The 72,089-nt window shown below is 47.6% G+C and overlaps 1 protein-coding gene across 2 annotated transcripts; it reads right to left on the reverse strand.

Moving 5' to 3' along the window:
- Positions 1–1,990: 1,990 nt before the first annotated feature.
- LOC111844924 (transmembrane channel-like protein 3) lies at positions 1,991–19,116 on the reverse strand. 2 transcript variants are annotated; one of them, XM_023813843.2, is made up of 23 exons: positions 18,040–19,116; positions 15,548–15,921; positions 14,953–15,099; positions 13,706–13,781; positions 12,482–12,563; positions 12,270–12,376; positions 11,726–11,824; positions 11,492–11,634; positions 10,979–11,126; positions 10,717–10,760; positions 9,226–9,373; positions 8,272–8,381; positions 8,073–8,151; positions 7,431–7,676; positions 6,516–6,644; positions 6,351–6,418; positions 5,790–5,918; positions 5,287–5,397; positions 4,811–4,936; positions 4,645–4,723; positions 4,395–4,437; positions 3,491–3,755; positions 1,991–3,138 (listed from the first exon to the last, which is right to left on the reverse strand). In XM_023813843.2, the coding sequence occupies exons 2-23, from the start codon at positions 15,664–15,666 to the stop codon at positions 2,274–2,276; spliced, it is 3,363 nt and encodes a 1,120-aa protein (XP_023669611.2). In that variant the 5' UTR covers positions 15,667–15,921; positions 18,040–19,116; the 3' UTR covers positions 1,991–2,273. The 2 variants fall into 2 exon arrangements, with proteins under 2 accessions (XP_023669611.2, XP_072574017.1); XM_072717916.1 differs by lacking the exon at positions 18,040–19,116 and having other exon boundaries at positions 15,548–16,736.
- Positions 19,117–72,089: the final 52,973 nt, after the last annotated feature.

Consider the following 72,089-nt stretch of genomic DNA (forward strand, 5'->3'; position numbering starts at 1 on the left):
TTATCCACAGGGAACGGCTCAAAAAAAATCTCCAAAAGAAATGGAATATACAGGGGCCACCTCTGACTTAATGGTGCCATTGCCTTGCAAACACGACACCTGGGGGGACATTAACCCTATAGTGCCTGAATAAGTAACAGCTCTGTACACCCAGATATACACAGAAATATGAGACAGGCTAACGTGCTTTGCCTAGGGCGCTCTGCCTAGGGCGCTCTGCCTAGGGCGCTCTGCCTAGGGCGTTCTGCCTAGGGCGCTTTGCCTAGGGCGCTCTGCCTAGGGCGCTCTGCCTAGGGCGCTTTGCCTAGGGCGCTTTGCCTAGGGCGCTCTGCCTAGGGCGCTCTGCCTAGGGCGTTCTGCCTAGGGCGCTTTGCCTAGGGCGCTCTGCCTAGGACGTTCTGCCTAGGGCGCTCTGCCTAGGGCGCTCTGCCTAGGGCGCTCTGCCTCATGCCAGCAAAGGGCTCCTGAGAGGAACAGCCATAAAGTTAGAGAAGGAGGTTAACTTTCGATGTTTGGATAAAGGTAAGATTAACAAGGTCAGAGGCCCCTGGGCTAATTGAGTTTTTCACAGACCGCCCCCCCAGTATTTTCTACAGTGGCATAGTTGTCCACCCAGGGGGATTGGGGGCGATGGTAAACTTTGTCTGGGGCAGGTCCATAGCCAGAAATAAATTTGGAGTGTGTGTGTGTGTGGGGGGGATGTATATTCTGCTGACTGGGGAGGTGGGGGCCAGTCTCCATTGGGGATATCGCCGGGGAGCTCGTGCTCACATCTTCTGCACAGTGATACGACTAGTGTGTGGAATTCAGTAGAAGAAAATAGTTAATATGTTAAACTGCTCACTACAAAGTCTATGGATTATCTTGAGTAACTGGGTCAGGATTTCTGGTAAGAGACGTTGCTGCTGATTTTTTTAAATATATTTTTCTGGTGCTTTAATCACCACAGAAACAAACAAAATATTTAACAAAATATCGACTTCCGCCAGTTTGCAAAGTTAGATTAAAATTAATTTACATAATAATAAAGGAAATGCAGAGGATAGTGTTAATCAAGCCCCCCGGACGGAATCGCCATGTGTTTGACGCCCACTGTGACCTGAAGAGGCTGTAGTAATTCACCCGGCGCGTGCCGGTAAATCCTGCAGCCCCACGCTGCAGCCGGATGGCGGCTGGCCTCCGTGTTCGCAGCTGCGCGGCACAAACTGAATTATTTAGCAGGTTCACGCCATCATATCCGCAGCAGGTCGGCGCCCGTCTCTGCACTGTGATTAGAGCTTAGATGTCGCAGTTTCAAAACTAATAACAATAAGCCAGCCAGTCGCAAAACCTCACAAAATCCACGCGTAAATCCATCTGTTAGTAACAGTGGTTACTGTTTAAATCATATATTTGGTTACATTTACAACTTTTTTTTGTAGCCGTATATAAAGAACTACACCTGATGTGCTTTGGGATCTACAACCCTTAAGTGTTTCATTTACAGTCTCTTATCTGCGTGGTGGCTCAGTTAAAATGGATATCTGGCCTTATGATCTTATCCAGGGAGGTCAGGGGGGCAGATCAGGGGGGGGCAAAAAATAATAATATGCTTGGCAAGTTCTACTACGGTGAGTACCCCCCCCCCCCCCCACCCCCCACCATTTCACAGTTTCTACAGTGGGAGCCGCAAGGTGACATTTTGTCAGGGGGGCCTAGGATTTCTAGATATGCACTTCTGGTTTTATGACATTTTTGTTCCCTTCCTATTTTAACTAATAAATATGAATGTTTGGCTTTATTTAGGATTCATTTTTCTTACACTGACACGTGGACCCTGAACAGGATAAGCGGTTTTGGAAAATGGATGGATAGAGTGATGTTAGAGTAATGTCAGAGTAATGTCAGAGTAATGTTAAGATGATTTCAGCAATTTCAGCCATTCTTTAAAAAACGGTGAACAAAGGCATTTTGTAAATCCAGTGTGAGTCACCGACACGACGGCTGCATCTGACAAGTTTACAGTAAATCGCAATCATGTGCTTTATTTCTATTACAGTAATTAGAAAATGCAGTGATTTTAGGTTAAAAACACCAATTTCACATTGTGATGGAAATTTTTGTACACGGGTGTGCTAAAACTTGAGTAACTAAAACAACTACTTCAGACATTAATTACAGCATCGTCCACTTCTTTATATTACTTTGAACATAACAGTATATTAAACATCTCGGTAGAATAAACTGTAATCAGTGACAACAGATGAAATCAATGCAAAGGAAGCAGCGCATCATTAGACATTGGAGCAGACCAGGTCTTTGGATCCCGTTAGATTTAAATCGATACTGGCTTTAGACTTCTTTTTAGTTACCTTGCCGCTTGACTTTAAGTATTTTTCCTTGTTGTGAATGACCTGGATGTACTGGTCGGTGCTGCTGTTCTGCTGGTCGCTGCTGGAGGCAGCGGAGGCGGAGTCAGACTCTGTGAGGGATGGCGCTGCCTTGTGCTTCGTCTTCGCCTTCACCTGCAGTTCACCCGGCCTGCTGTGGAGCTTGCTGCTCTTGGCGTTTGTGTAGGAGCGGGACGGCGAGGGATCCTCCTCCCAGCCTGCCTCGCCGCCCTCCCTGTGCTGTCCATACAGCCCCCTGGCCGAGTCTCTCTCTGCCTTGTCTCCGATGTAGAAGCGAGCAGGAGGCTGGAGGTCAGACAGCGACCGCGGCCGGTCGCTGTGGCCGAAGGAGCCCCTCCGTAGCACTTTGATGGCATCTTCTTCCTCCTCTTCCTCGCAGAGGTGTGGCTGGAAGGAGCGGTGCTGACTGCGGCTCCCGAACCTCTTGATGTTGCGTGGGTAGAGCTCGACGATGTCGCCGGGGTCTTCCAGGCGGTAGTGCCGGGGCAGCCGCACGGACGAGCGCAGTAGCTTCTTGCGGGCTTCGTGCTCGTTGATGATCACGTAGCGTGTAGTGTGGCACCGTCGGCCCACGAAGCTCGGGCCTGGAGCCAGCCCTATGGCGTCCGCGTGCACGGCCCGGAGACCCTTCCGGTACAGCGGCTCCGAGTGGATGTGCTCTGTGTAGCGGGTGGAGGGACTGTACGCCACCTGGTTGAAGGACTTTGACCTGCCAGGGCCACTAGCCCCACCAAAGTATCCTGGGTGTCTAATCATGAGGAAGAAACACAAGGGATGTTTTCCCAGGTAATCTCTGAGATATCTTCAGGGAGATCTATTTATTTGACACCTTGCAGCATGATTTGGGATGACATCCTACCCTTAATATTACATATTACATGTCTTGTCTTGCGTCTTCGTACGCTAACTCAATCTCGTTGTGTTGTCTTGTACAATAACAAATAAGAATTGAATCTTGAAATCTGCTGTAGCTGGTAGTGGCTGATAAATCGGTCAGTATGATTCATGTTGTCATGTTAGCATGGCGAATGCTAGCCTTCTAAGCCGTAGAGTATGTGCTGCCATATGCATCAGCCCCGGTGGGGGCCTTTACGGCGTACCTGCTCGGCACGTGCTCCATTCTTTGTTTCTGCATCAGTGGGATGGAGGGACTCTGGGCGGAGGTCGTGGGCCTGTTGACGTCAGAGCGCGAGGCTGACTGGGTGATGGTGTGGATGCTGTTGCCCTGCCTCACCGGGGACTCAAAGTTGGCCACGCTGCCATTGCGGCGGGGAGATGAGGAGCGCACGGAGGACTCCTGGCTAGTGGTGACGTCGCTCTCCTGTTCCTGCTTCTTGGCTTCCACCTCGGCAGGCTGCAGGCGGCCTGGGGGAGGAGTGGGACAGACTCAAGGGTCGTGATGGGTCCCAGGCTCCACCCATGGCACTCCCTCACATGACTTCACTTCCATCCTGCCCTCATAAGGCTCCGCCCCCAGGAAGCTCCACCCATGGCACTCCCTCACATGACTTCACTTCCATCCTGCCCTCATAAGGCTCCGCCCCCAGGAAGCAGGAGGCTCCACCCATGGCACTCCCTCACATTATTTCACCTCCTTCCTGCCCTCATAAGGCTCCGCCCCCAGAAAGCTCCACCCATGGCATTCCCTCACATGACTTCACTTTCAACCTGCCCTCATAAGGCTCCGCCCCCAGGAAGCAGGAGGCTCCACCCATGGCACTCCCTCACATTATTTCACCTTCTTCCTGCCCTCATAAGGCTCCGCCCCCAGGAAACTCCACCCATGGCACTCCCTCACATTACTTTGCCTCCTTCCTGCCCTAATAAGGCTCCGCCCCCAGGAAGCAGGAGGCTCCACCCATGGCACTCCCTCACATTATTTCACCTCCTTCCTGCCCTCATAAGGCTCCGCCCCCAAGCTGTCCTGCCAGGGCCCAGCCCACATCCTGCCTGTCTCTCTCTGGCTGTGCGTTAAATAATTCAATCATGAGATCTCAGAGTTACCTGCAGCCCTTTGAAAAACCTTCTTTTTGTCGTCTGTCCTTTCCTACATCAAAGAGACACAAGGAGATAGGGTAGGGTTGTCTGAGCAAATCTGCAACAGTCAAAGCAGCTGTGACCACCCGTGAAGCCTCAGTGACATGGTGACACGGGCAGGAGAACCTGCTTCTGTCCAGAACCACTCTACCGCCCCCCTATTCCTGCCTATTTCTTCCACTTCTACAACCTCGAGATCCAACTTGTTTGCACTTACGGTCTGAAGCTGCATTCGGAGCTGGGTGTTGGTGAATTTCAATGACCGCGCGATGGACTGGAGATAATAGATCAGCATGCTGAAAGAGGGACAGAGCGAGCTGTCAGACGCCGCCCCGGGGATGCCGAACGAGCCATGTGCTGGAAGCAGGCGGCGGTGAACCTACAAGAGCAGGAGCAGAGCCGGCAGCACCACGACCGGGCTGGTGACGTAGCTCATCACTTTGCCGAACCACAGCGGGAACTCGTTGGAAATCGTCTCTGATATGATGTCATAAATCTTCTCCTGACCGCTATAAGAGCAAAGCAGAGACATGGAGTGCTTCTCAATATCAAGAACACAAAGAATGAACTTGGGGTACAATGAATCATGGGATTGGCCTCGTTGGGCAAGGATGCAACTGATGTATCCTTGATATTTGAGGCAGGGCAAGTGCAACATCCGGGGATTTTTTATCGTCTTCGGCATTTCAGTGCTTGAGTGTTGGAATTGGTCCTCGGCAATGGAAGATTACATAAAACGGGTATACAAGAAGACAAGTATGGCCAAGTATGCTTATTGAGAAAACCACAGAGATGGACTGAAGATCCTTGGCATCTGCGGCCTATAGGGGTGGGGGGGGGCTGTAGATCTGCAGCTTACCTGAATGGGCCACAATGTTGTGAGGGCCTGTACCGCACTATAGCGAAGACCGTGGGGAGCATGCAGAGGAAGAGCATGAACAGAAGCATGGCAAGGTAGAAATTGTTGGACCTGTGAGGGAAAACAGGCCTGCAGTCACCAACCAAGCAGTGAAAAAAACTTATTTTGGGTATTAGGAACATCATACATCACATACTGCAGTGTTTCCCAACCCGGTCCTCGGAGACCTCAAGAGTCCACATTTTTGCCTCCTCCCAGCTTCCAGCTAACCAAGAACATTGAACACCTGGTATGGGAGCACTGGGAGAGGACAAAAATGTGGTCTGTCTGGGGCTCCCTGAAGACTGGTTTGGGAAACACTGACATACAGTATAGTACTAATATTTACTCTTATTCAGAGGAACTTGTATCTGAACAGGCTGACCATTTAGATGAGGTATTCACTACTACAAATGAGGTATTTTCTATTCATTTTCTAAGCTAATTTGTTAGTCCTTCATCACCTGGAAGCCCGGAAGACCTGCTGGTGGGGGACGTTGCAGGTCAGCACGGCCCAGCTGCGCAGGTACATCAGGCCGATGAGCTTGAGCACATTGAAGGCTGGCAGGCATGGGGAGAAGAAGGCACCCATCCTGGGGGGGGGGCGGGCGGGGGGGGGGGCGGGGCGGTGGGGAGGGGCAGGATTTACAGCATGTGATGATAATCCCGCCGACTTCATTTTCCATTCCATAAAGTCAAAGCAGGCAATTAATTGTTCACGAGGACACAACACCCCTGAGCAGAATAAACGTTTAGGAGAAGCAGCCAAATACGAATACACAGATAAGCACTTGCTCCTAACGTATTGACCTGAAACATGTCAATAGACATCTGGCTTTGCATTAAGACACAGACAAAGGTCAGAGGCCACTAGATACCAGTAAAGAACCAATATCAAAAATGTGATGCTAAGGGGTATATTTCTGTCACCCAGGGGAGTTACTATGGGCAGCAGAACATTTCTAAGCATCTCTAACTCTAATCTTCCATCCCATCAATAATACAAACCGTAATCCGTCACCTACCATATCATCCCCTGGTTATATATCAGGTGAAGGACGTTCTCAGCGATTTTGAATTCTCCGTATTCTGGCTGTAAATAAACAGCGGCATGGTAGAGGGTGAGCGGAGGGGGGGTCTGGGGGAGTCTGCCTGCGGGGGCGAGAGGCCGCTAAAGCCGCCACACTCACAAACTTGCTCTCCAGATCCCAGCAGCAGCAGTCGCTCAGGTAACGGACGCAGAGGCCGCGAATGAAGTCGATGAGTAAGATACTGGCCACGGTAAATATCATGTCGATGATGGACAGCTTTAACATTTCCTGTACAGCCGGGAAAAAAGGCTGGAATTTATTGATATCTCTGCATGCAAGACAGCCACAAACAGCGAGCCCGTTCGATTCCCCTGTTCCTTATTCTCAGGCTTTATAAAAGAGAGTTTTTTCCATATCCTCTTATCCCGGGAATCCTACACAGTCCGTCATGCCCACCTGCGAGCCAAAGCCCTTTTCCTTTTGCATGTTCTCAAACCTGATGGATACACAGGTTTCTCTAGTTTAATTCTCCCTACCTCTTTTCTATATGTCCATGTCAGGCGCTCTTCCAAATTAAGTCCCTCCTCCTTGCTCCAATGCCTATCTCACATGATCCTACTCACTTTCCCACTCAGAATGGGGGGGATCCTCTGGACTGTTTCCAACTGAGCTCAAGCGGCTGGGGAATCAGTATTTAGAGGTTAGATAAACAAAACGATCCATCTGCCATTAAATCCACTCTGCCATGTCATTAAAGAAGCATCATCCCGGCAGCCCTCCCCAGCCCATATACGTTTCCAAGCGGGAGACAATAATTACCGCCTGGTAATACATTCTCATTTCACCTGTCAACATAATGCTTTTAGAAACTACTCAATAACCACCATTTTTCAGGAAGATGCGAGTGTAGCTTTACAGCGGGGACACAGACTGGATATCCGTGGTTTTAATTCAGTTAGCAGGGTTCATTTGTATCATGTAGGATGTTTGCAAAGACCGATAATAGAGTTATTTTAGAAAAGTCGAAAGTGGCGTAAAAGGGGCAGGCCGGGCTGCAGTGAGAAGCGGGGCTACCTGCCCGACGTACGTCTCCCAGCACTGGTCCTGTTGGGAGCGCATGTTGTACTCGTACAGCGCCGTCTGGTTAAGGAGGACCGACACGGGGCTTCTCATCCTGCTGGGCTCCAGGACCAGGCTGGGCGTGGAGTTCCTCCGATCCAAGATCTCAGGCACAATGGTGGACAGGTTCTCCTCTATAGGCAGGGAAATGGTTGCCAGGAATCCAGAGGAGTCAGACCAATTCCCAGGAGCAACGGGAACCTGAGTGTATGCAGGAGATACTTTTGACCTTCCCATATAGTCAAAATGGTTTCATTTATTTCTATCTTGATGCAATACGTTAAATTAAATTTGAAAAAATATCACCACAATCCTCACACCTCAAATGAATAGATAAAATGTTCTGACCGTTTAATCAGACGTAGCACCAGCTAATATAAAGAAAAAACAGATGCTGAGCCCAAAACGTTCACCGTTATTGCATTTATACCACCTAGTGGTAAGTTGCCGAATTGCAAGTTTTGATCCATCGTTACTGTTACTGCCACCATAAGCGCACAGAAAGGAATGCAGATTTCCTTTGTGTGCTGGACTGAACATTATGTCAGCCATCAGAAAAGGCATCGACAAAATGTATAGGGTCCGATAGCTACATACCGCTGAGCTCATACTGTTCACTTTGTCTAGCAGAGCGATTATCAGGCTGTAAAGGTTTCCCAGGTAAAGCACCAAAACCCTGGTGAGATAAACGAAACAGGCATTTCAACCGCAGCAAGAATGACACATAGTCAGGTGTCAGGCCTGAGTTTATTCATGGTTAGTGTCCGCCTTGCTCTCCACTCCAGCTTCCGCTCACCTTCCCAGCTGGAACCTGAGGCTGGTCCTGGGGTGGTACATCTCCAACTGGGACACCAGCTCGAAAGCGGACGGCGCGATCATGGTGATGAGTGAGACCACCACGCTCACCTGGAAAAGCCAGCACCAAGAAGGCCACCAGTGACCAATCTTATCCGGAAGGGGCCATTGTGTGTGCAGGTTTTTGCTGCAATTCCCTAATTAGATTACTAATTAGAGGACTGATTGGCTGAAGAGTCCTCACACCTGGGTAATAACAGCTGACCTACAGGTTATCCCAAAACTGGCCCTTTGTGGATAAGATTGCCCACCCCTGTTTTAGGCTGGCAAAACTAAACTGGAACATACATAGAACAGACAGTCTAGCATTTAGGTTCAAGACATTTAAGAGGTAAAATATGGAACTGAGTTTATGGAAGAGGTACTAAGGGGCACACAGAATGGACCAGACCGGACTGGGGCAGATGGTATCTTAGTACTTAGACCAAGCAAAAAGCTGTGAGGTCTAATGCTACAAGAGGTGCTGCCTCTGTAACATGGAGCAGGTCCTGCGTAGTTCATGCTGCTTCTGTTCCAACTGCATGCGCCGAATGAGTAAAACTCAGCCTTTCAAACACACAGCTGAGTACTCACTGTGACGCTTTATATTCAGCTGGTTGGTTGAAACAAAATCTTGGTCTGGATTTGTACTTTCTGGACCTGAACTTTCCATCTCCCTACATAAGATTCCCAAGGAACGGACAAAGGGACTTGGGAGGGACTGCAGATGGCAGGAGTGCTTTCTAACCATCGTATGGCTTTTATCTCTGCCTGTAGGCCAGTCATCTGGGTAGCTGGCCTGCATCTGTGGCCCCCGGGCCTCCTAATTATGGAACTCCTGCTGAGTACATGCACTTCACCGACGAGGGGAAACCGCAGAGCGCCGACGGCGTTCGCCACGTCCGTATCTGCCCACCTCGTTCTTCTCCCAAAGCGTCAACTCTGGCTTCTCCTGCTCCAGCTTCTGCGAGCGGTCCACCACGAAGTAAATGATGTAAATGCTGCCCGCCAGAGACAGCAGCACCAGTATGTTTGCCAGGATGCGGAGACTGACCAGAACCGCTCTGAGAAAGCAGGGAAGGGATGGATAGATAAACTGGGGGGAACATTATTCAAGCACGTCCATTACATAGACCTGTGGGACAAGGTCATTTATTATGATTACAGGACTGGGGATTCGTCAGAACGAAAACTAAAATAATTCAATCGCTAATAAAGCACTTAGTTAATATATCATTCATGTCATAACTCTGGAAAAAAAACTCTGGCTTTTATTAGAGTGTTGCAAACACAGAGCATGACCTCAAAGGCAGGGCTGAGATACTTGTGAACGTTTATGAACCAATAATTTGGAAACTGCTGCAAAACTGTCTTACGCAGCAAAGGCAGGTGGGAGTGATGCGGGCCGGAGAGACGTGGGCGTGGCCCCGTGGGATTAATACCCAAGCTGGCAGCCGAAGACAGATCAGCGAGCGGTGATCGGTGATTTAGGGCTAGCCGCTCGCCGCAGTAAAATGCGGGTCATGTGAAATAGAGCGGGCGGCACCCGGCCATGTGCATTTTGCTGTGGTTGCAGTGAACCGGCAGGGGGTTTATAAATCAGCCTGGGTGGAGGCGGATTTGTAGCGGCCGGGAGCGGATGCGAGAGGGGGCGGATACGAGAGGGGGAGGATACGAGAGGGGGCGGATACGAGAGGGGGCGGAAGAGAGGGGGCGGATGAGAGAGGGGGCGGATGCGAGAGGGGGCGGATGAGAGGGGGGGCGGATGCGAGGGGGGGCGGATGAGAGAGGGGGCGGATGAGAGGGGGGGCGGATGAGAGGGGGGGCGTATGAGAGAGGGGGCGGATGAGAGATGGGGCGGATGCGAGGGGGGGCGGATGCGAGAGGGGGCGGATGAGAGGGGGGGCGGATGAGGGAGGGGGCGGATGCGAGGGGGGGCGGATTCGGGAGGGGGCGGATGCGAGGGGGGGCGGATGAGGGAGGGGGCGGATGCGAGGGAGGGCGGATTCGGGAGGGGGCGGATGAGCGAGGGGGCGGATGCGAGGGGGGGCGGATGAGGGAGGGGGCGAATGCAAGAGGGGGCGGATGAGAGAGGGAGCGGATGAGGGAGGGGGCGGATGAGGGAGGGGGCGGCTTACTTGTTAGGCCCTGCACCTTGGGCCGGTAACAAATCGCTGCCTTGATTTTATGCTCTGGCACATGGGCGTCTCATTTATGAAAGTGATGACGTCAGAGAAAGACCATCTCGACTCTACTATCGAGGCGTTTACCACAGATAACGGCCGCTTGCTGCTCCCCCCAACAGCCACGGAGAACATGATATATAACTACACTCCTCAGCATCAGCAGAGCCCTGATACCGAGCACCAAAGAGCAGTGAGACAGGGGGTCCAGCAGCACCACCTACAGGCTTGTGTCCTTCTTCTTTTCCTGCTCCTCCACAATCGCCTCCTTCAAAGGAAAGACAGAGCGTGTCAGAAGAAGCGAGAACCTCAGCGAGAACCAGTGGGCTAATTCGTCAGCGGTTGCAGGGAGTCTTGTTGATGCAGCCCTTTTGGGGGGCAGATAAGCTGCGATCGATGAGCCCCCCAGCTCTGGCTCCGCTCCACCCCCACTAACATCCCGGCAGATCGCCAAGGCGACGAGGCCGCTGCGCTGGCGACCCTCACCCTGATGTTGTTGACGATGGCCGCGCCTTTGCTCTCGGCTGCCTCGGGGTTGCCGATCAGGTAGTCCCAAGCGCAGAACACCCGCCAGCAGAAGGTGTAGGTCTCGTCGGAGGCGCTGGCCAGGCTGAGTCGCGAGTTCCTGGCCATCCTGAGGAGATACGAGGCGGTAAGATGGCTCGGGTTGGAACGCAACATGGGTCAAGGCCTTAAACTGTCCATATGTGTAATGATGCTTATATTAAACATGTAACTGCATTCATTTGTAACTCAGTATGACCTGGAATTTTTACTTTACCCTGACCAGGCTCAGAAGATGTATGTATATATGGATGGATGGATGGATGGATATCTAATTAATGTAAATATACACACATATGGGTGTGGGATATGCACCCCCAATCCTACTCATCCTTCCAGAACAAATGGCAGTGGTCCCACTCCCCACAGAAATCATATATAAACATTTCCTGCGCCTGGAGCACCGAGATAAACGGAGATGATGCACAGACTTACTTGCGGAGCAGAATGATGAAGCTGTAGGCAAAGACAGCCATTCCGACCAGAAAATACGCCAGGGGGAGCCTGTAGCCGGCACTGCCGATCTTCCGGACGCTTCCATAGTAGCCGTAAAAGAGCACAGAGTACTGGAGGTAACCCTGAGAGGAGCAGTGCGCAGAAGGGAGTGATGAAACGGCGTCTGCTGCCGAAGGACGACACGCCATCGGCACAACCATAAATGTCACTTACCCCGAGTGACCAGATGGTGTCCAGGTCCTGGGCAGAGGCCAGGTGCTCCTTGGGAATGGTCTTGCTCCGGGTGGTTCCAAAAGGGGCACCAGCCAACAGCTGGCAGAAAAACCGGGAACCCCCCCACCCCCTGAAATCACTAACCTTACTGCTGAGGGTGTTCATGTTGTGCAGCTTTTATACCTACACTGTTCCAGTTCCATCTGGATTCCATTTTATTGGGGCCTTTATCATAATAACTACATACGACAATAACTCACAGAGTGGAGGCATCAAAGGAACCAGAAGTGGGGGGGGGGGGGCATAAACAGGCAGAGAAAACAAGGGAGGTGCAGAGTTTGGGGAAAGTAGTAAAGTCTGAGCTGCATATGAGGTGAAGGCCGGGTGAGAGGGGACACGAGTGTTTAATAACTGCTTCCAGGTGAGGAGAGCTTGTCATGTGATTGGGCCCCACCCCTGGAGGTCCAGGGCCTCCCCCATCTTACGGAGGCCAGCGGATTTGCTCTGGGCCAGTGGAGCGTCAGGCATTCGAGGGACGACTCACTTCGGGCAGGACGATGAAGGCTCCCGTCATGACGGTTAGAACGATGTTGATGCCAAACAGCCATCGTAGGAAAATGAAGTACGAAGCCACCCCCGATCCGAAGTGACCTTTAAAAATCAGAGAGCAAATAACCAGCCCGCTTTACGGACACTGGGGACCAGAGTTGAAAAATAGCAGAATTTAGCGACAGAGAAACAGAAACACATACTCACTCTCAATCTTCTTAATTCTCATTTCCCACGGAACAAATAAAACTACAATATTATACAGCAAGCGGGACAGTTTCTTCAGGAGCTGAAAAGATGAGCAGCAGATTAAATCATTAGAGCACAAAATTGATTTTGCTTTTGCTCTTTTTAATTTTATCAGAGAGCTACTATTACACGAAGTCATCTCCCTCAGTCTGGACTACATCACAAAATATCAACAATGCCACCAGCGTGACCTTTGATTATTAAAAAAAGTATATTGAGCTAAACTAATAAGTAAATAATAGCAGATGACTAACTAATAAATGCATTTGATTTCCGATATTTTACCCGAAGTGAAGCAGCAAGAGGGCCCATCTCTGTAATTAATACAGCATCGTCAATCTACTTACTATGACTCAATTAATTTTAATAGCCTTCAGGCCACGGGAGCATTTTAATTAAGCTCAGCAATAACAATGGGCTATAAATCTGACAGACATGTGCGCCTGAGTGTGTCTCTCCGCATGTCAGCTGATAACGCTGATCTATAAGCTACCAAACGCGCGGATAGAGGAGTGAGATGGTCCAGGCTCAGCCCGGCCAGAGAGTCTGCACCGACAGCCTTCAGTTCCCCGGACGCAGTCCTTCATAGAAAACCCTGAACAAGATGCGCTGCAATGATGCGGCGTGTAAACTGAGAGTTTATGCAGGGCTTACGGCTGCGGACTCTGCTGCAGGGCAATTAGTGTAAGTGCAGCCCAGGACGTGCATTTCAATTCGTAATAAATTCAAGATCTGCGCTGCGTGCCTCTAACTGGACCTTCGCAGCCCAAAACACACAGATGTGCGCAGCTACCTGAGCTGGACACTTTAAATGTGGAGGAGAGGTCAGAGATAAAGATGGTGTGGAAAAATATGACTAAGTATTACAGCAGCGATGTCACACCACAGGAGGATTTATCAGGTGGGTATCTAACACCCAGCGGATGATCGGGGCTTTACTGTCACAGCCTCCATACACTGTGGTACGAAATGTCGCTCCCCCAGGGCCAGGGTGCAACAAACAGGCTGCAAGTGACAAGGGTTTTCACAGGACTTACAGTGCAAAACAGGGGGGCTGGAAGCAAGCGTTTATATTCGCAGTGCAACAGTGTCCATCAACTAACAAGGAAGAGGTAATAAGTTAAAGTGAGCAGTGCCAGTTGGGGTGGGGGGGGGGAAAGACCGGCGGGAGGAGGGACCTACATTGGCTCCGGCAGCCTGATAGCCGCGGGTCCGGGTGAGCCTACCTTCGTACTTCAGGACGATCTCCCTGGCCTGCCTGTGAGGACAAAGGGACGCCGGTCATGGCCTCATTCAGGGAGGCTGGCTGCCTCAATGCACGCAACGCGAGATTTACTGCGCGGGGAAGAGGTGCAAGAAATGCGGCCGTCTGAGCTACACCGCCCCTGCCCAGACCTCTGCTCAACCACACGGCCTTTCCCAAGGAGACAGAGCTGACAGCACACACACACACACACACACACGGCTCTCATACGCGCAAGGGCATTTCACCTGCAGATAGAGTAACAGCTAATCTGATGATTTTTTATAACCAACCCACAGGGGGCGCCAGCTGTTATGCCCTTGAAGTATTTAACTCGCATCACTCCGGTGCTACAGCCAGTTCTATAAACCGGCGGTAGCAGTAATTCGCTTTGGGCAAGCGAAACGTAAATAATACGAACAAACACATTAAGGAGAGGCCGATGATTTAGGCGCATTACAAATGGACCGTGTAAGGGCGGCCCGGGAGGCATCGATCCAGAACGCACGCCAGGCGTAGAGTGGGGGCTCTCCTCTCATTGGGGGCGCAGGCAATAAAGCTGCAGCAAGGCAATAACGAGGCCATCACATAACGAGCGCCCCACTGATGATGGGAATCAGCACTTTTTGGGACGGAGGAGCGGGGCGTCTGGTTTGCGGCTCAGAGGCAGAGTCTGGCTCCTCCAGATGAACGGGGGCAGGGGGACCTGCTAATGAAAAAATGACGCCGCTAACAGAGTTTGTTTTTGCTCCCCCGGATACTGGAAGTTGGGCAAATTTCCTGCGGGGACGCTAATCACCACTTAGCGCTCCTCCTTGGCGCTAAGGGTCCTGTCTTCCTGTGCTGAGGCTGGGCTTCCTAAGTAATTCGGGCCAATTACGGCCGTTCAATTTCCCCGACAACAGTCACAGTGCCGCAACTGACCACTAGGTCAGACTAGCGAGGAAGGAGTTCACACGTAACTGTGGAAACAATCCAACGACCATTCAAGGTACGGCTCATGCCAGATTCCCATTTTCAATTTGATCAAATAAAAACCAGGGAAACATCATTAAAAATACCAACATCTTTAGTCTTCCTCCATGCTCTATGTGACTAAGTCACATGCCCCATCTCTGCGAGGGTCACCTGGTGGCATGCCGACGTGGGGGGCTGTCACATCCCTGTCACCCAGAGCGGCTCTTACTTGAGGACTTTGAGCTTGTGTCTCATGGGCCAGGGTCTGGTGCGAATGTTGGCGATGATCTCCTTCTGGAGCTGAATGTTCTGGAATATCTCCTCCGGGTCATTGCTGTCCACCTGCTCTTCTGGCTTATCCTCTTCGTCGGAGAACCTGGAAGAAGAGCAGGGGTCGTTTCCTTGCTCAGTGCTGTGTGCAGTTCCACGTGCCGCCGGGCACATCAGCTGTCCGCTGAGTTTCTCCCTCCTCAGTTCAGTCCTTTAGCATTTCGTTCAATTCCGAATTCGCAGTTTAATCCTGTCCATTAACTTCCAGATGAAGAGAAACAAGCCACATTAAAGGCAAATCTGCTTAAAAGTATTTATCTCATCAGATGTAGCAGAATTTTCTGCTTAAGTGGCATCTGATCTGTCATAAAACAGCATTTCTCCACAAACATTTCTTTTTTGAACGAACGCTTCCTTAATTCAGTGACAGGTCATTAATCTTAATCAGGACCACGGCAGCGGCTGATCATAACATGACTGAATAATCTGCTCGAGTTTTGGCAAACCATGATTCCCCATGGAGGGGGCTAAACGGGGTAGGTAGAGCTGCTCACCCGGTCCGAGGCTCCTGGTACTGCGAGTATAATCTGCTGGAATTCTTCCTCTGGCTCCGGTGCCTCTTGGAGGAGGGTGGGGGTCGGGTGATGGCCACAGGTTCGGCTGCTGAGCTCATGCTGGGGCGGGAGTCCTTCACAGGGCTGTCCGAAACCCTGAACCCACCCCCCTCTGTCCCCCAAGACAGGGCTGCGTGTCGGCTGCTCCCCGCAGAGCGTCTGGCTGCTGGGGACAGGAGCCACCTGTCCGCATGCACTCCCTCACTGGAGAGCCCCAGAGGAGCCTGGCGGCACTGACCTCTTAAAGGGACAGAGCGCCCAGCGACAACGGGAGCCTCAACACGCTGCACACTAACCCGACCACCTGAAGGTAGCTTTGGGGAAAAAAAGAGGCACTTTACGGGACCCAGTCAGATCACTCCTTACACCATCTCCATGTCCGGAGGACAGAAGCAACTCCCACTCTGGCATTGTCATTAAAACCTTTCCTTTCCTTTGTTCCATTATGCAAAATGCACACATTACACCTATTTGCCAATGTGCATAAAATTAAATGAAACAAGCTCTTATTGTAGATTTTATTTTATTTTTTTTTACAATTCCTATTGCACTACAGTGCGGCAGTAAATGAACACTTTGGCACGATACATAAAAGTTACATCTGAGTCATAACTGAGCCTCTGCCTGCTGTGAATGTTAAACAATAACACATGGTGGTATAACACCCTTAGTTAGTGCCTAAGAGATCCTCTGGGTGTGCTCTGCTGCTTTTAAGCGATGTAAAGGAGGACCACAGCCAGCGTATGTCCCCTCCAGGAGATGTGCTTTAAGGTGCCATATGCCCAGCTGGCATCCGCCATCACTTCTGTGTGCTTTAAAGCGGGGCAGACGGTACCGCAGTGTCAAATTAGGCCTTGAAGGATTCCTCCGACACGAGGCGCTCCCTTATAACAGACCGCCTGGGCCACTGCCGCGCCTTTTTAAAACTTGCTGTAATGAAACGTCTGGACATGGACCCGCAGCAGTGAGACTGTGCGGGAATAAAAAACAATAAAATGTAGTGTCCTAGTTGTAAATGATGAACATTAGTGTATATGCAATCAGAGGCACAGGGCGAGGACAGGCAGAGGCACAGGGCGAGGACAGGCAGAGGCACATGGCGAGGACAGGCAGAGGCACAGGGTGAGGACAGGCAGAGGCACAGGGCGAGGACAGGCAGAGGACAGGCAGAGGCACAGGGCAAGGACAGGCAGAGGCACAGGGCGAGGACAGGCAGAGGACAGGCAGAGGCACAGGGCGAGGACAGGCAGGGGCACAGGGCGAGGACAGGCAGAGGCACAGGGCGAGGACAGGCAGAGGCACAGGGCGAGGACAGGCAGAGGAAGAGGACAGGCAGAGGCACAGGGTGAGGACAGGCAGAGGCACAAGGTGAGGACAGGCAGAGGACAGGCAGAGGCACAGGGCGAGGACAGGCAGAGGCACATGGCGAGGACAGGCAGAGGCACAGGGTGAGGACAGGCAGAGGCACAGGGCGAGGACAGGCAGAGGACAGGCAGAGGCACAGGGCGAGGACAGGCAGAGGCACATGGCGAGGACAGGCAGAGGCACAGGGTGAGGACAGGCAGAGGCACAGGGCGAGGACAGGCAGAGGACAGGCAGAGGCACAGGGCGAGGACAGGCAGAGGCACAGGGCGAGGACAGGCAGGGGCACAGGGCGAGGACAGGCAGAGGCACAGGGCGAGGACAGGCAGAGGCACAGGGCGAGGACAGGCAGAGGAAGAGGACAGGCAGAGGCACAGGGTGAGGACAGGCAGAGGCACAAGGTGAGGACAGGCAGAGGACAGGCAGAGGCACAGGGCGAGGACAGGCAGAGGCACAGGGCGAGGACAGGCAGAGGAAGAGGACAGGCAGAGGCACAGGGTGAGGACAGGCAGAGGACAGGCAGAGGCACAAGGAGATGCACAGGCAGAGGACAGGCAGAGGCACAGGCAGAGGCTGTTTACATAGCACATTTCAGCGACAAATCTGCTTTATTTGTCTATTCTGATTTTCACAAAAGTGGAAATAAAGAAATTGTGTTCTCTTTGTTGATATTATTAATTTAGACGCAAAAATATAGGTAATAAATTTTACCACGTCACTGGATGGTGTGCTGGGGGCCCCCAGTGTATGCAATATTCTTATGGACTTATAATAATTAATTATATAAATAAAAATAAGACAGACAGACAAATAGATAGATAGATAGATGGATGGATGGATGGATGTTGTGACCGGGAGGTATTACTAAATTAGTAGATACTGAGTAAATGGCATAAACATATTGAGTGTACTTAATTTCGGACACAGTTTGGGGTCGCCTTTACATTGTACGTGTGATTTGAGAAAAATTAATGAATTAGGCTTTCATCTAACATATTCGGTATACACATAGGCTATACAGTATACTGCTTTTCGTACATGATTGCTCCCACTTTAGTTAGGTTACTTACCTTCTTAGGGACCTCATCTTTATACTTGGACTCTTTATTTATTTGGTATTTTTAAGCCATTTGTTGTATTAATCTTGCACGGTGTGGGCTATGCCTTGGCACAGTAATTTCCCTCGGGATTAATAAAGGTGCATTTTATTTTGTCATTGTAAGAATGAAATATCAGCTACATTTCATGGGAAAACAGAGAACTTCTGCTAGTCACATGGTTAGTCGCGGAAAGAATGTAAAACTCCGAAGGGGCTTAGGGCTGAACCCTAAGGGCCCTGGGGTGCAGCCGCCGTGCTTTCGGCCCGGACGCCTTCCTCTGTCTACCTGACACAGACCCCACAGCGGAAATCCAATTAAGCGGCGTGCTAGCGCACGGCTATGCTTTGGATCATTTCATTTGTCACGGATGACGAAAACCAGAGCCTCCCAAGGCGTATAACTAACAAACTGTAGGCTTTAAGGAGGCAGCCCTATCCAGGCTAATACAATAAGCAGACGCCTAAGCCCCGGAACATCGTCCACCAGAATTTCAATATTGCACGGATAATTAATTTGATGAAAAGCAATTGCGGACCCCGGGGAGTGAGGTTTAATGCTTTTATATCTCTATTACGCTCGGGATAGCTCCACCGCTTCCAGTTCGGTGTTTCGCCGCGGTTCTGAGCTCCATCCTAACTGCGATTCCGCGTAAGGTTATGGACGCTTCCAGTGCAGTAAAGGAGAGCATGCGGTGGCAAAGTGGGAAATGCCCGCTAAAATAAAGAGACCGGAAAGCGGGATTTATTCATCCAGCAACACGTTCATTTAAAGTCGTGAAACACTCAGACAGAATCATAGTTAGGATTAACCTCGTTTATTTTAACGTCACAGTTAGATACATAGTTTATCCAATTTAACATATGACAGAAAGCCAGGGAAGCCTCCCCTTTTTCCGGGATAAAATAGGATGTATATCGCATAAAGTTTATGATGTGACTCTCCCCTGGTGGTGACGTTAGCTGGTGGGCTTCGGTTTTCTGCCCTTTGGCAGGTTGTCCCACCCTGACTTTTTCCTGATGGGGCGCCGGTTGCGCTCCTCAATCCACAAACCAGCGAATCCCAGCGCTTCCTTAATTCCCCTTTTATCGTATTTCGCCTTACCCTGGTGCTTGCTTTTATGATATCACATTGTGGTAAAAACGCATTTAAAACGGTGACGTTCTCCAATATCCGTCACATTACATGCAACACCCGGGATCCGATGCCTAATTTTTTAAGTGAGCTTGAGGCGGGAGCTGCGTAAAAAAAGCACAGATCAGTTTTATCGGAAAAAAATCGCATAATGCGGTGATTTTTTATTTTTTGCTAAAAGATGATATTGACATTCATGGGGATCTTTCGAACTGCAAATAGATCAGGCTTTAAATAATTCACACGGAATTTAATTTTCATCCACAGGCAGGTGGAATGCTAATGAATGCGTCTCATTTTGAAATTTATGTGTTTTGTGTAACACCCAACAGGCAGAGAATTAGATGTTCTAGACTCATGACATCAAAACAGCCGTCAGACGTGTTACACAAATTTTATTTTAATATCCAGGTAAGCGTGAGCATGTTCTGGGAAAAATCTGAAATATTCAGAGCCCAGGAATGACCTCTACACTTGACAAGGTTGCAGGAGATTTGCTATTCACACATGCAGTTAAAGCCCTCTCATCTGGAGAGCAAAATGTCTTCACTCCATTTATAGAGAGATCAGTGTCCTGACTCAAGAGTTTAGCCGCTGCAATAACTCTGAGACACAATCAGGTGCAGCAAAATTGAGGCGTAGGGGTCTGATGAAAGGCCTGGCAGGCGGCTGACTGATAGTGGGCCTTGCTGATAGCACCTCGAGCGGGACTATCTCACTAGCGATAAAACAGGTCCGAAGCTGAAGCGAGGGGGAGATTACGGTGCCTCGCGAGGGGAAGGGACCGGACAATAACACGCTTTCCCAGCAGGAAGCCGTGCGTGGTAATGTGCTTTAAAGGTCGATCAGAACATCTCTGCAGAACCGTTAAACGTCACTTCCAAATGTAATGAACATTGTCGTTCTGCCTCAGCTGTGGCCACGGGGCATAATTAAGCTAATGGTCAGCATAATAAGATTTTCAGGAGCCCAGATCTTATCCCCACGTGCATAATGTTTTGATGAAGTGCCGCCTTTAAGGGGAATGTTGAAAGTCAGCAATGGTATTGCGCAGACGGTACGGCGAAAACATGCATGTGGGCGGCACACGGAAAGCAGGGATTCGCCAGCCTATAGTCCAATGAGGGAGGAACTCTGGGCTATAGGAGGATTTCTCCTGTTATTTCAAATCCAGCAAGACACTGCGGGGACTGGCAGTGTATTATGTGGGAATACACCCTATTCAGAGGTGGATAGCTCAGGTCCACAAAGTAAAAGTACAGACCAAGATTTTGTTTCAACCAACCAATTGAGTATAAAGAGTCACCGTCATAGGGTACCTGGTTGGTTAAAACAAAATCTTGGTCTGGATTTTTACATTCTGGACCTAAACAATCCACCTATGACCCAATTCAATCCTAAATGAGTACATACAACCCAGAAGTCTCGTTTTCCAAGACTGCTTGCTGAGTGCCTTTGTCAGGGAGGACAAAGTCGGGGACACTTGTAACTTGTCTCTTGATGGTCCTGAGAATGTCGACCCTGAAAATCTCTGACCTGCATCTCCGCGGTGTCATTAAGTTTGGCCCCATATGAAACCATGAGCTAACTGCTGTCCTGGGACTTTCAGGAGGGGTATTAATTACCCCCAAAACAAAACAGGAGGTAAGTACTACTCTGAGCAGAGAGGCAGTAGGAGCACCAGCGAACAGTAACTGATGTCATGCCAGTAAAAAATAATGCTAAAAGTCTGGCCGCCACAGAAACGACTTGGTGCCCTTTTTAGTGTTCAGGGTCAAGAATGCTAATTTAAAGCTGCAAGACGTTAGCACAGAGACGCCCACAAGCTCGCTTGTCACTTTTCAGATCTGGAATCTTTGTGCTTGATTTGGGGGGGGGGGGGGGCACGGGTGGCCGGGGTGACAGAGATGTCGTCTCCTTCATACCTCTTGCTGCAAAGTCACTGCAGACTAGGCCTTAAACAAACCCTCACTATGCTAAATGCTACAGCTGCAGTATCTCACTGCGTCAACGTGAAAAAATACAATCCCACTTCCAATTAAATAGAATCCCAAGAACCCAGTAAAACGCATAAAAATGCTTTGCCCCCCCCACCCCCCCACCCGGTGCCTGCACTCGGATGCCAACTTGCTCCAGTGGATTGTGTTTGATTTTTGGAAGGCCGACGAACATGTAAGAAATATTGCGGCGTCATAAAGACACGGATGCAGCCTGATGGCATCCCAGTATGTGCTACATTTCAAACAGGATGGCCACACGAGGTCATGCCTCTGCAGGATGGGTATTAAATCAAAATCCTCCTTCCATTTACACTGTCATCAATCCATCTTCTAACTTGTTTTCCTGGTCTGGTCCAGGGGGGCAGGGATGCCATGTCTATCAGAGGGCACTACTCACATACATTCTGAATCAGTCTTTCTCAACCCCGTCCTTGCGGACCCCCAGACGGTCCATGTTTTTGCTCTCTCCCAATTCCCTGGCAGTTTTGAGAGAGCAAAAATGTGGACCGCCTGTGGGTCTGCGAGGGCCTGGTTCAGAAACCCTCCTCTAAATCGCACTCCACGTGTAATTTTGAGATGCCAATTAGCCTAACTGTATATCTTTGCACTGCAGGAAATATAGGGAGAATGTGCAAACTGTCAATGGTGGGTGTGAGGCAACAGCACGCCCCACTCTGCCACGTTCCGTTAATACTCCACAAACTGAAATTATACATTAGGTAAGTAATACGACTGGAATAACGCATTTTCTGAATGGATGGGGAGACACTGCCCTCTGGTGTCCAGACATGTGTTGGCAGTTTGCATGTTGTACATCTCAGTGGGCGTTGCTCCGTCTTGTGCGGATCCGTTTGAACAACTTTAAACGTCTTTTTAAAATTATGCTAAGGCGTTAGCGTTAATAATGTAACGCTTTTCGTGTTCATTAAATTATTTCCAAGTCAGTGCTCCAGCCCATGTATATCTAATGGATGACTAATACGATTAATTCCTAATTGACATAATCACTTTGTTTTGCATTAATCTGATCATAGTTCTTCGCATGAACGCCTGTACACACAACACAGGAAACCTTGTAGTATCTGCGAGGAATTTCTCCAGTTCTGCCCCTTTCAGATCACAGTGATGGATCATTATCCCTCATAATGTGCCACAGAATTTGAACAAAAAGGCATAATGCGATTCTTTTCAGAGGGCTGGTCGGTACATTATGCCCAGGCGCAGACTGTGGAGGTTTTTCCCAACACTGAGCCAAACAGTCTTGGCAGTAAGCAGTTAGTATTAGAGTATTTGTGGAGCTGCACATGTTGAAGATCAGAAGTCCAGTAACTAAAATGTGTCTTTGTATGTTCCACTGAGGAACTTTCTAGATATTCCTAAGCTACACCCCATCACCTTGGTAGATAGACCTTGGGAGTAAGAAGACATTATCTCTAGAGATATATTTCCCCAACATGATCATGCTGCTTGGTTCAGCCAACAAAACATCTGGAGAGTTTAGTGCATTTAAATCCAGCATATTTCCCAGTAGTTGCTGTATTTCCTTGCATATACATCCTGATTTCACCCTTTACATTTTTTGTTCCAGGCTCTGCCACAGTGTCACCACATACATACATGATACAGATTTTGTGCACAAGTGGTTAAATCTTCCCCTGTTTAAATGTGGGACGAGGTCCCAATGACCTGCATTAGCACTGTGATGTACGAATGTTTTGAAACAGCCATTTGGTGGCAGCAGAGAGCTTAGCAGGCCGAGGACGTTTCGCTAGGAAAAGAAAGTCTGGGAAAATGAGTTGTTGGAACTAATTGCCCTAGTTTGAGAGATGGCATTTATGATAATCTTTAATGGCGCAGTTCTGCCTGCTGTTTTGCCAGATGAATACCTGCTCATTGACAAATGAAGCACCTCATTTAAACCTCTGCCATGATCTCAAGCACAGCTTGACAATGCAGACACTTATATTACACACTAAGACAGCTTAAACATTTCTGCAGCTTCCACCCGAAAATAACACATTACTTATATGGAACGGAGTGATATTTTTAAATGTTATAATGTCTATATCTGAACACAACATAGTTATCTTCACTAATTTTGTTTTCATTCAGTTTGGTTTTCATCATTTCATTTCATTCGCCTAATTCAGAAAATCTGTTTTAAATTAGTAGTTTCTTATGACTAAATTAATTCTAAATTTGTGGTTTAGTTTTAACAAATCCAGGCAGTTAAAAAAGTCTGCATTTACAATTTCAGCATTTCATTTTCAACATACCTACTGCTTGCAAAATTTTAAAAAGCACCAATTTATATGGAATTTGCATGAAATTCTCCTTTCATGGCTCTTTCAAGCAAACTGACCATGACTAGATAAGTACCTCAGAGAGTCCACATTAGGGAATATTCCTCCTTTGAGATGTAGAACGTTATTATTTTGAGGAATCAGATCACATGCCGTGCGGAAATCTTGGGAATTTGAGCAAATTTTAATGAGGATTAAGAGCCTGGAGTGTGTGCCAGACAACAAAATGTGCTGTTAAAATATTACAGACTTAAAAAGACAATTCTTGGGCATGAAATAAATCTCCATGCGCAGAAGGTTCAATCTTTTTAAAGGTCTAAGCAAACACATTAGGCTCCTGAGAAAGGTATCAAATCACTGATTAACGTTTTGCAGTCACATTACGGCCCCCCAGAAGGGCTGAATTTTATCAATTTCCTGCAGATTTCGCCAAGGATGACATTTCCTGCCCCCACCTCACAGATGCAGTGATTTGCCCCAAACGCACTTGCTTATCAACCCACGGCAGTGACTGACTGGTCCTCACCTGCCCCCCCCCCACCCGAACACGAGGCCATTTCGGCAGGTAGCCGCTTGGGAAGGGGGGCTGGGTGTTAACTGCGTGTCTATTTAAACTCCAGGACCACAGTGACTCCCCCCCCCCCCCCCCATTTACTGTGCTCCGTCACCCTCCCTCCTGATAAATGCTGCATGTTTCTGCGATTCACCCCTATTGACTGCACACAAATCTGCGAGCCGCCTTCCCCTTGAACTGCCCCCACCGCTTATAATCTCAGCATTCCTCCTATTTAAAAAATGGAGAGAAAATAAGGTGTCTCCTCCGCTTACGCTCCAAGGGAGCAGGAACTCCCACAGACTGAGGAAGAACCTGATTCAGCTCAGCCATCTCTGCGCTGGGAGGTCCCCACAGAGAGAGACGTGCAGACGTGGGGGGGGGGGGGGGGGGGGATTGGGACGACACAAGCCTGCCCCAGGCCTGCCGGCATCTGGGATTCAATTTAGGAACAACTAGCGTCCCCCACCCCCCTCCTTTGGCGAGGGGGCGGCTGGATTTGAGTGGTGCGGTGAGGGAGTCAACAAAACAGTCAGTGGCTGCAATCAATAAATTTGTGGAGGCGTTTATCAAAGCGATCTTTTCTGTAAACGCAGAGGAAGCCCCCCCCACCCCCCCCTTTAAGTTCACGGCCGAGTAAACAGGCTAATATGGCAGCACAGCCTTCTGGACCTCATCTCCGTGGCTAAAAACATCTCAAGTGACTCTGGTTATACTTGACTTCCTTTCACCTCCTCACCCCTGTGACCTCCCTGTAGAAAAATTGCACTCATTGCCAGGTACCTGAATGGCTGGAGCCCCAAAACATTCCTGGGGGCTTGCGGTGGGGGCCACCGGTGGGCTGACCCCAGGCCCAGACTCTTGACCCCGGCCGTGTGAACCTACGTCTGGGTAAGGAAACACATGGAGATCTTTATTGTTCTACCACCCCCCCCAAGCCCAGGCCAGGGAAACCCCTCCCATCGCGCCGTGCCCAAGGTGCTCCTCTTATTGCTACAGACTCCAACAATTTTACACATTTATTTATGAAACATCTGGACAAGTCAGTGCTCCTCCTTCTGATCGTTGCCTGCAACGTGTTTCTGGGAAACAGAAAACATACTGAAAGCCTGATTTATAGAGCAGAAAACTGGCCACAACAGCTCAAAATACAAGGATCTGATTTATCCCCAGGAAGCAAACAAGGTGCTTAAAGAAAGAGACTAAGTTAAATAGCTGCAACCTAATTTTCAAACCAACTGAGTGTGCAAATGTCCGTCTCACACTTCCACACTTAGCCAAGTAAAAATGAGCTGTTTGTAATGGCGGCTCAACAGTGTGTTTCGTCGATCACAGCCTGTTACAGGCAGCAAGCAACTTCACTCTCCTCCACACGAAACCGTGCTCGCTTAACCAGGAGAAATCAGTGTCCTTGTGTCGGGCCCCTGCAGACGGCCCCGGTTCATTGTGCCGTCACGGTGAAGCACCGCTTCCTCCAGCAGGTGTCAGTGTCGACACGCTTCACTGCAGCGTCAGCGGCAGAGCTTTGTTCTGCGGATTGTTATGAGGTGTTGCTGAGCACGCCATGCCTGCAGCGCCGTGGACCGTGGGGAGGCGTGTGTCGCCGGGGCCACATAATTATAAGGATAACACATAATTAACGGGGGCTGGAAGAGGTGCACTCCACAGGAATGCCTGTGCCCACAGCCCACAGACAGATCCGCTGGCTTCCACCCCTGTCCTCGGGCACAGAGACAAGACTCACCACCACCTCCCTGAATGGGAACCACATCCGACGCTTCACTGGACAGCCTGGGGGTGCGACGGCCCAGGATTCTGCTGCCCAAGACTTGGCTAACGACACCCTGAGAATCTCACGGCTGTGTCAGTATGCGAACCCAAAGGTGAGTGACTGTACCGGCACACTTTGTCGGTTTGTTCCCCCTAGTGATTATATTGCACAATATAGTCGGGGTGCAGAACTGCACTGTGGTCTACCAGCCTCAGCGGAGGCGGTGGGGGGGTCTTGTCCCCCAATAAACTCCACACACTCTGCAGCGCAGCTGCGACGAGAAAAAAACACACCAGCCAACACCAGCCATGGGCAAAGGGGGAAAAAAATGCTTTAACTATGACAACCAGCAGACAGAACACAGGACCACTATTAATGGTTTAGCAATTACCGGGCTATTATCTTAACGACGGTAAGAAAACAACAATAAGTTCCCAGTGGTACGATTTAAGCTGTGAAACTTACAAATGACATTAATTTCCTGTGGATAAAATAAATACCTTATGGTGTTTGGTTCATTTGCCGTGGAAATTGTAAGGCAAAGAATGATGGAGGGAGAGGAGTGACGAATACGGCGGATAGCAGCCCCCAGCTTTTATGGAATAAGAGAATTAAAAACCCCCTCAACGAAGCGATGCTGCGTAATGCTGTGGGACCTGTCAGGTGAAAGGTGCGTGTTCCCACAGCAGAGCCCAATCGGACCCGCTCCATGGACAGTCATCATCAGGCAGCTCCGGAGGCAGCCCTGAGATTGTGATTAGCCCCCCCAAGGTGTCTTCTCGTGGTTGTTTGGGTTCTGCAAGGTCTGCTGTTGTCCACAGTCAGCAGGTGAGAGGCAGAGCCCTGTGACAATCTTCCCCTGGATGTGTTTGCAGGGCTTGGGCCTGTAATGATGTGTTTGTTTGTGTAGTAATGTGGAGCCAGTCTGACATCTGGTCAATATATTGACTGGTTCAAGGCGTCATCGCATGGTGAGCTGCCTAGGTGGTACAGGGCAGGGGAACAGGGTGGCAGTCCTATTACACACACACACACACAGGCTAGTAATTATATCTTTGTGGGGACTCTCCATTAATTTCTATGGGAAATCTCTAATCACAAAATGACACCCTTAACCGTTACCCAGCCCTAACCTTAACCATAAGTAACTAAACAAAATACGAGACGTTTGGCATTTTTAGTTATTTGATTGCATTCACAGATCTTTGTGGGGACCAGAAAAATGGTTGCCACAACGTCAAAAGAAGAAGTTTTTATTACATTGTGGGGTAATTTGGTCCCTACAAAGTAATATAAATCTAATGGACACACACACACACACACACACAGCTCATAATCCTATCCTATCCTATCGTGTGCACTCTCCATTCATTTCTATGGGCATAATCCTGACTTTGATAACCCTAACCCTTACCCAGCCCTAACCTTAACCATAAGTAGCCAAACAAAATAGAAGACCTCTGCCATTTTTAGATTTTTGATTGCAATCACAGATTTTTAAAAAATTGAGGTTTATATTGTGGGGGCCTGAAAAATGTTCCCAGAAGCTAAAAAGCAGTGTTCCCTTGTTACATCCTGCCCCTTCCTGTTCCCTTGTTATATCCTGCCCCTTCCTGTTCCCTTGTTATATCCTGCCCCTTCCTGTTCCCTTGTTACATCCTGCCCCTTCCTATCCGCTTGTTACGTCCGGCCCCTTCCTGTTCGCTTTTTACATCCCACCCCTTCCTGTTCCGTTGTTACATCCCGCCACTTCCTGTTCATTTGTTACTTCTTGCCCCTTCCTATCCGCTTGTTATGTCCTACCCCTTCCTTTTCGCTTTTTACATCCCACCCCTTCCTGTTCCGTTGTTACATCCTGCCCCTTCCTGTTCCATTGTTACATCCCGCCACTTCCTGTTCACTTGTTACTTCTTGCCCCTTCCTTTCCGCTTGTTATGTCCTACCCCTTCCTTTTCGCTTTTTACATCCTGCCCCTTCCTGTTCCCTTGTTACATTCTGCCCCTTCCTGTTCCGTTGTTACATCCCGCCACTTCCTGTTCACTTGTTACTTCTTGCCCCTTCCTATCCGCTTGTTATGTCCTACCCCTTCCTTTTCGCTTTTTACATCCTGCCCCTTCCTGTTCCCTTGTTACATCCTGCCCCTTCCTGTTCCATTGTTACATCCTGCCCCTTCCTGTTCCCTTGTTATGTCTTGCCCCTTCTTGTTCCCTTGTTACATCCTGCCCCTTCCTGTTCGCTTGTTACATCCTGCCCCTTCCTGTTCCCTTGTTACATCCTGCCCCTTCCTATCCGCTTGTTACATCCTGCCGCTTCCTGTTCCCTTGTTACATCCTGCCCCTTCCTGTTCCCTTGTTACATCCTGCCCCTTCCTGTTCCATTGTTACATCCTGTGCCTTCCTGTTCCCTTGTTACATCCTGCCCCTTCCTATCCACTTGTTACGTCCTGCCCCTTCTTGTTCCCTTGTTACATCCTGCCCCTTCCTGTTTGCTTGTTATGTCCTGCCCCTTCTTATTCCCTTGTTACATCCTGCCCCTTCCTGTTCGCTTGTTACATCCTGCCCCTTCCTGTTCCCTTGTTACATCCTGCCCCCACCTGTTCCCTTGTTACATCCTGCCCCTTTCTATTCGCTTGTTATATCCTGCCCCTTCCTATTCGCTTGTTACATCCTGCCCCTTCCTGTTCCCCTGTAATATCCTGCCCCCACCTGTTCCCTTGTTACATACTGCCCCTTCCTGTTCCCTTGTTACGTCCTACCCCTTCCTATTCGCTTGTAATATCCTGCCCCCACCTGTTCCCTTGTTACATCCTGCCCCTTCCTGTTCCATTGTTACATAATGCCCCTTCCTGTTCCCTTGTTACGTCCTGCCCCTTCTTGTTCCCTTGTTACATCCTGCCCCTTCCTGTTCCCTTGTTACGTCCTGCCCCTTCTTGTTCCCTTGTTACGTCCTGCCCCTTCCTGTTCGCTTGTTACATCCTGCCCCTTCCTGTTCCCTTGTTACATCCTGCCCCCACCTGTTCCCTTGTTACATCCTGCCCCTTCCTATTCGCTTGTTATATCCTGCCCCTTCCTATTCGCTTGTTACATCCTGCCCCTTCCTGTTCCCTTGTAATATCCTGCCCCCACCTGTTCCCTTGTTACATACTGCCCCTTCCTGTTCCCTTGTTACGTCCTACCCCTTCCTATTCGCTTGTAATATCCTGCCCCCACCTGTTCCCTTGTTACATACTGCCCTTTCCTGTTCACTTGTTACCTCCTGCCCCTTCCTGTTGGCTTTTTACATCCTGCCCCTTCCTGTTCCCTTGTCACTCCCATCTATCAGAGTGTGATTCAAGGTGCCTTTCCTGGTCGTACAAGGTTGGCCAGGATGGGGAAGAGACACCAGCACAGATTCCTATTCTTTGGGGGGGAGGGGGGAGTCATCCTGTATGCAATTTTTTTTCATCTCTATGGCTCATTGTCTGAAATTGAAAATTCATGCTCTCCCTGCTCCAGACTAATTGTGAGGATCAGTAAAGGATGGAGGTCTTGAATTTAAAATCAACAGCTCCGGATGAAATGCAAACGTGGGCTGATTACATGAGTGAGATATCTGCAGTGTTGCAGGAGACCAACTTCCACAAAGATGGAAGGGGGGTAATACAGACACCAGGGCACTTTGCTTTAATTTAACTGGCAATAAAAACCGAAGCATCTAGAGTTTCTGCACCTTTTTATTTTCGAAGAGAGATTACAGGTCTTTCAAAAAAAAAAAAAACAGACTGACCAGGAATGATTCGCAAAGCAGACAAATCTGCATGCAGGATTTATGACCATCAGTGCAAATGTTATGTTCTTCAGCTGGAATCATGGAGCTACAGGGAATACCGGCAAGGAGACAATGGGATGGAGAGGGACAGTATGTGTGTGTGTGTGTGTGTGTGTGTGTGCGTGTGTGTGTGTGTGTGTGTGTGTGTCAGCCTCGCTATGGCACTGAATTGGCAATGAATTCGCCTTGCCACGCACTTACACAACATCAGACAGCCAATAAGAACAATGGATTTGCCAGGATAAAAAAGGGGTGAGGAGGAAGGGAGCGACTGGAGGAGAGCCAAGTACATTGTGCCTCAGCAACATGGCTCATTCAGAGCCGTCTAGACGCAACGCCGTATCTGCTGAAAGACACAACTGTGTTTTTCTGGGCCCTGGAAAACTAATTACATTTTTTTTTTTGTTTTTGGGAAGAGTAAGAAATACAAATGAGATAAAAAATGCACGAGGCAGGGTCAATCTGATTATCATCGCGACACAATTACTGTTTCACGAGCTGCGCAGCACAGAGGGAATGCAAAAGCATGGCTTTGCGTCTCTGTCTATTTCTCTGTTGTAATATCTAGATTGGCCCACTCCTTAAAAATTACACCACAAGGGCTCACATTTATAGGCTGCATAATTAGACTTACGTTCAATACCCTATTATCATTTTTTAAATATTGCACACGTAAAGATTCTTCTGTTATGGGTCCTAGGACATGGAGGTACACCAAGCTCTCCAATGCTTAAGAAACGTAAAGAAGCAGTTTGGTTTCTTTAGGATTTCTTATTAAAGCCCCGAGGTCACCCTCCCCGGCCGGTTCACCAGTCCGCAGCCGTGTGCCACGTTCAGAGCCTCTGCGCGACAAAAATCAAAACCTCCAGCTTCAAACGTAAATGGAATTGGAAGCGGTAACAAGGCGGTGCCCACAGTTTGGGAGATGGGACACACACCAGTGAAATGTGACTTGATTAAAAGCCGATTTGATTTCTGCTGCTTCCACTTCCTGAGGGATCTCTACCAAGCTCAGAGGCCTCTGAAGAAATGATGTCAGAAAATGTAGATGCCATTACATTTTTGCATTCGACTTGGATAGGAATATGATGTGCGCGACACAATCTGTACTGATTAATAAGCCCTAAAGCAGGCTTTTGCCTGACATTTTACATGATGCTTTTGATGACCGATTCCTGAAAGGCATATGTTTTTTAGACATGTCAATTCCCCTGCCAATTTGGGGGGGGGGGGGACTGGAGCCTGTGCCAGCCAACATAAGGCACAAGGCAGGGGTTGGGCCACGGCGGGGCAACACACTCACCCACTATGAGCAATTTAGAGGTGCCAATTCACCTAAAAACGCACTTAATGGATAAGGGCCTTTGAAATGTTAAAAAAAAAAAACAGCTACACTGCTGCAGAAGCACGGCGGGAAAATCGTGGACGTGGAGTCAGTGCTGCTCAGGAGCGATTTATGTCCCGAGAGTCTCAGCGAGTCCCAGCTTGGATGGATTTGAGCTGCCCCTTGCCACCAGGCAGGGCGCTGTGGTCGTATTCTCAGCGGGCTGCTGCACACGCCACAGTGCCTACGTTTGGTAATGAGCAGCGTAGTACCGGTTAGCTATGGGTTTGCGAGTGACAAGCGGAACAAGGCCGTGAAGCGCGTCGGGGCTGGGATCACCAGCTCCCCGGCCCGGCTGCTCTTTTGGTTCCCTGCGGCTTCAGCCAGTCAGTGATTGGAAACACGTGCGAATCCAGCTTTCAAAGCCAGATTTATTTACCTACTTTAAATACGCATCTAGCATATGAATCAATGTCTTTAACCACTATGTCACACGTCGCCTCATCTGACCACACGCTCACTTATCGCATTTGTTCAGAAAACAAGAAAGAATCAAACAACCAAGTGTTTTTTTTGCTCAATACATATTGGTAGAAGAAGCATGACTGATGAAGACTGTTTATACGACACTAATATTCATTTAAAGGCCTCAGAGTGTCGAAATAGAGTAAATGGATAAAGCGTAGCAGGGCGGTCATGCATATTATGACTTGTTTAAACTCTGCATAATGCCAGTTCCACTTAGACTTGGCTATTACTCATTAAACCAGAAATTACAAATAAATACTGACCTCGATCAACTCTGTTTATAATAAATATAGAGATGAAAGCGTCAAACAATTTAATAGGCTAGTCATTTCGCTTAATCAGTCTGCAGTGAACACTTTTCCAAAACAAATTCACTCAGGTTCATCATAAATAGATAAATCAATCCATCCAGCCATCCATCCACCTTCTAACCCCTTTGGGGGGGCGGGGGGGATGGGGGGGGGGTACTGGAGCCTGTGCCAGCCAACATAAGGCACAAGGCAGGGGTTGGCCCATGGCGGGGCAACACACTCACCCACCATGAGCAATTTAGAGGTGCCAATTCACCTAACTGTGTGTTTTTGGACAGCAGGACCAACCTGGAGTACCCAGAGGAAATCCACATGACACACAGAGAACATGCCATACCCACACGCAGGGAGCTGGGGCGGGGGCGGGGACAGGGCGGGGGCGGGGACAGGGCGGGGGTGGGCCTCAGAGCCCAGAGCCAGAGGTGTGAGGCAACAGCGCCACCCACTGAGCCCCCACTGACAGCTAAAGCTTAAAAATTAGATCTTCATAGTTCAGGAAACCAGTCTGAAACCTGACAACATTTATCCAGTTTATAGAGCGAACGTCATACCTGTGCACCAGAACATTCAGTCTCACTTCAAAGTGAACAAAGGAAATTCTTAAATAGTTTTTCCCCCCCATTTTTTTCTTACAAAAACACCCTGCAGACCTTAATTGATCTCCATTCTTTGAGTGTCTGTTTATAATGGAGTTTATAATGGAATTTCTGTCACCAGAAAAGATGCAACGACTCAGGTTCAATTTGGCAGAATCAAGTGGATTAAAACAGGCTCAGAAAATCGTAGTGTCTCCTTCAGGTGATTAATATGGTTATTTGAGGATATTCTGGAACGCCATATACATGGTGATATAAGGACATGGTCACAGTAATCTTACAGCGTATGATACACTAGCAAAAAAGAGTACAGTGTAATGTACAGTATAACATATAATACAGCAACACTACATCTCTAGCAGACATTAGCTTGTCCTCATTTTCACTTTATAAACATGCCCCATAATGACTGATGCTCTGGATATTTGTATGATGCTTCCTCACTCTCTGAATGCGGGGTGTATCAAATGTAGGTGTCCAGAGGAGAGTCTGGATTGTCCGCGCTGCTGATCCCGGATCCCTCTTCACTTCTATTCCTCCATTTAAGAAACAGGTTTTCGAAAGGATTTAACACATTTTTCCTGAGCTGGAAGCACAAAGTGTCTTCATTGGTAAAAATGGAGACTTGCAAATGAAAGCCTGTATGTCCAGATGTAAGCACATGTGACTTGCTTTTACTCCCTTGATTTTACGGAGGATTAAAGCCCATGAACGCCCCCCCCCCCCCCTCCCGCTTCAGCACCACCTGGCTTTCGGAGGCTTTGAACTGTTTCCAGTGGAAATGTGCAGTCTGTCTTCTGTCTGCACGTTAGCCTACCCTCACCCCCACCACTACCATTCACATGCAGCCAATTAAAACACAGCGCACGCTGACCGTGACCGGCGTGCGAGGGACGTTTCATTTTGGCATTTAATCATTGCTGCGCTGCAGGTTTGCAGGTCACATGCGGTGATTTAAGGATCGTCCGAGTGCACGGAACTGTCCCCCTCCCTAGGATAATCCACGCTTTTCTTGGTAAAAATGTTCAGCCTTCATCTGAACTGCATCCATCTCATGTGGTAAAACAGCTCTATTTGTTACTATAAGAGGGTCATTTATGGGATGTCCAGTGATTCTTAACCAGGACACCCTGCCCTGGATGTCGTACCTGCCCTACATCGTTGGACTGAGATGTTGCATTTCTCACACCCTTTCACCTTATGGGTAAACATAACCGACCAGGTAACTGACCGCATGACTGACCACAGCCATCTCCTGTCAGACCTCCCATGGCCGGCATGCTCAGTGCATGCGTCTCTCTCTCTCCACCACATGACTCGTGTACCAGTGAGGCGATCATGTTGCCAGCAGGAACATTCTATTTGCGCGTAGGGGAAGCTGGGCTGTAATCTGTCCCCTTCATCATGGCTTTCCCAATCCTATTGCCCCCAGCACTGATACCTACAGCGTGGGTCTCACAGAGACTTTACCAACCCACACGCTGTTTGTCATGCTACTTCTGCTGGGCTCATCCTTAAGCGTTTGGTTTCATGTGTGCAGATCACAGCCTTCCCAGGAAGCAGCTAGAATGTTCTTTGCCGTTTCATGCCATGCAATTTTCAGTAAGCTAAGGATTACCTCCCGGAAAGATGTATTTGAGTTTCAATGCATGTATATTATAATATAAGAATATTGTTTCCAAAACTTCTCATACAAATGAAACGAGCTATTGTTCCAGACATTTCTTTTTCTGATGATGTCAGAAGGTGTCCCTTTTTAAAAAAAATAAAATAAAAGGAGTACTGTATCAGTTCTCCACTCCGGGAATTAGTAACATTTAGGTCATCAGCTGGTACAGTACAGAGTAAACACAACATGATTCCCCTTAAATAATCTCTGATTGGTGGATTTGATTAACAGTGGTATTGGTATTGCATGTGGAAGCAATTACTGGATTTATTCTGGTGATGTAATTAAGGCCATTTCAGCTGCCAGGTTTCCTTCTGATCTTAAATATAGATGCCTTCAGAGGAGAGAGACGAACAGGAACAGAATGATACTGCAGCTACCTGTGATTAATCGGCGTCCTTTCATATGATGTATGCCTTTGATTCAGAAACAGCCAGAGCCCTGGCGCGCTAGCCGCCAACCGCTAACCGAGACCTTCCAAGAAACACGTTTCCTCTCCACTCTGTGCCTCTGGCCCACGACCAAGGTCTGTAAGTTTAGAAGGGCAAAAAAGAGAGGGAGGGAGTGAGGGAGGGGAAGCACTAGGGGTGGCAAAATAAACGTGGAGAGTTTAAGCAGCGGCGGCGCAGAAGCACGTGTTCTGTGGGCCCAAGCAGAAGGTGACGGTCAGACCCGGCACAGTTGCGGAGGGGGACATATGGTTCTGATCAGGCTTCCATGTTGTCAGCAGCCTGAACGACCCGGACCAACCTGGCCCGACTCCGCTGCGGCGGTATTAGATTCCACGGAAACAAATGGAGTGCCCCCCACTCCCCCCCCCCCCCCCCCCCGACCTCTCCCGGAGAGTATTGTGCTTTCCACTGACGGAGGGACATTACAGGAGATGTGGAGTGCCAGGAAAAACAGAGCGGCGGGTTATTCTGGAATGTAGGAAAATGAGAGGCACCCAACGAACAAAGAGAGGAGCAGGCGAGCGGCGGGAGCGGCGCTGATTACCAAAGCAGGCCCTCGGCGAATGAGGCTCCTGGACAAAGTACAGCCTTGTCGTGTTACGGCTCCGCACGGCGCACCCTGGCGGACAGCGGTCCGGGCAGAAGCCCGTGTTCTGAGTTCTAATGGTCTTGGCGGTACGGGGAACCTGTGAGACCGCCAGTCCGCGGTCAGCATGGCGATCTGGGCCAAAGGTCAAGTCAGGGATTTCGGCACATGACAATGTATGTGCCTCTGGGAAAGAAGCAGGAAATAGGCAGTGATAGTGACCATCTTCATTCCAAAGCGAGGAAATAATAATAGATAGACAACACTGATAAGAAATTAAATAATTAAAAAATTTTGTCAACATATTCTGTAAACATTTCTTTAATCTTGTTGTGTGATCTTTTTTATGTCTTGTAGTCTTATATCTTCAGTGTGTAGAGTTTGCAAGTTCTCCCCATATTCATGTGGATTGCAGGTTCTCCCTGTGTTCATGTGATTTGCATGTTCTCCCCATGTTCATGTGGTTTGCATGTTCTCCCCATGATCATGTGGCTTGCATGTTCTCCCCATGATCATGTGGCTTGCATGTTCTCCCCATGATCATGTGGCTTGCATGTTCTCCCCATGATCATGTAGCTTGCAGTTCTCCCCATGTTTGTGTGGATTGCACGTTCTCCCCATGTTCATGTGCCCCTGTGTTAATATGGTTTGCAGGATCTCCCCGTATTCATGTAGATTGCAGGTTCTCCCCATGATCAGGATTGCAAATTCTACTCATGTTCATGTTGCTTACATGTTCTCCCTGTGTTCATGTGGTTTACATGTTCTCCCTGTGTTCGTATGGTTTGCATGTTCTCCCAGTGTTCGTGTGGTTTGCATGTTCTCCCTGTGTTCATGTGGTTTACATGTTCTCCCTGTGTTCGTATGGTTTGCATGTTCTCCCAGTGTTCGTGTGGTTTACATGATCTCCCTGTGTTCATGTGGTTTGCATGTTCTCCCTGTGTTCGTATGGTTTACATGATCTCCCTGTGTTCGTGTGGTTTGCATGTTCTCCCTGTGTTTGTGTGGATTGCACGTTCTCCCCATGTTTATGTGGCTGGCATGTTCTCCCCATGATCATGTGGATTGCGTTCATGTGGTTTTCATGCTCTCCCTGTGTTTGTGTGAATTACAGGTTCTGTTTATGTGGTTTACATCATATCCCAGTGTTCATGTGGTTTGCATGTTCTCTTTGTGTTCGTGTGGTTTACATCATATCCCAGTGTTCATGTGGTTTGCATGTTCTCTTTGTGTTCGTGTGGTTTACATCATATCCCAGTGTTCATGTGGATTACATCATATCCCAGTGTTCATGTGGATTACATCATATCCCAGTGTTCATGTGGATTACATCATATCCCAGTGTTCATGTGGATTACATCATATCCCAGTGTTCATGTGGATTACATCATATCCCAGTGTTCATGTGGATTACATCATATCCCAGTGTTCATGTGGATCGCTTCTTAAGGAGTAAACACATGTGCATCAGATCTCTGATATTGCTGTGGTACACCAACGATAGGCACTTCATAGGTGGTAATGAAAATCATTGGCTACACACACACACACACACACACACACACACACACACACACACACACACACACAGGTTTGTAATTTTATCTTTGTGGGGACGCTCCATTTATTTCTATGGGGAAAACTGTAATCACAACCTAACCCCTACCCAGCCCTAACCTTAACCGTAAACAGCTAAACAAAATACGAGGCTTTGGGCATTTTTACTTTTTTGATTGCATTCAAAGAAAAATGGTCCACACAATGTAAAAAAAACATGTTTTATTATATTATTTATTTTATTTTATTGTGTGGGACATTTGGTCGAATCCACACACACACACACACACACACACACACACACACACACACACATACTGTCCCTCTCCATCCCATTGTCTCCTTGCCGGTATTCCCTGTAGCTCCATGATTCCAGCTGAAGAACATAACATTTGCACTGATGGTCATAAATCCTGCATGCAGATTTGTCTGCTTTGCGAATCATTCCTGGTCAGTCTGTTTTTTTTTTTTCTTTTGAAAGACCTGTAATCTCTCTTCAAAAATAAAAAGGTGCAGAAACTCTAGATGCTTCGGTTTTTATTGCCAGTTAAATTAAAGCAAAGTGCCCTGGTGTCTGTATTACCTTCCATCTTTGTGGAAGTTGGTCTCCTGCAACACTGCAGATATCTCACTCATGTAATCAGCCCACGTTTGCATTTCACACACAGTTCATGTATTCCTATCAATATGGGGACTCTCCATTCATTTCTATGGGAAAAACCCTAATCCAACAATGACGACCTTAACCCCTACCATTTCAATATATTTCTATTTCCATATATATTTCCATTTCCATTATATTTCCATAAGTTCCATTTCAATACATTTCATGCACTGTAATGTTCCAAAGTAAAATTAAAAGCAATGGAAGTGAGCAGGACTGGGTTAAACCTGAGGACTGACAGGAATAAAGTGCTGACAGCATCTTCTGGGGAAAATAGGCTGATTATTCATTCTCTTGGCCCTTAAGAATGGAGGAGAGGGGTGACACGGTGAGGTGTGTGTATTAAAATGGAAACGTAATTAACATTTCAAATGAAAACTTCCAGCTAATTGGGCGGTAGCTTCCCTCCAGAATGTAACACATTCTTCAAAAGTCTTCAAGAGTCAGCTGGCCCACTAGCAGTTCCACCAGACCACAACAGTCCATGAGAGAAGCCAGCTCATTTGTACCTTCCCAGAATGCCGCTGCTGCGCGGCTAAGCCGACCTCTTTGCGTAGCTATGTCCGTCTATCAAGCGTAACCCCGGGGGTTTCCTCGGCCACATAAAAGCCTGGCGGCTTGTCACAGCAAGACAAAAGTGTACACCTCCTCAGAGGGTAGGGAGGCAGTGAACGGAGAAGAGGCAAAGACTGTGGCCAGTAAAGGATGGATGGATGAGTCTACCACACCGAGAGCACTGATCCATACCTGGAACAGCAACCTTCAAATTCAACAACTTTGCCCATTTACGCCATTAGCTATTTCACTGGAGTGACTCAAAGTAGGTTTCTTGGGAGATGCCCTAGGACTTAGCAGCCTTTGTCCTTAGCCACCATGCCTCCTACTGGCTTCACTTGATATGTCACAAGCCAGCAGAAACGTGGCAGGTGTGAACATAACTTCAGCAAACTTCACCAGCCTCCTGGAGCCTCCTGACAATGACGTATAGTTCATCAGCGCATCACGTGACCTTACTGAAAGGATCCTTTGGCTGTTCGCTGGTGGAGAGCGAGGAGCTCTGGAAAGTGGAGCACAACAATTTTTCCTTCAGATTACCATCTGTTCTCCAGAAATAGACGACGGCGAGGGAGAAAGCAGAGGGGAGGAAAGCCAGCAACCTGTCGTTCATGTTTGGTTTAGCATGAAATAAAGAGAAAGTTTCGTTGCATTTTTTGGCTCCGTTCGCATCTCGTGCAATGGGCACAAGTATAAATAATGCTAAACAAAGGTATGATTCTCCACAAACTTAAAATAATTATGGATTTACGTTTCCTTTGCCCATGCCTAAACACACAAAGTAGGGAGGTAATGTTTAATTGTGAATATGACCGACAGAAGAAAATTATAATCTGCCGGCAGAGCATTTACAGGGCGACACCAGACAAAAGCTGAGTGCATGTTTGCCTAGATAAGGCAGTAAAAATACAGCGAGCGACAGTAGGGCTGTCGCAGGTGAACCAGAAGGTGGCTTCATACAAGTTCAGCTGAGTTTCACCTCATTTGAGCTCCTCAGGAAAGAAGCCAGAGGTTATTTACTGGCCAGGGGGAGAACTGTTATTGACGGCGTTAGGCTGGATAAAGCCCACTGTCCTCACACAGAATCAGAAATGTTCCGTCTACACCGTGCCCGTGGCAAATTACACGTCTGCCATTCAGGAGGACTTGTATTTCAATCAAGTGCACTGCTGGTCTCTAGAACCACATTATTACGACAATATGACCAGAATCTACTGCTATTTGTAGAATTCAGACCTTCAGATGCAGCTGGTTCAAAATGTACATTAATGAAATGGCAAGAAGTGGAAGGTATTTTAGCTGAATTATCATTATTTGAAATGCTGGCGGAAAAAAATAGGTTTGGTTGTAATTGACCCCTTTGGTAAAACTTAGGGAGAATTGGTTTCTCAAAATTAGCAGCTTTCAGACGCGGGTAAAAATGACACGTAAGAAGAGGGGACGTTGGGGATAAAACAGACTCAATATGTAGGGGGGCATCCTTGTGCAGGCAGGCGCTACTTCCAGGCCCAGCTCAGGCTTCTCGCACCCCTCTCGAGACTCCCCCAGTCTCCTAGCCAGATTAAGGCAGCATAGGCCATAAATCCACATCCCACCGGCCTTTCTTTAAATAAACTGACTCACAACCTCTGCAATACTGCGCTCACCCAGCATACGGCTTCTCAATCAATGCAAAGGGTACATTTCAAACAGCAAGGCAGCTTCTTACAAGATTAAAGAAATCTGAATTTCACTGTCAGTCAAAACAGAGAGTGGCTGTTAGGTGGCACAGCGGATGAAGAGATATTATTACTCACAAATCCTCTGTCCCGCAAACAATCCATCAATGTTTTGACGGTTTTATGAAATCCGAAAGTGTATGTTATTTAAGAAAACGCTATTTATTCACTTGATGTCACCAATGAATTTTAGCTTAGATTAGTCATCTACCATTCATTCATATTATACAGAAAATACAGAAACACAAATCCCACGTGCAGAAAGCTGAATGGGTTTCTTGTAATTGTCCACTGGCTACACAGAGATCAGGAGAAGCAGCAAAACTAAAATATCAACATCTGGCCATGAAAGTAGCCTGGCACTGCATCCCAGGAGTGACCAGCCTGAGATGTTTCTCAGTGGATGATGGCTCCTTACCGGAAGTGGATCCCATGTTATCAATGCAAAGCTGGGGTTAGCAAACACGATCATGTGACACTGGGAAGGGAAGATGACGGAAGAGGGACTTGTGATTGTTAAAACATGATGGAGAGTGAGCAAAATGAAAGGAAATGAGCAGGAGGACAAGTCTGGGGAAGGACTGTGATGCAAAGAGGGATCAAGCATCAGGGCCTGGGTTGAGTTACCATTTTATACTGTCAGTAATCAGGCATAAGTGAATTAAAGGGCTCATCACCTGACTTCAACCCAGCATGGGAGCACTTTGTTTCCTGTCTAACAATCACATAACGGGGGGGGGGCTCTAGAGCAGAAGTTCTCAAATGGCGCTTTTCCACTGGCATACAGGAACCAGCACTTACCCAAGCCGAACTACAAAGAGAGGCTAATTGCGATGCAATTCTAGCTCCCTTCAGTTATCCGCTGCAGAAGGGTTGGAGAGTGACACTGACATAGAACCGACGAGTTGCTTATTTACTGTTCACATGGCATACACTATATGATTTTGATGCGCAATTTTTTTTCTTTTAACTGTGTTCTAATTTCCGCTAGCACGTCTGTGAGAATCACCATATTATGCAAGTACCAAACGCTAGCGGAATTAGCATTTGCTTGCCGAAATTTTAATTGCAAATCCATTCTGTTCAGCTGTTCTGTAGTACTTTTTTAAGTGGGAGGTTGGAAATGTTCAAGTTACGAGTTATCAGGAATGCTTTAACACATTGCGATGTGCAGAATTACTAATAATTAATAATATCCAGAATATGCCCTTTTTCCCTTCAGATAATCCATGCACAGACCACTGATATCTCAGTGCATTTTGACCAGGCAGATGGTGATGACACGGGACCCTGTCAGCATTTTTCATTTGACTTCCTCCACTGGCCCCTGGAGGATGGGCTCCCCCCTTTGAGTCTGGTTCCTCCCAAGGTTTCTTCCTACTAGGGAGTTTTTCCTTGCCACTGTCACTTCTGGCTTGCTCACTGGGAGCTTTGGGCAGAGATAACGTAAAGTGCTTTGAAAATGCGCTATACACAATAAAATTGATTAATTGATCGATTCACGGTTATGGCCCGTGGTAAGGCTCAACGTGGTTTGAAGCACAGAAATACAACGTAGAACTACCAAACTTCACACATACATAACATCATAATGGTGCCCCCCTCCCCAACGACAGAAAGTCAAAATGATCAGTGAGCCTTAAACCAGTCTTTATGTTAATATATTAATGTTATATATCGTTATATATTAATGTCTATATGAAAGTTATTGTGAATTTATTAAAGTTCATGAAGTGCAGTTTTGTTGCTGAAAATTGCTCCGGACCTCTGACTTACCATTTTTGTGATGCAGACCTTTGATCAGACAGTTGGAGATGCTCTGTTCCACAGGGATGCAGGGACCCTAACTGCGTTGGCAGGGAGCAGAACAATCCAGCACCACTGCTGCCACTCCCAGTGAGCAAAGCAGAGGCGCCCTCTTGCTAGTGTTGGAGAAGGCCTAACAGATGGTCCTTCCCCAGGTTATCTGAATGCCAGCGCCCCCTGTAGGTCCCTTGTTGTAGACGCAGCCTCGTAAAACAGGATCCTAATTACTTTCAGTGGCAGAGCCCAGGGGGTGGCTTTCAGTGAGAGACGTGGCGTGATGCTCGATGTCCCTCCCTGGGTTAGACAGTCTTTGTCACAGAAGCAGCTGTAAGAGGCTCCGGGACTCTCCTAGCAGCTTGTTAACACTGCAGGAGAAACAGCACAGGGGAGAGTGCCTCCTGGCCCTCGGGACACACACACGCAGCTGTGCGGGCGACCTTCCCCCGCCCCCAGGACACGGCCCTACTCACTCTCCAGAGCTTATTCCCTGCTGACGATTTCAGAGCCCCGAGTTTGTTTCGCTGACTTAATATTCGGTCGGAGAGTACGTACGCCAGAGCAAAACCTTCTGTTTATGTTTTATTTTCAGAAATACAGTCATGCACACAAACTTGACACTGTCTGGCGTTTGTTAGATAAGCTCTCGGGGCTGAATCGGAGCTGAGGGCTTTGGCTTAAACCCATAGTTTGTGGCGCACAGAACCTGACTGTAAGTGTGTGGAGATTGTGATTAAGCCCCGTAAACCAGAAGTCTGACTGAGGCCAGCACAGCCCCCGCTGCTGGGAATGAAATGCTACGTGTGCATAAAGCTAACAACATAAGTGGACCAAAAAATGAACAGGATTCACTCCGGTCAGGAAGGTGTTCGTGTCCGTGTGACACAGGCATGGCAGGACAGACCGAGAACCTGAACACGGCTTTGTGGTGAGCTGAGGCGGGTAACTGACACAGTAGGATGGCAATTTTAGATTTAGCCTTGGGGAGCAACAGGCAGGGAACCAGACGTGGGGTCACATGGTCTGGGTGTGTCTCTCGGGCGGGGGGGGGGGGCATGTTTTAAATTATATTAGCTGCACGGGAAATGGTCACCTGATTCACCCTAGCGCCAGGGCTTCCAGGCTCAGTCAAAAAAGAGCACCACATAACTACAGGTATTTTCATAGATGACTTTACTGGGGAGGGCAGGGGTGCAATTGCGCCCCCTATTGGTCAGATGAAAATGCAGTTTGAATATATTAAGTTCAATAAAACAAAATGATACCGTAGAGTTATATTTGAAAATGTGGCTTGTGTTAGTCATATCAATGTAAATGTATTTATCTATCTACTTATTTATTTATTTTACAAATCTACATATGTAGCTTGGTTTGACCGAGCCTGTGATTAATGGCTTGCTGGACTCTCTTACCCCCGGGATAAAAGCCTGGAGTGGCCTGTGGGTGTTTTCAGGTGCTGAACGGGTTGTATTTCAAGCCATGGACTGGGACCACATTAATCTACCAGAAAGAATTAAAATGAAGCGACAGCCCTGGGCTTGGGTTTGTTGGACGGAGCCGGCTGGTGGCGTGGTTCTAGCGCGCCGGTCCATTCAGCCCTGGATCGGAAGACCTTAATCTTAATTAGCTGCTCACGCTTCCGGTTGGGCTGTGACACACTGTTTCTGTGTCACACACGAGGGACAGGGTCTATAAAAAAAGCCTTGGCGACTGCCATCATATTGAAAAGAGAAGGGCCTTGGATGGTGTAGAAGGTCACCATATTCAAGGGGCTGTCATCAAAAGAAACCTGCCTAATTGGTGATGACTTACCAGGGCTGGTCACTCATTTTCATCACACCTTTTGACGTTTCGAACCCGGTCATCGGGGGCCCCTAGACGGTCCATGTTTTTGCTCCCTCCCAGCTCCCTGCTGGACAGTCCTATACAGTAGGTAAGTGAGAGGGAGCAATAATGTGGACTGTTTGGGGGACCCCAAGGACTAGGTTCAGAAACACAGCCCTACAGACACCTGCATTTGGGTCTTATATGGTGGACTGTGTTTTCTTACCCAGGTCCAGAAAACAAAATGGTTCTTCTCAGGATGAGTTTGGATGCATTTAGCTCTCTGTCCACACATCTTCCTGGAGACACAGAAATGGGCCCATATCCTCTTAGAGGTCACTGGGTGATGAAGGGATTAGTGCTTTACCTTCATGGCTTAGCTAGTTAGTGGCATTCTCTGTGCTTGACTTGAGATAACAACACATTTCCCTCCATTTTGAAGTCAGCACTGTCTTTTAGTCCTTTGTTTGGAGAGTGAATGTTGTTTTAATTAAAAGACGTTTTGCACACTCCAGGATTAAGGCTGGAGAAGGGAAGGTGTACTTTTTGGTGGGGAAAAAAAAATCGCTGTCCAAACATAACATACACCAGAGAAGACAGCTTGGGCCAGTGCAGATGAGCAGTCATTTGAGGGACCTGACAGTAAGTCTGAGATATCAGAAGCACGCGTCTGTTGCGGCAGACATGCCTGCAGAGCCTGATGGACAGCTCCTGCGCAAACATTTTTTTGGTTTTTCCTTCTTGTGCCAAAGGATGTTTTCGAAGAGATGCTGTTACAGGTCCGTTGTAGTACCTAGAGAGACAGAGAAGCTGGGGAAGATCATGCTGGATTATGAACATTGTTCTGCATTTTTTTTTGACCCCAGCCAATTAATTTGATGGGGGAAACACGAGGTTCCACCTCTGGGAGTCAACATGGCGCGTTCCCATCTTCAGGTAACTGAGTGGGAATCACGTTCACAATCCCAAAGAGCAGCGCCGCTTACCAGGTAAGAGGATCGCTAGGGTAAACACCTCATTAACTCGTCTGGACTCCAGTAAGGTGTCATCTCCAAGTAAGACAACGGACATGAATGCAACCTCGGACCTCTGGAACATTTTGGTTGCCAACCCCAGACCCAGACTGCAATATATCTTGAAATCTGCAAAACTCTGTATTTTTCCCTCTTTAATGGTTTTACATTCTATATTTCAACAGCTGCTTAGTTGAGTACAGAGCAAATCATAAACTCCACCACCGTCACATATGTTATCTGCTCTAACAATCTGTTAAATATCTCTGAGGTGAACAATGGTTCTCCGGGTTTTGTCACTACTGCTGGTCTGCTCGTTAACCAACGGTGAATCATTCCCCACGCCGTGGGTTGGGCCAAACGCCCAATCGCCTGAAATGTTCAGGCAGGATATCCCCCCCTCACCCACCCCATAAACTCATGGCCCCCCTCCTGTGAGATGAATCGGTAAGACAGAGCAGGACATAATCAAAAAAAGGCTGCTGGTCCCATCATAATTGCGTGATGCTAATTGCTAGAAGATGCAGGGACTGGGAACAGACTGGAGAGGGCTTATTTGCAGACCAGACAGCATGCTGCTTGTACCCTTTTAGAAAGATCCTCTCGACCCCTCCAGTAGAAGGAGGATGACTGGATCATAAATGAGGAACTGGGACCAACATGATACATTTACATTACCCAGCTGCCAGGGAACGGATGCTTTTGTCATAGTTGCCCATAATGCAATACTACTCGGAACACGACAATACCTGCTGGGGGTTTATGCTGCCTATGAAAACGCCTTGTGGAGGTCTGGCAAGCTGGCAAGCGGGAACTGAGAGACGATCCCTGGCACAATGCACAGAACGCCACCCTCAGGACCGAACACACATCATCACTTTACAGGCTCAGAAAGGCTAATGGGCAGAGGACACATAAAGCTCAAGATGAACAGCAGCATTTGATTTCACAGTCTATGTTGACCCTGACAGCATCCAAAGCGGTGTGCGGCTTGGCAGGTTAGGATCATGATCAGAAGGTCACTGGTTCAAATCCTGTGGTCAGCAGAGCGATTCACTATTGGGCTCTTGTGCAAACCCCATAATCCGGATTGCTCCAAGGACTGGATGACCCTGCTTTCTCAACTGCATGTTGTAAATAAATATCCAGCTGTATGGATTATGGTCACAAAACCCGGAATCAACAATATGTAACTGTAGCTCGCAGGTCAAGAACTGGCTGATGAATGCATAGATGTTGTGAACCACTGGTTAAAAGTCTTCTTTGTGGAAAATGAGGAAACGGTGGTGTGTACAGGGGGCCACAATGGACCAGTTTCAGCCGCTGAGATAGCAACGTGCCAGGAAGAAATATGATGGAGGCCACTGGACAAGTGCATCAAAGTCAATTTGGATACACTCTATGTGCAATTCAATTTCACTGGACTTTCCACTGGAAGCAGCTCACGGGCTCAGTAAACATTTTGCTCGGCGATGTAACATTCCTGCCTCCTTTATTATGTGAAGGTACGCAGCTAAGATCTGAATGGAAGACCTCATCCTCTTTCGGCGGTTCTGTAAGTACAGACGTATTTACAGCAATCCAACATGAGCCTGTCGCCTGAAAAAAACTGAGAGGCAGTGATTTACGTTTGACAGCCACACACAGTGTGTTGCAAAGACGCTGACACTAGCTGCCAAGGGGGAGGAGAACACATACAAGTGTGAGGCATATAGGAAAAAAGCTGGATTGTTCTATAAGGGGCTTGGATCACAAATGGATTTATCCTGTTTGAAATGAGTGGGGGGCTGAATACAGACCATACAGTATCATACAGTAGTGTTAATCTGAGATAAGCAGGCTTGTATAACTAGATTTAAGCTTAAAGTAAAGTTCAAATAGAATTTTTTTCGGGAAGCGAGAATCTCTCCCTCATTACAGATAAAAGTGCAAAGGAGTTCAATGCTTCCCCCAGTCTAACATGCGAAGAAAAATCGAGTTCAGGAAATGTCACACGTGGTCATGCTCAATTCAACACCCAAGACAAACACAGGTACGATCCAGGAATTATAAAGAGTGGATGAAGTAACAACGACAACAAATGGTTTGCAAAGAGCGAACCTGATCCTCTGATCTCAAGCGCTTGGTAAGGATTTTCAGACTGCAAAGTGAGATATACATTATTTACATTTACGCTGCCGGCTTTGGTGTTGAGAGGTACAGTCCCTGGGGCTTTCTTAGCAATTAACATGTCTGCTTTATGACTTCTGCTATACTCATCAGGATATATATGAGGAATATATTAAAGGAAAAAAATCTGTATTATCACTGAAGAGATTAAATAGTACAAAATGCTGATACCCACCAATACTATTGATTCTGTACGTATTTGCCAAAGAAAAACAGACCCCCCCCCCACACACACACACAGGTTTGTAGTTATATTTTTGTGAGGACTCCCGATTCATTTCAATGGGAAAAATTCTAATCCTAACATGGCAACCTTAACCCCTACCCAGCCCTAACCTTAAACATAAGTAACCAACCAAAATACAAGACTTTTAGCATTTTTTTTGATTGCATTCACAGATTTAAATAAAACTGAAGTTATCCTTGTGGGGACCCGAAAAATGTCCCCACAAGCTAAAAAGTAACAGGTTTTTATCACATTGTAGAGAATTCTGGTCCCCACAATGAAATAATTACAAAAACACACACACACATTTTTTTGGCTCGGCTGCAGAGTTGCTGAGCAAGGCCAGTGTTTACGTGAGAAGACCATCCCAAAGGTCAAAGCCAGCTGTGATTAACTGGGATCTAGATCATTTACAAACAGGTGTTCAGCCCGGCACCAATGTATATACCGTATATGTATGTTTTTTCATATTGGGACAGAGCGCTGCTCCAGGCCCCAGGTCGAAGCGGCCCCCCCTTCTCTAAGAAGGACGGCCAATGACAAGCTGCGATATTTTTTCAGTATTATTTCGTGTGCACTCTGAAGAGGGCATGCCCCCCCACCCCGATTTCAGCTTCCTTATCACAGTCTAACAGGATTAGCATAAGGTGAGCACGTGAGAACTTCTCTTTCGGTCGACTTAAAGCCTCCCATATGACAGGCCCTAACACAGGAAACACATATATGTAAGTATTCGTGCATGCGGATTAACATGCTAACGACCCAATGCGGAAAGAACCAATTAGTAAGAATGAGCACTGATGGGGAGCATGTGCTTATTGACACGGTAGTATCTGTGACTAATGGCTTCCTTCTTGGGAGGAAGGGAACGATTCCTTTGGGCTGACTGACTGGGACGTGTTTACAGTGTCAGCCATGTGTCCTACAAGGGCCACCGTACCCCAAAATGGCACATGGTAAGCACAACATAGACCATCGCACACTGCACAATGAAACCGTAGCTTTACATTTATGTTTATATTTTTACTATAACCTAGCAGTGCTTAAATGAAATAAAGTGGTATGTATTATTAATTAGTGGGCGAACATCCAAATTTTGAACAGTTTTAACTGAAACTGAGTCAGTTTGAAATACTATGGAACTGGAACACCCACGGCCATCGGGTGTTCAGGAAATGAAGATATTCTGCAAACGAAGCCCTGAGGAATTTCACATTGCATTCATCAGTTAATTTTCATTTAGATTTTATTTTTTGTGGGAAAGCAAATTTAACACATAAGAGCCTAGGGAGATCATTTCATAACACAGCCCAATCTTACAGTCCAGAAATACGCATGTAATACCGAGTTCAATAACCTGACACAGTCTGGGATTAGCTGGGTAGTGTTACCATGGAAACGTGAGCATGTCGAGACGAGGTTTCTGGGGGACGGTGCTTGGAAGGTCTAATTGCATGAATTGGCTTCCAGAGAGCCTGTTACTGCTGGCAAGAAAATTCCAGAATTAAAATGTCTACAGATGCAAACAAATTATTATTATTATAGTGTTGTGGGTTTGGTATCATAATGAGTCTGTAGCCTTTGTCTGAATGAATATGTGGAGTTACATACGCAGCCTGCAGCATCTGAGCAAACGTACTTCGGGTAAGGATTCAGGAAAATGCGAAAACACAGGCTGACTGAGAGAAGGAGTGGTTCCCCAAAAACACCAGAACTACATGATGACTTCATGATACAAGAGGCTAGAATTTCTCCGCGTCAAAAAGAATTTAATGAAGTATTCCACAGGGACTAAACGTGGACAAGTTTCCTTTGTTTTTTTAAATTAACGGCACACTGAACCAGACTAACCAAAAAATCATGTCAAAATCAAGACGGAAATCGGACTTGATCACAAGCAGAATGAGCCAGAACCTTTAAGCCCAAATTTATGGCTGGCTGTTAGCGAGCACCTAAATTAGCATAATGCAAAGGCATTATAGCGAACGCACTTAAAGTGGTACTTCGAGGACACCGCATTAAATGCATAACCGTTTTCCTTCCAAAACCATTGAAGAACCTGCAGAGGTCTACTGCTGGTCGGATTCCCCTCTATTAGCTTGTGCCTCTGTGCTGATTTTATGCGGAAAACAAAACGACCAAACCACCCCCCATTATGGAACGTTTGTTACTTCCAGTTGGGAACAGGTACTCATGGGAGGCCAATGATTACAGCAGTCCGTCATGGGAGTGATGGCACTGCGGGGACAGAGTGACACAAAGCCTGCCTCTCTCACGTTTCTGATTTGAATCTGTGGAGAGCAGAGTGAGATTCTCTCCTGAGGTCATTTATATAGAACCTTGCCACTCTAGAACCGAACACATGCAACCGTAAATTCAATCATAACATCGTCACGCACAGCCTGTGGGGACCGTGTCCAGTTGAATTAGGCCAAGATACCCCCCCCCCCAAACCAAAGAGAATGATGACCCCCTTGCCTGTGAATCTGGACGACCTTGCGAATCAGTGAGGATTGTAGCCTGAATCCGAACAGCAGTGACACTGAACAAACCAAGGGGGGACTGATCATTTTGTGGGGATGGATTATTACTCAGGTTTACCCCCCCCCCCCCCGCCAAACACACCAACATACTCAACTTTGACCCACCGATAACATTTGGAATAATTTTTGTTGAGATTTCAGTGAGCAGAAAGGTGACAGGGTGGGTCTCATTTGGCACTTCGGGCACTAATGCGACAATGTAGCTATGACGCTGTGGGGCTAATTAATCACTCTGGGGGTTCTGTTATGTCTCAGGGGGGCACATGAGGAAACAGTCACATGGGTTTTCATTTTGCCCCCCCCCAACCCAAACAGGCACATCTGCATGTTTGTCGTAAATGACTTCATAAATGGAACAAAACGATGCTAAGTGTGAAGCGGGGACCATCTTGCCAGTGCCGTGGAAACAAGCAAAACAGCAGCAACCCCCAAAGCAAGGCTCTGCCCCCTTAGGGTGTGGCTTCATGAATTCATGGAGCGTTTGCTAACAGCATTGCCATAGAGATGATAAATCGATTGCAACGCGAAAGGTTTATCCTCTTTGGCTAATGCTTACCCTCGATTAGCAATTCGGAGCAAAGTTATGATCAGTAAACAACCACAGTGTCAGGGTCTGTACCTCCTGACTTCACCCTCTGTCATTGCTGGTCATTCTGTCTGTCCCCTTCTCTGTCATTTAGTCTATCCCAGCGGTGGCCAATATTATCCGCAAAGGGCCACTGTGTATGCAGCTCCCTAATTAGATTATTAATTAGAGGACTGATTGGCTGAAGTCGTCACACCTGGGTTTGAATAGCTGACCTACAGGTTACCCCAAAAACCTGCACACACACCGGCCCTTTGTGGATAAGATTGGCCACCCCTGTCTATCCCTTTCCTATGTGGTCATTCCCCGTTTCACCAGCAGGTGTTGCTGGCCAACCTGCTTCCCCTGTCTTAGTCCCTAGTTTTCCCTAGTGTGTTCTCCCTGTTTCCCAAACTGCTGCCTCCCTAGTTCCTCCCTGCTTCCCTAGTTCATTAGATCTGTGTTCTCCTTTTGAAGCTTGTGCCTTGTTTTATTACGTTCCACTTGTTCCGATATTTTCTGAGTGTTGAATTCCTAGTCTGTGATTAGTGTTTCTTTCTTTGAGTGTTTGTTGGAGTTGCCCTAGTCTCGTGTTCATTAGTATAAGTTACTGCACCTGTTGCCTGTTTTCCCTGCACTGTTGTTATTGGTTAATTCTCTGATGTGTCACATCTGCCTATTCCTTAGCTCAGTTGTCTGTGGTATTTAAATGCTTGTCCTCCTTCTATTCCTCACTGATTCATTGTGTGTGTTGCTGGTGGAATGTTAGGTCAATGCCTTTTGTTATAGTGTGTTTTTTGGCCTGCTTGTGTTCCCTCTGTTAGTCTATGTGTGGCTTTCTTAGTTATTTTTCCCTTTTTTGAAAGGAAAGGAGTTTTTGACCCCCCACAGTTCCGTGATTTTTCTGGGTTCCACTTTTTCTTTACTTTTGTTAATAAATCCCTTTGTCTTGGAGCTTTTAAGTGGATCGTCACCTTTTTTTCCCCACCTGCGCCATGCCGCGCTGCAACACACAGTTAGCGAGAATCGGCACATAATACAGTGTTACTGTGTGAGCACTGTGTTAAAATAACTTTGCATTCTGCATGGCCTCATCATGAGGCCGCTTTAACTGATTACTGTCCTGTCCACGCCTTATCAGATGGGAGGGGGGGTGTAGGGAGAATGCAGAATCCCAGCAGGCTGGGCTCGTCGTTCTAGGGCCGCTGTTATTTCCGGCCTCATTCTGTGCAGTGGGGGACCCTGAATCCAGCCGCTTTTCGTGGTGCCCCTCGGTTCCCATACAGAGGTGTCCGATTTGCCAGGCGTTCCGGCCCCGAAACAAAACTCGGACTGAGGAAATGAGTGATATTTCCTCCTCACGGGTTATGGGAGATCCTGTCAGGGTGCAGAAGAGAAGCGTGTGGAGAAGCCAGCTTCTGAAAGAGGACGGCTCCTTGTCGACGGCTGGGAATTGATGATTAATGACACGTTTCCATGAAAGGACCCCATTCTTCCTTCCCCCCAGGCCCCTCCCCCAGCCACATCGTCCAGAAGTAACACATCACCCCGGCCCTTAGATCTCCCAGTGCTGTAGATGTAATCTGAGCCACAGACGGCAGCTTGTTTTCCCAAAGCTCAGGACCAGGGAAGGTGGGAGCCTCCTGCCAGAGTTTGCAGGGAATCGGGGCTCTCCCAGTGAGACTCCTGACTGGGCCACGCCCAGGAGGCCAGGATGCAGCTCTGTGCCTGACAGCCTTGTGGCCGTGGACCCATTTAGCTGTACCCAGGAGGCGAACACATGGCCAGTGAATAGACATCAGCCGCCCCACAGAGCGGCCTGACCTGTGGGTTTGAGGTCTGCTTTATGAAGACATCCAGTGATGCTTCTGTTGATCACATATGCGTCCAAAAGTGAAATCTATTTCTGTTTTTTTCTGGTTCCGAAGGGATGGCATTCAACTTGATCTGTTGATGGGGGGGGGGGTCTTTCTCTATCACTGGCTTAATGCGGCATGAACGGGCCGTGAAGGGGACCAAAAAAAGCCCCCAGTCAGGCCAGCTGCATCAGATTCAGGATCCATCTTGGAATTTGGTGATGTGGATAAAGGGACCAGGGAGACTGACTGCTTATTGGGGATGCCGGGTCGCTCCAGGGTCCAGCGAGGAAGCAGGCCAGACAGCGTGTGGAGCCTCTGCCCGCACCCTAACCCCCTGCCACCACAGTGCCCACGGCTCAGTCGATCTCACACGGAATCCGACAGCCCCTCCCTGTGCCTTTGGCTGTGACCCCCGTCCCCTGCCTGTCGCTTAGCGGCCAGTCTGTCCAACCCCCCCCAACAAATATCACGTTCAGCGATGACAGGCTGCTATTTATGATCCACTTCAGCACGCCTTGGATACAGCACAAAGGATGCTGGGTAATTTCACGCGGAGTGAACGTGATTTAGGCCTGTCTGAGCACTCAGAGCATTCACTATCCCGCGGAACACAGTGGGGGCTGCCCCCCTCCTGACTCACACCACCCCACTTTCTCGGAGATGTGTCCACCGGGCGTTTTAGAGACTGCCTGACCGCCGTTCTCTGCTTTTTTGGCCTGTTTAGGTCATTCCCAGACTCACACTTAAAGGAAAGCAAGCCATGTTTGTCATTGTAGAACAGAGGCCAGTCCTCATGTATTTTTTAGAGGGCCAAATTCCATCAGCAAAACAAAGCCAAGGTCCACTGCAGACCAGGAGTCCCCAATGGCAAAATTAGCCAAGCGGGGGGAACAGGGGGGACCGATCTCCCGGCCTGGATTCAATTGTATTTCTGTCCAGATGCAGACCACAGTTTGCCAGTTGGTGACTACAGTTCTAAACAGTTCTTCATGTTTTTGACATAAATTGTTTACATATTTTCACTTTTTCATCAACAATCAACATTACATTTGTTCTGCCAGCGGAACCACACCTCCACGCAAATGCATATTACCTCACTTTCTGTCTATGTTGATGTGGGCACTGCACTCATCACTCCAGTATTTATCAGTGTGACGTAACCAGCACCTAAGCTACCCGTCAGCTAATAATGCATGCTTACCATAACCCTTATAATAAACTGGAAATTGATTGTCGTGTATATACTTAGCTGTACAAAGATATTTGTGTGGGTGTGTATGTATAAAATTACCTCTCCAAAATTGGATTTCTCGTATCACCCTTATCAGAGACCTCCAACCTCACGGAGCTACCTGTGTGATCATCACAGCGTGTCTAATTAACTTACGGCATTACCTCACATGATTAATCAGCATCACTGTGAGCCAAGCGATTTCCTCCGACATAAAAATTCTTTATAGCATTAGCAGTTGGGCTTTTAGGAGGGGGGAAGGGCACTAAGAGCATGGGACTTCAGCATAGTCAGCATCTTGCTCCCCACAGAGAGTGAGCTGGTGCGTCACCATCCCGGCGTCAGCGGGGAAATTGGAGAGAGCTGCCCTGCAAGAAGGCTGCCCGACCCCAACACTAGCCAGAGCATGCTAGCCTGTAGCCAAGCCGGTAGGTCCCGATTCCCCAGAGCACGCTAGCCTGTAGCCAAGCCGGTAGGTCCCGATTCCCCAGAGCACGCTAGCCTGTAGCCAAGCCGGTAGGTCCCGATTCCCCAGAGCACGCTAGTCTGTAGCCAAACCGGTAGGTCCCGATTCCCCAGACACACAGAGTCATTCCGCAGTGTTACCTGGAACATCAGCATTCAACAGAAAAACAAGCATGATTCACTGATCTGAAGAGCAAAAATGATGCTCATATAGACAAAAACTGTGTCTATATGCATATTAAATTTTACATTAAATACAGTATGTCTGTATAGACTATGAAGTGCTACACACTGTAGTATATAGTAGTTTGTACAGTACTATATGGTCAATATCATGGGTTCCCAAACCTTTCAGCCCACAGCCCCCAAAATAACAGTGCCAGAGTTACACCCCCCCATTTTGGAAAGGGGGAGTGGTGGTGGTGTTGGGGGGGTCTGCAATTGATTGGTTGCAGTTACAGTTACAATTAAATTCTTTCACATTTTTAACATGTATAATGTTTATTATCATATTCTGCTGATCATCTCACAGCCCCCACTTTGGGAACTCCTGGTCTACATAGTAGCATACAGGAATACATATACTATAGTAGTATGTGTAGTGTACAGGAATACATACACTATATAGTAGTATGTGTAATGTACAGGAATACATAAACTATACAGTGGTATGTGTAATGTACAGGAATACATATACTATAGTAGTATGTGTAGTGTACAGGAATACATACACTATATAGTAGTATGTGTAATGTACAGGATTACATAAACTATACAGTGGTATGTGTAGTGTACAGGAATACATAGACTATAGTAGTATGTGTAACATACAGGAATACATTGACTATACAGTGGTATGTGTAATGTACAGGAATACATAGACTATAGTAGTATGTGTAACGTACAGGATTACATAGACTATAGTAGTATGTGTAGTGTACAGGAATACATAGACTATAGTAGTATGCGTAACGTACAGGAATACATAGACTATATAGTAGTACATAGTCTAAATACAGATATAGATCACATCCCTTAAATAACAGTCTCCAAGTTTCTCCAAGGTTTTCTTTGAAAATTTAACGAAAATATGGATTTTTTTTAGCAGACGTGCTTATCGGTCTGTAACATCAGCTGCTGTTTGTATTGAGGTTTTGCCGTTCAGAGATAACTGACAGTGCGAAAAGGTCAGGCCACGAATGGCAATAAAACAGCAGCATCTTTTTTTTAAGGGGAGTGAATGTAGCAACAGATAAAACTCAATGTTAACGTCAAAAAAAAAGCAAACACATCCAAAGAAAGGCAAGCGTCAGCGTCACAGGAAGACATCTGTGCTTTCTGAGGAAGACGAGAGCCTTGGATTAGCTGCTGCGCTTGTTGTTTTGCCCTACATCCCTGATGCGGATGATGTTTGAGGAAGTGAGGTCATCGTCGTACTGAATGAGGTTATCCCTTTCGGCGGTTTCCACGTGTTTGTGGCGGATGAAGGATCCCTGTGGAATAGCATTGACTTGCGGTAAACAATATTCTCCCTGTGAGCTCAGCGGTAAAGTCCCTGGGATACGGATTACCTCAGCCAGAGTTAGGTCTGTATGATGTGACAAACTTACTTATTCAAAACAATAATCATCACCATAAACAGAATATCAGAAGCTGGTTTGTGAAAATGTTAAATTCAAAGTTTTAATATACATTGAAACATACTTATATTTGTAAATGTGTCTGAAACGCCTCCCTAATCTGTGGGCCACTTCAAGCACAGACTGGAGGAGCGACAAAGCCCCGCCCCCTGACAACCAGTATCTTGCAGACGCCTGAAAGGACAACAAGTCTGATTAACACAGTACTCGAATGATTCATATTTTGTCTAATTTAACAACCTCTCCTCACCTCCAGGGGGCGCCCTGGTCACTATCGGCAGATGATGCAATGAGGAATCGGACCACGAGCTGATGCGAAGCAAATAACCCAAGATTGAGGGAGGGGCTACATCGCAATGAACCAATCAGAATGTTGCACATGGTTTCATTGCGAGTGTCCATGGGGCTTATTATGCTGTCGGTCAACAACACAGTAAATACAGCAAGTACAAATAAATACAAATGTGCTTTCACTTCTGTTTAAAAATAAACAGTAACTTTGGTAATTGAATAAACATCATATGTATTAAAGGCTCCCAATATAGATCTAGCTCCTTCTCACTTTTAATGCATTCAAAGAACATACATTTCCAGAAAGAAATCATTACCATAATTACCAAATGTAATTAATATTCATGTTTTTTCATTATCGTGAGAACATGGAGCGATAATGTGGCTGGTGATTGTCAGCCAAATTAAGCATTCATGGGGTCTGTGGGGACCAAACCGGGCCACTCTTTGGCCAGGCACTCAAAAAAAAAATGCCTTCTTTGAGAAGTAATCGAGAGATGAATAATTACCCAGAATAATTACCAGTCACTCACCAAACAATGGCCTGCACTTGGAAAACGATCAGTCATGTAGCGCTGCGAATTCACCCGCTGTCGCGCAGCCCTGTTTTGCGAGTGCGGCGTGCCTCTCTGTCACATTTTGGGTTTTTTGTATTTTGGTTAAGCCGGGCCTGCCACGGCAGTGCGGAGCGGCGAGGACGACGTGGCGAAGGACAGAGGCCACGTGCCGCCGGGACGTGCTCTGGGGGGGGGGGCGGCGAATGGAGAGCCGACCCCTCGCCACATCGGCGAAACACCGTGACACCGGCGGAGGAGATAAATGAAAAAGTGCTCCTCATTTTTCCAGCTCACGGTGTTACCGGACCCTTCATCCATCAATATGGCAGCAGAAGAAGCTCCTCCATACTTATCTGGGTTGCTCTAACTGAGTGCGTATCCTGCAAGCTGAAGGTGCAGATAAACCCAAAGAAATTTCAGCACGTTTCCCGAGGCAAAGCACAAATCAATCTCGGTGGCATTAATTACAGTAACAGACAGAATGTATAACAAAGTAATCATGTATCCTCATCCATCATTAAATATCGTCGCCGCACTATTTGAGAACATTTGGTATGACTTTCTCTTTGCACGTCACCTTCGATAAACTCTTAGACTTTCCTTTAGTACAATTATAGGAACGTCTTATACAGGAGCATCTTCACAGTGATTCAACCACCACTGTGGTCCAATATGCTGCCAGTGGACACCGTAACCTGCGTATGAGTCAAACCGGCATCTGACACAAAAGAAAGACCGTTCGTTCTTCTAGAGCCAGAATTCAGATAGCAGCTACAGACTCAGACGTGAGTGCCGTCACACAGAAACCGGCGGAAGATTTCACACATATGTCCTCGCACGTCTTCCCATTCAGAACGCAAAGCGCTAATTATGCCGGCACGCATTGGCCAGGGAATGCATTTAGCTCTCCAGCTCAATAACGCTGACAATTTACCGGAGTGCTACAGCTTCAGATTCCCAGGGTCTGATGCGCGATCAGAAAGCCGTCTCAAATTAGTGTACAAACCGTATAGGACATCAGACATGAAAATACAATCTGATGTATGAGTCATGTTTCCCACCAGGAAATCTCGTTTGCTGAGATCAACAGTGATTGAATAGCCTCCTCAACATAAGTCTGGTGTTTGGTGGCTGGAGACGGCGTTCCTAGCCGTCAGCATGCCATGAACCAACTGGCCCACCTTAAACAACTCCTCCATACCCCCCCCCCCCCCCCAAAAAAAAAAAAAAAAACACTGCAAAGATGCATCTTAGGCTTGACAGCTCCCCTCAAGGTTCACGCAGAGTTTATTTTGTAAGATTCAGGGTTCACTTATAGTTTATCATTATAAAGCTCTACTTTGGTGCTCTGTTTCTAACAGAAACTCACCAAGGTTTAAAACATGTATTCGGTGAATCTTATCTTCCTGATTTAAGTGGCACCAATTACATTTCACTCAGTCACACGTGCATAATATACACAATCAATTTGCTTACGCAGACTGTCCAGATTAAACCCTGCAGTTTGCCAGCTAGATATTTGCAGAAGCGTTTCCAGTTAAGCAGATCGCTTTGTGATCAACGCCAATCGCCGAGAGACTGAAGAATGAGAAGGAGATTTTTTTACCAAGTACTGCTACTAGATATGCTGGTATCCTGCCTGTGAGCACAACCATTTGGAGTAATCCATAGCTAGGATCCAGTGTTATAATCTTCAAAATAAAGAGGATTATTCTGCAGCTAATGATTTGGCAAGCATATGTTACTTCTGTGTTTGCATTACATCTATTACATACTGCAGCAATCATATGTGATCTATATAAGCAAACAAAGTTAGGGTTGGGAGTGCAGAGGTTTGATTCTGGCCAGGTGCCACCCCCCACTCCCCCCCCCAATGGTGTGCGATACAGGCATCCCAGTTTTACAATTGGGACGCATCTCTCTGCCATTTGCGTCCCCTGACTGTCCACCAGAGTGACGCCACAGCGCACATATCGAAAAGACGGCTTCCCTGATTCCACGATTTGTCCCACAAATGCATAAACCAATACTGACTGATATTTGGGGATAATTAACTGCGATCGATCACTGCGGAGAATGGAAAAATTAAAGCAGGAAAATAAGGATCAGTGTAACAATAAGGGATGTACAAGATTCATTAGTCCAGGCTCTTTGACTGGAGGGAGCACTTGAGTAAGGCGGTGATTAAATAATGGGGACTGAGTACATCAGCCAAAGAGCCTCTCATCACAGTCTCTGGGTGGCCTTCTTCTAGGTAAAACTCCTGGTCAGTTTGATTTAATCTGTACAGGTCATGGCAACACATTGTGTCAAGATCTAAAGAAACCTCACAGGACCTCTAAAGAAACCTCATCGTACATCTGTCTGGTTGTGGTTATAGAACCCTGACAAGACAAAGAGCCTGCATGTGATGCAAAAGGACAACAAGAGAAATCATAGAGGGAATCCAGAAGAATCCATGGGCCGCATCCAAGGATCTGCAGGCCTCCCTTCCTGTAGCTGATCTCAACACCCACACCTCGGCGATAAGAAGCAAGCGGAATGGTGATATCGGCAATTGGAGGGGAGCCAGGAGGAAATCTGTCTTCTCATCCTTCGGTTTGCAGAAGACCATCTGGATGGCCGGTCAGTTGTTTCAAACCTTCCTTAAACTGCTGGATCTAAAATGACTCAGACTATCATAAACATGCTACAATCTCACAATGTCTAGCACCCAAAAACCCTCACAGCGAGTGTCGAACGTGGTGGTAGATCTGTAATGATTTGGACTTTAATAATCCTTGATTATTCATATCATCATACAAGACATTTGCAAGTAGAATGTTGAACCCTTCTAGAACGGAAACTGCAGCTGTCTGTCTTTTCCTAATGCCAGAGTCAATACTGAGCTCCATAAAACATAGATGTGGCAGAAGCTGTAACAGAGCATTTATGAAAGACAGCCCAGCGATCTGAAGCAGCAGAAACAGACCAGTAAGCATGGGCAAGAATTCCTCAGAAAGATGTGTGGAACTCATTAGTGATTATTCAGCTGTGGTGGCAGTCTGGCTATTGAAGAGTGAATGATAGCAAATGCACTTCCACACAAAACAACGAAAACAAATTAAGAAATGTATAGTCTTTCATTGCGTGTTTCCTACAAATCATCCTCATCAAATATAGGTATCGCGATAAACATTTCTGAGATCCATCCATCCACCCATCCATCCATCACCACTTACCACGGAGCCCATCCCAGTCAGCACAGGACACAAAGCAAGGGTACACCCTGGATGGGATGCTGGATCATCATAGGTCAGGCCCACAACGGGCAGTTAAGAAACAGCAATTATCCTAACTGCGAGACTTTGGACTGTGAGAGGAGAGCAGAGTACCTGAAGCTAATCTATGAAACATGGTGAGATCATGCAAATTTAAATCACAGAATGGAGATGGAAGTCGAACCCCAGGAGGTGTCAGGCAGCACCATGTAGCCCCATTTCATGGAGCTGTTTCTGCGTCAAAATGCCTGTTCCAAAATGCAAGTTAATCTTTTAATTACCCATCTGATTGTGAAATAATCAGTCACTCGGTTAACTCACTTAACAGCTACTGCCATCTGACATCACTTAGCATGCTGCCAAACGGCTAAGCTTTTTATCAATGTCGTTGTTTATTTATTTATTTCTTAATCTACTCTTGGGTCCAGATAAACCTTGCTTAAAATTTAGCAAGATCAAATTAATTTGTGAAATATCACATCGCTATTTTCTCCTTGTTTATTTACATAGCTGCGGCTGACAGTGATGTGGCTTGCAGGTGACTGGGTCTGACCCGGTAAATAAATGATTCTGTCCAGCATGAGCGAGCCTCCAATAAAAGCTGGAGGCTCTTATGATGGTGGAGCTTAAACACTGGGGCCACAGACTGAACTTATGTTACAGGTGCTGCACCCAAACCTGCCTGCAGGACTTGTGTGTCCTGCTCTCAGACAGAAGGGCGGCCGCACCCCTGAAACAGCTCAGACGGCGTTCCAGCGTCCATCGAGGATTGTGTCATAATAGATGCATCGCTGCACAAAAGCAGCACTCTTGGTGGTGTGACACGGTCCTAGCTGCGTCTGTTTCGGTGGACATGAAGGAATGCGCTTCCATGGCGACTGTCACAGAGACAAAGTCGACCTCTGATATGCGGAATGACGCAACGCACAGCTTAACACAAGAGGATGATGGATTTTACTCTGTGATGCCAAGCAGACTGTAAAATGCGATACAAAAACAACATTAGCGTGAAAAATACCGAAAAACAAGAGAAAGAAGACGGCACTGAGCCTGAATACATCCAGCCATCTTCCATAAGCGCTTAGCCTGTACAGGGTACACAGGGAAGGAGACACAAGGGACAGGGTCCTGGTCCATCACAGGGCAGGCACACACAAGGACACACAGGCACACACAGGGACACACAGGCACACACAGGGACACACAAGGACACACAGGGACACACAGGCACACATAGGGACACACAGGGACACACAGGGACACACAAGGACACACAAGGACACACAGGGACACACAAGGACACACAAGGACACACAGGCACACACAAGGACTCACAGGGACACACAGGCACACATAGGGACACACAAGGACACACAGGGACACACAGGCACACACAGGGACACACAGGCACACATAGGGACACACAGGGACACACAAGGACACACAGGGACACACAGGAACACACAAGGACACACAGGCACACACAAGCACACACAAGGACACACAGGCACACACAGGGACACACAGGAACACACAAGGACACACAGGGACACACAGGAACACACAAGGACACACAGGGACACACAAGGACACACAGGCACACACAAGGACACACAGGCACACACAAGGACTCACAGGGACACACAGGCACACATAGGGACACACAAGGACACACAGGGACACACAGGCACACACAGGGACACACAGGCACACATAGGGACACACAGGGACACACAAGGACACACAGGGACACACAGGAACACACAAGGACACACAGGGACACACAGGCACACACAAGCACACACAAGGACACACAGGCACACACAGGGACACACAGGAACACACAAGGACACACAGGGACACACAGGAACACACAAGGACACACAGGGACACACAGGCACACAATGGGACACACAAGGACACACAGGCCACACAGGGACACACAAGGACACACAGGGACACACAGACACACACAGGCACACATAGGGACACACAAGGACACACAGGGACACTCAAGAAGACACATGCACACACAGGGACACACAGGGACACACAAACACTGGGATGGACACACACACACACTGAGGGACACACATACAGGGACACATACACACAATAAATGGGCTGTTCAGAGACAATACTTTACCTAAATGGATGTATTTGAGCAACAAGAAGAAGCCAGAAGGAAAAACTCACACCGAGTGAACATGCAACCTGCACACAGCCAGAGTGAGCCCCCCCACTGAGCCCCCTCCCTCTCCCCACCTGGATGCAGATCAGATCTATTTTTAACAAAACAGGAACTATGCAAATGGACCTCTTCAAATAAACTCTGGTTCTCTTTGCAGACATTACCTTCCATTTATAAAGCGGAGAGCGCTCAGAGGACCGAGATAAACGGTGTTGGACTGGAAATGCCTCATCAGCAGCAATAACAATTGTGTTCGTCTCAGTGGAAGACACTCCACCTTTCAAGTGCCACTCTGCAATTTGTTAACAGAAGGATAAAAAAAAGTTTGTCTGTAAAGCGGCACTGCTGAGCTGGGTGCACAATGATGTCTTGGGTTTTGGAGAACCTGACAGTTTGCGTTTACTTTGTAGAATAATTACCACGCCGTTCTGTGGATTTTATTTAGCCCGATTGCATTACCACATCAAAAACACACTTGTGACGGCTGGACGTTTCGTTCGCCCGTCATCTCCTCGTCAGTTTTTTTCTGTTTCTAAAGAAAGATGAATTCCCGATAAGCGCGAAAGGATGCTGGCGTGGAGTGAGATTTAACGTGTGACGGCCGGACAGGTGGACAATGTGACCCAACGGCCATCTTCGCCTCGCACTTAGGAGCGCTTTGTCCGTCCTGCTCCTTTGGATAAAGCGGCCGTTGTCCCTGCTTGGCTGACCATACAGAATCGAGAACCTGTTTTCCTTAAAGTCTCTTAGCAAAGGCTTTAATTTGATTGTGTTACAGAACCAAGAGCCCGGCCTGGCCAGAACAATGCGAGCCGGCCCATGCTCTCATCGCAGGCTGGTTCAGAGAGAAGCTGGGAGCGGGGGATAAAGGGCAGCTCGTCCTCCTCAGTCCTCTCACCCCCACCGGGCACAATGCCCCCAGTGCGGCCGGTGGACACAAGATTTATAGGCTACGCTCTCTGCAGCCTGACAATGGGGCCATTGACGGGGGTCTATTGAGCAGGAGTGGGGGCAGGGTCAGAGGGCGGCGACCTTTGATCGGCCGCGGTCTGAATCGCCGCGGCTTTGTGCTCCGACGGACCGAAGTCTGGAGAGCAGCGGGCCGTAGGCTTTCACGACGGGTCGGGGTTCTGCTCAGGGAATGTGGGAAACTGGCGGATGGTCTGGGCCGGCTGTCACGTTTGCGCTGACAGCAGCTCTAGTGCACACCGCGTCGCGACTTTTTTTTGGGGGGGGGGGGGGGGGCAGGGGGGGGACACGCTGGCTTGGATACTGAGACCCCCAGGAGGGAAAGCCCTGCACTGGCTGACCAAACTCCTCCAGGCCTGCATATCAAACACGGGAAGACAAAGCTGGGAGTGAATGCTCTCGGACAAGCCTGAGTGGAGATAATGAAAGAGCTCTGGGGTGGGGGGGGGTGCGTTGTGGCGGGGCGCGATGGGGGTGGGGGCACGTACCATGCGGTAAAGTCACCGCCGCTCTTAGGTCTCGCTGTGTGACGCTGCCGCTGCACATGACGATTGAGAAAACATGGCCTGTGCAAAAAAACAGGGCTGTAGCGTGAAGCGACGCCCATGGGCATTGTTTACCTCAGCCGACGGAGTCTGGCTTATCTCACAGCAGCACTTACAGCCCCCCCGGGCTTAATGTGGGTGTGGGGGTGTGTGTGCACTATTAATTCAGTCCTGCTTATTTTAACGGCTAAAGGTCAACAAGTTCGGGCAGCAGCTGCCGCCACAGTGAGGCTTTTGTGCTCAGACAGTGAACGGGAAATAAACACCAAATTTCCCCAGCTCCTTAACTCCTAAACAGACCCAGTTTATTTTAATATAACGCAGCCAGTTCCCCATTTGCACTGGGTAGGACATTTCCTGGAAGTACTCTCACTTACCGGCTCCGTTTCATTATCCAAGTCAGAAAAGCTTTGCGCTCTCAGACATTAGACAAAGGTCCGACAGACGTCTGAAACGCTGCGATTCTCCACCTCCTAACGTTCCCGTCACATCTCGTTTCTGGTCAAAGAAGGAAACGGTTAAACGCTTTTTTTGTGCACCTCGGGCCCTTCTGGACAAGTTTCTACTGTAGCTGAACTGGAGACGTGCCCAAGACATAATATATGGGAACAGTCACTTAGTAAGTCAAAAGGTATTTGATCCTGCAGCACCGTTTTCCAACATTTGGAAGTTATTAACAAGGCGAAATGAAAAGCTTGCATGACCTAAGTCTACCGTTAAAATCTACTGTTATATTATGATACCGATGGCGCTAGAAAAGTAATGACAACATTGAGGAAAGTTAACACAGGCTACTTATTTTCATTATTATGATTTTTTTAAATGATGATTGCTGAAAGGTGGCCCTGATTGACCCCAGAATCGGGGCGCGTAGCACGCAAACGTCTGCAGAACACCGAATTCCCCTCACTGGCGTAGCCCCGGCGACGCACGTGTCCGAGCGGCACGACCGTGCGGCACACATACCGAGACCTTTCATTAAAATTGATAACCTCCAATTTGCGTTCAAACACAGACATCCTGCGGCCATTGGTTACCAGAGAATGGCAGGGACGCTTTGAGAGACAGCACAGTCTTCCAGAAAGAAAAAAAGAGTAAGAAAGAGAAAGTACGACTCAAAATCGATTCTGCCATTAAAAGCCCTGTGTGTTCAAAGTGCTGCACAAGCAGACAGGAAAAAACTGTGGGGCTGAGCTTGGCTGAGGGGGGGCTCTCTGACTGCAGGTTTCTGAGTCACAAAGATTGGGGAACTAGGAGGGGAGGGTGGGTCTCTGCACAAGTCCACCAATGATACCTTTTAAATTACTTTAAAGTGAATGAATGTGCAGAACGAACCTACAGCTTTAACCGTGAACCTGATGATTCTGTCATTATGGATTCAGTCATTTCATGATTAGAGATTCAGAATTTTACCTCCATGTTACCCAGGCTCTACCCCACCCTTGAGTGCTCAGAAAAAGTACATATATAGGTGTACAGATGCTCCCCGGGTTACCATGAGGTTATGTTATGATAAACCTATAGTAAGACATAAATATCGTAAGGCGAAAATGCATTTTAATACAGCACACTTAACCTAACAAACATCACAGCCCGGCCTAGCCTACCTTAAACAGAACACTAACATTAGCCTACAGTTGGCCAAAATCATTAACATAAAGCCTGTTTTAATAAAGTGTTGAATATCTCATACAATTTATTGAATAATGTACTGGAAATTAAAAACAGAATGGAACTGGAATACCCATCGTAAAGTCGAAATATCGTAACACAGACCATCATAACCCATATAGATGAAGAATTTCACCCCCTTTAGCACATTAAAGGGTGTTTTATGTGATGAAATTAGAATTCCTTTGTTCCTGGCTTGGAGATCAGTCGCCAGTGTGGAGGTGCGCAGTGAGGTGCAGACCATTCATTTTACATCACAGACACTTTAAAAGGAAGCTGTGGATCAGGGAGCCAGAGACGGCGGAGTCGGCCTTGTCTCTTAACGTAAACATCGCGCTGCAGGGACGCAGCCTGAAAGCCTCACACACGGAGTGACAGACAGCAGTCAGGACCACATGTGGTGAGAGCAGAACAGCTCTGATGATTTGCAGCACACATAAATTCCTTGGACTCCCAGTATGAACCAGGCTATCAATGTCTCCCGGTGATGTCAGTGGGTGATTTGGAAAGTTCAACATCTCTATAATACAGGTGTTTCTGTTATCAAAACCCGCTTAACATCCTTTCTGGGAATCTCCCTGTGATTTATGTACCCTGCAGGAAATTGGAGTCAGACTCCAGACCGTCTGGTGTCGGTGCTTCACCTTACAGTATGTTATGCTTGACACGGACGGCGGGGGTCACGCCTGTAGTGCCACACCAGACACCCGTGTGTGAACACTATATATAGACACACACATGTTTTTTCTACTTGTAATGTTTTTGAGGGTCTATTATCCACAGTGATGGCAAAATGCATCAATACTCCAGTCGGCAATAGAACAAAAATTGCTTCATTGGGAACAAATTTCCTGTCTTTTGCATGAACTGTAAAGTCAAATTCAAAGTGAAATTTATTTATAAAGCATATTGTAAAACAGCACTTGTTGACCAAAGTGCCGTACAGGATCAAAAGAAAAGAAGGAAGGAAGGAAGGAAAAGAAACAACAAACAAACCAACAATCAGTCAAACAAACAAACAAATAAACAAACATTGAATGGGGGGTACAAGAGAAGCGCTAGAAAGTAAAAGTGTGATTCAAACAGGATTTAAAAACATGAACAAAAGGAGCAGATCTGTTGGCCAGAGGAAGACCATTACACAATCTGGGGCTGTAACTGAAAATGCAGGGTCACCTATAGGTTTCTGTTCGGATCACATATAACTCACTGGACCTTCATTTTCTTTCCATATCGGCCTGTACAGTCAGGATCTCCTGCTCAGCAATGGCGTTTAACAGCTTCCACAGCCAATCAGTACCAGACTGACGCCGTACAGACTGTAGGATATTACAAATAGACCTCCTTGTCATGCCACTCCAGCTCCATCTGTCCAAACCAGTTTAATTTCAGAGGCGTACAGAGACAAATAAGACGACTGCGATGAGCAATGACTCGCTGATGTTCACGGCAACATTTTTTTTTTTTACAAATAATAGAACAGGATGTAAAGGAATTACATTTGCTGAGGGTAACGAAACAGGGCTGAAGAAAAAATACCATTTTCAAAGCACAAGTGCTTCCCAGCCTAAAAAATCGCCACGTAAACAAGAGCTGAGCTAAGGGAAGCCTTACCATGGTTTAACAGATTAGCCCCTATAAAAATCTGTGCACATTATTAGTTCCTTTTATTTTTATGTGCGCTCACCTAGCGGTAGCTGTGATCGCCGGGGTAAGGACCCACACTAGCTAATTAATGAACTGCGGTGCACAGGTGAGTGCGGTGGGGGTCAGAAATACATCAGCCCTGGGGCTCTATGTTATTGATGACCACTGCATGCAAGTCTAATCACATTCTATTTCCAAAAAAAAATAAAAAATTACAAGAGCAGTAATAAAGAGAAGTGAGTAATAGCGTAGATGGCCACTCCCGGGAATAGACTCGCTTATTTGTGTTCTCTGTGTAAATGAATGGGATTTCTGATTGTGCCCCAGGGCACTCTTGGCGACAGACCTTGATGAGAGGTATGGCTAAATGAATGTTCATAGGGATTATTACTGCGGCGATGGCAGCTCACAGTCCCTAAGTCTTCGGTTGTAAGAAGTCTACCTGGTCACTAGAGGGCAGCTTCTCTTGGTTTTGACAGTCTCCAGCATATGCGAGTCCTAGCTTTTCGAGGGCCTCTCGCTTTAAGCAGCCAGTCCCGCCCAGGACTAACAGTCTGTCATGAAGCCTCACACGTCCTGATTTTGCCCAGTTTGACGTGTCCCTGGGTCAATGGGGGAGGGGGGGGGTGGTTTGCTTAACACTACTTTAATCAATCACAGCACGTATGCCATTACCACATGGAATAAAATCAGTGTTTTCTGTTAAGCGCCAAGGTGCACAGGTTTGTAAAGTACCTGTTTCATTGTGTCATGGATACTCAGGCAAAACATCTACCCATCTTCTGAAACCGCTGAATCCCAACAGGGGTCGCGTGGGGGACCGGAGCCTATCCTGGGAACAATGTGCACAGGCTGGAACCAACCCTGGGCAGTCGCCAACACACATGGGGAGAGCAAGCAAACTCCACACAGAAAGGACCCGGGACCGAACCCAGGACCTTCTGCTGAGGCAGCAGCGCTAACCTCTGCGCCACCACGATGATGATATTATTATTATTATTATTATTATTTTTATTATAATAGCAAGGCTTGTACTGGTGAGCTTCCAATCCCAGGCCCAGAAGCTTAGCCCACTGGGTCATACATCACCTCCAGCTCAACAGCTGGAAGCCTTGAGTTTAAAAATGAGAAGAAAAAAATCACGACGTCCATGAAGCCTCGTCGTCAGACCCTCAGCGCTGTGAATAGCCTCACTGATCCTGGGTGTCGCCTTCACCCACGATCACCCTGCTGCTCTTTCTAGGTTTGCCCCGGTATCTGAGATTCGTCAGTTGGAGCGGCCATTGTTATACATCCTCTTAGCCAATCTCCTGCTGGGTGCTTGCAGCACAGGCCTGGCAGTGAGGACATCCACCAAATGTTACACGAATGCCATATAAATGAGTTATATGAATAATTGAATAGCTAATATTAAACTGAGTTTTAAATTCTGTTGTCATCTGTGAAGAGGTGATTTATTCCAAGGAGAGACGTCTTCCAGTGTTCTAGGTCACTCCGAGCCTCTCTGTTATCAGAGCGAATTTGTCACAAATGTGATTCTTATTTTTTACTGGGGTATGATGTTGTGTAATTCCACTGCAGTTTGTGTATTTCTGTCACAACTCCAAGCCTCTTATTGCTTTAATTGGTTACAGGAGAAGCCGTAACATGGAGTGTATAATGAAGGTGTTAAGTGATAGTATAATTGGGTAACTCAGCAATCTGTCAAAATGGAGAACACCAATGGGAGATGGCCTTGCTTCTAAAGATGAATGAAATCCACCTTGAATCTGCATCCATTCTTAATAATAATTCTTAATTTCTTCTAGGCACTGATCAGCCCACAACAGCACAACCAGTCTCACAAACCTATATGTCCAACTTCCATATTTATTTAGCAGCTTTAAGGTCGGCATATGCATAAAAAAGATCTACTGAATTTCTTTTTTTCACATAAAAGTGTCACTAATTAATACAAGTGTTGTCAGGTTCCATTATATTTACAGTATAAGATTTAATTCCAGGAGACGGCAGTTCAACAAATTTCTGGATAACCAGAATGGCAGCTCAGCTAATTCAGGTAACTACACCATGAATGAGTAAATAGCCACATTTTGCTTGTCAGTTGAACTGACATTATGGACTTATGGATAAAGGTCTGTACTTCCACCCTGGACAAGTGTAGATCTGATAGGGCAGCTTCATAGAGCTCCTTTGGCATTCCTAAGAAAAGCATAGTGATGGCATGTGTGTGACCTCCATCCATCCATCCATCTTTTTCATTAACCATGATCATGGAGAACCATAGGGGAGCCCCAGGACAGGATGACAGTCCAACACATAAACACTAGGTCACCAAGCTCCAAAAAAGTGAGGAGCAAAGAGGTCCCGCATGACACGTGAATACCAGTGGCCTCGATGCATTTCAGCAGAAACAAGCACGAAGTGCCCTCCCCCTGCCGAAGTTCAATTTACCGCGGCTCCTCCGGCATGACCGTAAAACGAGCACACAGACGTTCCCCTCCAACCCCTAAGTCAGCGTGACCACATCCCCAGATCCGGAGAGTTCCGTCACCCCACCTCTGAGATTCCCCACGGGAGCCCAGGCATCTTCCAGCTCCAGTAGAAAATAAATGGATAAATAAATAATTAAATGAGCCGAGCTGGAGAACGAAGCCGGAGCTGGAGTAACGTCATCCTATCGATCCGGATTTACAGCAGAAAGGGGGGGAAAGAAAGCACGAGTCTCTGCTAGCGACCAGCAGGGGCAGCAGTGAGGGCACCCTCGAAGCTACCAGCTTGCTCTTTCACTATTTAAATATCTTTGTTGTTTTTTTGCAGCTTTTAAATAAACCTTCACTATCTTCCAGAGTATTGACTGACTTGCAAATCGCCCCAGCCTACTTTAGATCTGAAATCGCATGCTGAAGAAGAGATGATTTCTGGAACGTTCTTTGTGCCCCTGTGACTGCTTTGAAGCACGCCTGGTTGTAATGCATGCGGCCAGCCAAGCGAGCCACAGAGGAGACAGGAAGCCGCGTGTCACATTGATTTTTGTGTTTTCTAATTTAAATGTGGAAAAATAACTTTTTGATAATGTGAGTTTCGTCTTGTACGCTACGTAACGTCCTGACAGTGCCACCCCCACCACAGTTTGAAATACTGTGTTATTTAATCTTTCTCTATGTTCGATTTGTACCTTAGAGTGTCCTGTTTTTAGTTTAGAGGCTGGAACTGCCGGAGAAAAACACATCGAACAAAAAGCCGTCAGGGTCTGCTGAGTGGTCAGGTTCTGCTGGGGGATCTTCATGTTCTCCGACTGCAGGGGGAAAACAGCTCTCTTTGATTCTGAAACAAATCCAGTTCTTAATTGTCTCCAAGCTTAGGAGAGACATGATCACAGAAGAAAACACTCAATCCGGGGCAGACATACAGAATAATAATAAAATTTGCCAACTACGCATATAAATAGGAGGGCTGTGTGTTGGAAAGGTCATCCTGTCAAAGGGCTCACCGTTCCTCATCTAAGACAAATAGCCAGGCAAAGTCCCACGCTGGGAAGCCATTATTAAAGCAATACGATTAGAAACGTATGTTTGTGAGGAATTGCACAGAGAGCTGTTTGTATAGAGTACGAAGCCTTTCTGTAATACCAGAGCACTTTGAGCGCAGCAATCAAGCTGCCACACAAAAGGCCAAACTGCACCCCAAAGAGTAGCTTGGCAGGTAGATGCACTTTAATGACAAAACCATGGAACGAAGCTCAACAACTTATTTTTTGTTTTACAGTTTGGCTGTGAATATGAATATGTAGATTTTTATCTACAATCGCTCAGTAAGACAGAAGTGTTTCTATCAGACCCTAAGAACCCCTCTTAAATTACATATACAGTGAATCAGAGCTATCTACTCAATATAGACATTGAAACTACAAATTGCCACAAATATGTATTTATAAATAAAGCACACCACTGTCAACTGTCAACATTGAAGGATAGGCTAATCGTTCCAGTTTTGTTTGATAGAACATACCGTTATGATCAAACTGTTGGCAATCATCGTTAGTGTTGTAACTGGAGGCTGAGTGATCATTGCCTAATAAATCGGTACATGTTTACGGTGAGCCGTGCGACATTAGATCTTCTGTTGATTTTTATTATTCGATTGAGGCATAATTGTTTTTTTAGGAATTTCCATTTTTTTATTTGCTTTTTTAGAAAGTAGCCTCATTCCCAAAGCAGAATGAAGCACCCCACCCAATTAGCAACGGCTGTCCCCCCCCGCGGCCCTTCCAGAGGCAGTCTGTCTGGAGCTGCTGCCTGCCCATGGCGTCTACAGATAACTGCCAGCGGACGCCTCAGATCTCGGAGCAGCCAAAGCTCTGCCACAATTAAGGGTGCAGCGGCGCCCCCGGTGGTGGGGGCAGCAGCGGCTGGAGTCGACCTCCCCGGACCAGCCCTAGGTGCAGCTTGCGGGGGATCTCAGCAAACACCCTCATTTCTCCTCTGCGTTTGTTTCCGATCTCCTTCAGCGTGGCGGGGAAGGTATGAATATTTAATCGGGACGAAATCTTAGCAAATGCAACGGATCCTCCAGATTCTCTGACAACCTTCCTGTGCTGCAGCCCTCATTGGTTGCATGCCAGGTGCTAAAATTAAGTCAGTGCCAAAGTAGGAAGCACATTGGCGGATCTCTCTGGGGCAGACAAGGATAGCCCCCCCCAGACCCTGTTAGCCCTGAGTATGGTCGCGGGAGAAAAACTCGATGAGGCCTGAGAGGGTAGAGAAGAGTAACCGAGGAGGAGACAGGATTGGCCGCGCTCAGCATGTTTAGCAGACCATGCGGACACACCATTAATAAAGGTCTCTCCCCTGACCCCCCTGGGCGAGACGTCTGCATCTGAGGGAGACGATACTGCAAGCTCTGATCCTGTTCTGGTGCAGTAACAGTTGGGGTGGGGGTCGTTTCTGATGACGGGCTGATCTCTAAGGCTGCCCTCCGCGTTGGCCTGTCCGGAATGCTGCTCTTTGGAGGACCACTGCTATCATTGCTTTTGCAGGGATTGGGGGACCCTCCAGGCAGCAGCAGATGAGCCGTTAGCTTGTTTTATCGTGCCTGTCCTCTCTCGGCGCTCTCGATAGCGCTGGCGAGCGCGTGAGGGCAGGGACGCGGGCTTCTAGGGAGCGGCCTTTTCCGCACCGTGTGCGGCTCCGTAATTTAAGGTCCCCTGGCCGAGGCTGGTGCCGTTCCTGCATTTTCTCACTTTTAAGATTTATATCATAAGATTTATATTCGGAGCATCTCAGTCCATAAAAACTGCAGCCTCAGCAGCGGCACGGGCAGAAAGCATCCCCCCTTCTCCACCAACCATTTCTCGCATCATCGGCCAGGTTTTAGGAAACACCTTTATTAAGACGTGCAGAGAATTAGTGTGATTTTAAATAATGTGTCACGCCTATTAAGGACCACGTTATTTCCGTACGTAATTCCCGGCGTAACAAGGAAACTCTGATCCTTCTATCTTGTTCACTTCCCCTCTGCAGGCTTCCCAAGCTCTTTGTTCTGGAAACATCTTGCCAGCCTTGACAGCAACGGTCATAGTCGTGCCATCTTACTCGAAAGCATAAGAGCTCATTAGAGATGCGCTTAGGCAGGCAAAGCTTTTAGAACACAAGACAAGACGAGGAACCGGGAGCATGTTAAATAGGAAATTTCAAGTTACTGTATGGTATCCTGTAATCACGCTGCTTCCATATGCTAATTGATAGCTTTACTTTATTAAGACATTCCAAGGAGCTTGTCTGAGGCCTAGGAAAGAATGAGCCTGAGTTAGAACATAAGATGACGTCTTTCTCGGCCTGCTGCCACAGTGCGCCATAAAGTGGTGCCCCCCCCCCCCCCTTATTCCAGCCTGAACTGAAATCACATCTGCCCCCCCTGCCCACTCCTCCAGCACCGCGGATACCATTCCTTCCCATGACGGCCCTCTCAGATCCCTCCGGCACTCCAGCTTGCCGCATTTCCGGGGCGAGTGGCGGCACCAGCCA

The sequence above is a fragment of the Paramormyrops kingsleyae genome, chromosome 11 (assembly GCF_048594095.1).
Source record: "Paramormyrops kingsleyae isolate MSU_618 chromosome 11, PKINGS_0.4, whole genome shotgun sequence".
Classification (NCBI taxonomy): Eukaryota; Metazoa; Chordata; class Actinopteri; order Osteoglossiformes; family Mormyridae; genus Paramormyrops; species Paramormyrops kingsleyae.

Bases quoted from the DNA above. Each gene is read 5' to 3' on its own strand.
- LOC111844924 (XM_023813843.2), bottom strand. From the start codon at position 15,666: ATGAGCTCAGCAGCCGAACCTGTGGCCATCACCCGACCCCCACCCTCC. The intron at 9,374-10,716 runs GTAGGTGGTGCT...CTGCTTTCTCAG, and splicing joins AAGAAGAAGGACACAAGCCT to AGCGGTTCTGGTCAGTCTCC. The intron at 7,677-8,072 runs GTATGTAGCTAT...GCATACACTCAG, and splicing joins TGAACAGTATGAGCTCAGCG to GTTCCCGTTGCTCCTGGGAA.